Genomic DNA, 61,486 nt, shown 5'->3' on the forward strand with positions numbered 1-61,486 from the left:
TATCAAGATGTTTTAAATTATGTTCTTTAAAAATTACATTTTATAAAATGAAAGAACAAACCACCAATGAGTAGAAAATATTTGCAATATCTATGACTTATAATGATAACAACAAGACAAACAACCTAATTTGTTTGGCAAAAAATTTGGACCCATCATAAAAGGAGATATGCAAATGATCAACAATCCTCAACGTCAATCATTGTGAGGAAAATGAAAGTTAAAACTACAGTGCGATTCCACTTAATCTCCACCAGGAGAATGGCTAAAATTAAAAAAACGTATAATAATCAAATGTTGTCCAAGGATGAAGGACAACCAAAACTCTCATACCTTGCTGATGGGAGTGCAACATGGTATTTGGAGAACTATTTAGCAGTTTCTTGTAAAGTTAAGTATACACTTACCATATGATCTAGATATTCTACTCCAAATATTTATCTAAGAGAAATGAAGACATATATCCAGAAATGACTTGTATCAAATGTTCATAATAGTTGTATTCATAGTAGCCAAAACTAGAAATAATCCAAATGTCCATCAGCAAGTAAAAGGATAAACAAATGTCTGTATATTTACAGAATAGAAAGCTACCCAGATTAAAAAGGAACAAACTATTGATAAACACAAAACCATGGGTAATCTGACAAGACATTACATTGAGCAGAGGAAGCCGGAAACAAAACGTACAAATTATGTGATGCCATTCATATACAGTTCGAGAATAAGATTTTCACAATAAATACAAATATTGAATCATTATGTTGTACACCTGAAACTAATATAATGTTGTACATCAAAGTATATCTCAATTTTTAAAAATGGAAATACAGGAAGGGGGTGGAGGAACAAGCTAATCTATGGTGTTAGAAGTCAGAATAGTAATTACAAGTGATTCTCTATCCCTGATCTTCCACTAGCAATGTTATGCCCACAGGTACTCCTATACTTTGCGAACTTTTACACTGCTTACCATCACTTCAATGTTGAGATGCCCTACTTTCTCAGCAATTATAAATGTCCATACCAGCTAATGCATAAGGTACAACTGCCATTCTGAATGGCACATACAGTTCATCTATATTTATAAATCAGGGTATGTAAAAGTATTTCATTGGAGACACTTAATTGAGGAACTTATATCCATATTTTTTCAAACCAGCAGAGAACTCACCTCTGATCTCTTGTCTGGCTGCAATAGAAGGATGGTCAGATTTAGACCAAGGAGAAGAAGGTTCCTCAACAATGATGATGCATGGTCACCCATAGAGGCCACAAAGCCAGGCTATTCAATAAACCCACAGATACATTGCCTGATGGGTCACTGAGCTTTTTCAAAGGCTTTTGGAATTACTTGAGACTCAGAAGAAATAATGTATTGTCTGAAATCCTATATAATAAAAGCCTAGGTAGCATCATGCCCTTGCGCAACACCCTCACGTGACATTGTCACAAGATGGCCACCACAAGATGGCTGGCAGGGGAGGGTAGTTGGGGGCAATTGGGCCAGCAGGGGAAGGCAGCTGGGGACGATCGGGCCAGCAGGGCAAGGCAGTTGGGGGCGACCAGGCCAGCAGGGTAGGGCAGTTGTGGGTGATTGGGCCAGCAGGGGAGCAGTTAGGCGTCAATCAGGCTGGCAGCAGAGCAGTTAGGGGCAATCAGGCAGGCAGGCAGGTGAGCGGTTAGGAGCCAGCAATCCCATATTGTGAGAGGGATGTCCGACTGCCGGTTTAAGCCCGATCCTGGGATCAGGCCTAAACCGGCAGTCGGACATCCCCTGAGGGGTCCCATTTTGGAGAGGGTGCAAGCCAGGCTGAGGGATACCCCCCATGCACGAATTTCGTGCACCAGGCCTCTAGTTCTAAAATAAATTGATAAAATTAAAATTATAAATGTTTAGTGAAATGCCTACAAAATGCAATGTGTTAGCTAGTCAACTAATACCCGCCTTGACATATATGTAAATTATATGAAGTGGGGCATGTGGATGCATTTTAATATGTTTGGTATTATATAGGATGAGTTATCCAAAAACAGATTTTCCTTAACCAGATGAAGGCCAGAAAATCATTGCCCTGATTACATGCCATATTGTAACTTTTCTGGTACATCTAATAAATGCCTCTTCCTTTTTTGTGGATAAGGAGATCACTTCTTTCATTTCTGAACCACAAGGAAAGTCAGTCTATGTGGTCCTGGGAACCAGGAGTGCAAGCTCTTAAAGAGAAACCCCTGAATGACCACTGGGCAAGAACTGGGCAGCTGGCACTTGTCAGAGCCTTTCCCTGCATGAGCCCCTGAGCCTGGGGCACACTTGGAGTCACTCCATTTCTTCTTAGTCTGCTGCCCTGCATGCCATCCCAAGATCTGTGGCAGCAACCAACAGTGTCTTGGGTCACACTACCTGGGATTCTTCCATCAAGCTATTTCCCTCAACCCAGCATCCCAGATCCAGGAAAATTCATAGAGCATAAGTCATTTGAACATGTGCCAACTGGAGTTTTTGTGACTGCTGACCTCCAGAATGGAAAGAGCATGAGTTGAGGGGGCACCACGACCCAAGCCATGGTCTGCATAGGAAAGACTGCTTAGCACAGGTTGGACACAGCACTTGGCTGTGGGTTCTGACATTTACAAGTTTTATGACCTTACAGAAATCTCTTCTTCCTGAGCTTCCAACATCTCATCTGCAAAATGCAAGAAGAATTTCAATTTACATATATTTTACCACAATTTAAAAAGTATGGCAGACTCCTACTCCACCCTATAGGGTAAGTGGGGAGGAGGTGGAAACTAGGCTCTGTCCTGAGTCCCTCTCATTAAGAACTGAGGACGAAGACAAGAACAGGCCCTTGGATGTCCCTATGGTGGCAATGGGGGAGCTTGGGGTTGGAGCTTCACTGATGTGCTAGAGGGGAGCCAGAAAAGGGAAGCCAGAAGCAGATGGGGAGATAAATGGGAACAGCTTTTCCGACTTCAGGGAACCACTTCTCACTGAACATCATCGTGGTTTGCGGAGTGCAGGTCACAGATCAGAGGAAAGACAGCAAGCCTGGAAAAAGTGAGTCATGGAAGAGGAAAGAAGGTGTCACTCACCTAAAGAGGAAAAGAATGACCAGAAGACAGCACATTACAGTGCAGAAGTCTCGATGCGAAGCTCCCTACAGATTCATCTGAAGTATATTAACATCAACCATGCGCACCATATCACCACACCCTCCACCCTCCATTCCCCCATCCCTGCTGGGATTTGTTCAGCTTCTGGGGTCTTGAGTGGGGCACATGGTGGAAACTGGCCACATGTTGGACTTTCTCTGCTCTCTCCTACCACTTTGTGTAGCCAAAGGACTCTGGGCAAGTCACCTAATTTTTCAGCACCTCCACTTTCTCCTTTGTGAAGCAGCAAAAGCTACTCATAGGGCTGTTCATATGAGTTCATGAAGTAGGCAGATAAAGCACAGCCCACAGAGTAGGCTCTTAATAAATGCATGTCCGCTATCCCTTATTTAATGGTGCATGTCAGTTATGTGAACTCATTTTCTATTTCCATCAGGTCAGAGAGCACGAGAAGACACAGCAGGGGATTTTGAATGGAGAACAGGAACCATTTCCCATAATAAATGTGTATATAAGATGACATGTTAAATAGAGCCCCTGTAATAAGGGTTAAAACCTGCCAAATAGGCAGCTTTATTCATAACTAGGGGCCCAGTCCATGAATTCATGCACCTTGAAAGGAACTGTGGGCCACAAGGCTGCAGTAGGCCCATCTTCCACGCCCCTGCCCAGCACCTCCAACCGCAGCCCAGTCCCCTGTCTGCTGGCAGCCCCGCTCCTGCTGCCACTGCTCCCACACACTGATGGAGCCGACCCCACTCGCACCCACTTTCGGTGAGCAATTGGGGCCGGTGCCAGCAGTGGGTGCGAGCAGCGGCTGTTGCCCCAATCACCCCTCAGGAGAAGGGGGAGGTGGAGAAGCTCTCAGGGGCAATCAGGGCCAGCAGCCGCTGCTCCCACCTATTGATGGCGCTGAGTGATCAGGACTGGTGCCAGGCACTGGTAGTGGGTGCAAGTGGCAGCTCTAGCATCTGCAGCGGATTCAAGCGCCAGGCAGGATGGTGGCTCATGGGAGCAAAGAATTTTCAGTAACCACCAGAGGCTCACCCTGATGACAGCGACTGGTACCCTGCCTTGGTCTGGCACCCCTGCTCACCTGCTCCACCATCCCACTGTGGCCAACACCCACCATGTTCTGCACATGCCCCCTGGTGGTCAGTGCATGTCATAGTGACCAGTTGTTCAGTTGTTTGGTTGTTCCAGTTGTTCCGCATCTATTTGCATATTATTAGTACTAGAGGCCCAGTGCATGAAATTCATGCACTGGGGGGAGGGGGGGCGTGCCCCTCAGCCCAGCCTGCACTCTCTCCAATCTGGGACCCCTCGGGAGATGTCTGACTGCTGATTTAGGGATCGGACCTAAACCAGCAGTTGACCATCCCTCTCACAATCCAGGACTGCTGGTTCCCAACCATTCACCTGCCTGCCTGCCTGCCTGCCTGATTGTCCCTAACTGCTTCTGCCTGCCAGCCTAATCACCCTAACTGCCCTCCCCTGCTGGCCTAATCACCCACAACTGCCCTCCCCTGCTGGTCATCTTGTGGCTGTGGGCGCCTCCATTTTGAGGGCATGGCAGTCAATTAGCATATTCCCTCCTTATTGGCTGTAGAGACCGCCATCTTTGAGGGCGGGACAGTCAATTAGCATATTCCCTCCTTGTTGGCTGTGGGTGCCACCATCTTTGTAATGGCATGGGGGTCAATTAGCACATTCCTCTTTATTAATAGGATATAGGATAGTTAAACAATGGGGGGGAACCACAAATGCCCATTGACTGTTGACTAGATAAGTCATTTATGGTGTACATGAAATATTTACTCAGCAATGAAGACAAATTGCTCATACACACAGCAATATGTTGAGCAAAAGAAGTCAGACACATAATAGGGTGTACTGTGTTTCTATTCAAATGAAATTCAAAACCAGGCAAAACTAACCAACCATGATAGCAGTCGGGATAATGGTTATATTTTGGAGGTTTTTGACAGGGAAGAGATACAAAAAAAGCCTTCTAGAGTGCTGGAAATGTTCTATGTCTTGATTTCTTTGGTGGTTACTTGAGTTTATACTTATGTAAAAATACATGCACGATGTTGTATGTTGTCCTCCAAGGACATTTACAGGTTTTATGACCTCATAGAAATGTCTTCTTTCTGAGCTTCTGTGGCAGGGGGATCTGCCACAGAAGTCTGCAGTAGTGTCCTGCCACATAGTCTTGAAACTCAAAGTACCACACCTGAAGTTGTACATATGGTTCAAAAGTTCTTTCAGCAAAAGTATAGAGATTGAGAACAAAAAACATATTCAATCTAGGCTGGGAGGAAATCAAACATGATTAACGGGTAAGATAGTGAGAGTGTTTCGCTATAATTCCCTTAATAGTGCCCTATAAAGCCATCTTTGATGTTTTAATATTCCTTACTGTCATTCATGTAAATTTTAGTTTAAAGGCCATTTTTATAGAAAAGCATGTGCAAGTAGAAAAGTGGGTTGTAAGAATGCCTAACATGTTGACACTTTTTTTCTCAAACATTGTTAGCAGAGTGGTCTGTGTGTCTACAGAGTGGACTACAGTCCTGGCATCACTGCTGTTCTGTACTTCCACAATTTAACTTCTGAAGTTCTTTGCTTACAATTATTTTGAGCTGTTGCCAGGTTATCTGTGATGCCGCTGTCGTGGTGTTCTTTGCGGTTCTAGGGCATGGGCCCACAGAAGCAAAACAGAACTAAAAACCCAGATCTGATGAATTAGGCCACCCATGTTTCCCAGCCCCATGAACATCCTTCCCACATGCGGAGAATTTCCCCCAAGGAGCAAGCCAGAAAACTCACTTCCCCACCTCTCTTGGGGCTGGAGTGCAGGCATGTGAGCTAGGCTCTGCCAATCAGGCGCAAAATAGAAATGACTTCAATTCCAAGTAGAGAAAAATAGGGAAGCAGGCATCGCGCAGAACCATTTTCTGGCCAGGGTGGCTATAGAGGCAGCCAGCTTTCAGGGGCAGCAAGAGCAGCGGAGGTGCCATCATGCCTGTGTGTGGTGGCAGCTGTAGTCATCTCCCTGGAGCAATAGCAGCTGTTCCTGGGCATGAAGTCTCTGCGCATAATCCTCTGGTCCTGCCAGTGTGTCCAGGAGCTATGCAACATCCTATAATAAATTCCTTCCTGCTTCAATGGGCAGAGGGATGTTCTGTTGTTTGTGCTTACAGCCCTAAAGGAGTCATGACATACTGTGTCAGCCAACCTTCTCCAGAGAAACAAAACCAACAGAGTACGTGTGTGTGTGTGTGTGTGTGTGTGTGTGTGTGTGTGTGTGTGCATATGCATATGTGACTTTACTTTTAGGATTGGCTCACTTAATCGTCAGCGTTGGCATCTCTGAAATCCATAGGGCAGGTCAGCAGGCTGAACACTCGGGTAGAGTTGGTGCTGTAGTCTTGAAGCAGAATTTCTTCTCTGAAGCCTTCAGTTTTTGTTCTTCAGGGTTTTTCAGCTTATCAGATAAGGCTGACTCGAGTTATAAATGATAATCTCCTTTTCCTAAAGTCAACTGATTATAGATGTTAACCATGCATGTCTGAAAAATACATTCATAGCCACAACTAGATTAGGTTTTGATTAAATAACTGTAGCCCAGCCAAGATGAAGCAATGCTAATCATCACACCACCAAATCTAAATTCCAGGAATGGGCATTGATATTACGAGCATGAAGATCTTTCACGCTGAAGAAGCCTTCCTGGTGCATTTGACCTAAGTTTCCACTTGCAAAAAATTCATACACAGTTGTCCATACAAAACGCAGTCCATTCAATCTAGGCAGCTGCATTTAAGAGGAGACTGTTGCTGAAATCCATCCCATCCCACAGCCCTTTGCCTGGCCCCCACTGCTACCATCTCTCAGCTGGACCTTGGCCACAGCCTCCTCACTGTTCTGCTGGCTTCCAGTTCTTCCTGCTCTGCTGTGTCGTCCAGCTTTCTAAAACACTGGTCTGATTGTGTCTCTGCTGATGAAAATTCCTCCCAGAGCCATCGTAGTTCTCTGTCACCTACACCCAAGGTTTGGCTGTCCAAGTCAGCAGCCATTAAGGTTTGGTTGCAAGCAACAGACTCCAACTCTGACACATCTCAGTGCAAAAGGGATTCAAAGAGCAGCTTGGAGGATGGAAGGAAAAGCTGAAGTCTTGAGGTCAGGAATCCAGGCTTCCCTGGTGATCTTGGGAGCAGGAATTAATGGACAGGCTTTTCTGACAGGGGATCAGTCAGAGTCTGTCATCTCAACCTCCATGCAACTCCCTCCACTGAAGGCCAGTGTAGCAGGAGAGGGTGTTTGATTGGCCAGCACTGATTCATAGGCCCACCCTTTGGCCAGGAGAGGGCCACTGATGGAGTCACCAAGACTGAAATTAACAAGAGGGGTGGGTTCTCAGGCAAAGTAAAGGTATTAGCAGAAGAGGGGAAATAGATATGGGCAAGTAAGATGAGACACAAGCACTTCATGCCCACTTTCCAGCACGTGAGGGACCCTTCCAGATCAGAGCAACTGTGGGAGCAGGAAAGGACTGTATTCTCTGCATTCAACAGGGTCAGGGGGAATGGAGGCAGCTCCAGCCAACAAAAGAGAAACAAAGGCTTTCTGGACCCTAAGACAGGAGGCCCAGCCCCAGGGACCCTCAGCTTGGACCCTATTCCTCCCGTTGTTTCTGGGCTATTGTTCTCCTCCAGGATCCCTAAAGCCCAGAGTACACAGCATGAAGGACCTTTCTCAGCCTTTTATTTATGCTTCTGACCTCTCCTCTCTTTGCTGGCTAAGGGGATCTATGTGGCTGTGGAAAGGGTATATGTGCTCAGGGGTCAAGCAGTGGAGGGCAGAGCCGAGTGAGTTAGAAGGGAAATCGCACTTATTTATCGTCTGCCCAGCTCCCACTGGAATGTGAGCTCCGTGCCGGCAGAAGCCTTGTCTGTCTTCATCACTCAGTAGGCTGTGACAGCAACTGGCATGGAGTAAGCAGTTAAGAACATAAATATCTGTGATCGAACAAATAGCACGCAAGAAATTGGGAGGCTGCAACCCCCCTTCTGCATTTAACCCTGAGCCAGACAGATGAGATTACGCCTGGAACTGAGTCAAACCAGGAAGCAAGAAGAAGCTGCATGGCTGTCCCAACCTGGCTCTGGCCCCTGTGGGGGCATGTCACGTGACCACCCTGAGTCCCAGTTTCCTCCGTTTTGAAAGGGGGATTTTTATACCATCTCCTTTATGAGGATTAAGTGTGTACAACTGTGAGCACTCTCCCCCCAGCTGCCCTTCATCTCTGTTGTACGCTCTGTAAGGGAGGAGGCTTTTCATCAGGCGGTGGGAGCTGGGGAGTTGAGTGTTTTAGGAGAACAGCCTGGAGGAGTGATGCCTAACTCATGGGGTAAATGAAGAATCATTGGTGGGAGATCTAGGCAGTGATGTGCCCCAGGGATCCCCGGGGAAAGTCCCATGCTGCAACCTCGAGCACATCTGGCTAGTGGCTAGGAGAAAGGTCATTTCAGTGTTGCCTCTGCTTTTGGGGGTGGGATCAGAAGAGATGCATAACAGGCAATTGGAAAAAGAATTTTATTCATTTCATGAGGAACAGCTGCCATGAGTCAAGACCTGGATGGAGACTGAGCTCTGGTAGCTTCTGACCAGTGGCCTGGAAAAAGCCTACCTGTTCTTTCTATATCCTCAGACCAGAGTCTACGTTGGGGCCCCCAAAAGAACACCCATCTCTTTGCCCCCTCCGTACAGGCACAGATTCAGGCAATGCATTCTTGTTAACATTAGATTCTCCTGCTCTGTAGATATCTCCCTGAACAGGAAAATTAACATTCTAGAGTCTAGAATCTAGACATTGAGACCAAGACTGGTCTGACATACCAACCAGTATTTTGGATCAGCAGCCAGGAACATTTTGAATCGCCAATCAGAAGTCTAGAATGCAAAGTAAGAACCCTCTAACTTTCTGCATTATTTCATCAGGAACTCTGAATTTTAGAATGCCTATATTCCAAATCAACCATAAATCTGGCAACCAGGAACCCAGTTTTCTGGCATGCCGATGAGAACCACTTCTAACATTCTGGATGCTTAACCAGGAATTCAGTATTCTAGAATGACAAACAAGACCACAACATTCAACATAACGGGTGAAAGACACAAAATTCTACATTTCAACCCCGATATTCTCGATGCCAAACTAGAAACCCAATGTTTAAGACGGTCCACCTTGGCCCCAGCACTCTGGAAAGGCAAGCAAAAAGCCCTCTCCTCCAGAATTCTGCTGCCCTCAGAGCTCTGTGGATGGCCGCTCCACACCAGGCTCATCATCCTGGAGAGGATCAGGTACATGGAAGGAAACATAGGGACACGTCTTGGTGTTGAGGCAAACCAGCTTCTTCAGTGTGGCCGTCTTAACAATGTTGAAGCCCATCTCACCACCAAATGTACTTGACTTCCAGTACTCGGGAGAACAGATGGCATTCCCTAAGAGGCCCTTGAGGGAAAAGGGAGCCCCAATTTCTATCATACTCTCCCCAAAGATGGAGTTTGGATGGCACTTCTCAAGAAGCAGTCCCGGGTAGAACTCCAAGGCATCAATGTCTCCATATAGCTCCTCCAATTCAGCTGCCATCTCCTTCTCTCCTGCAAGGGGAAGAAGCTGGAGTCAGAATCACTGTTCTATCCACTGAGATTAATCTGGGGAGGAAACCTAGGTCCACCTTTCTCTGGGGGAAATAAGGGACTTCAGAAAAACAGCTTGAGCAATTGAGCACATGCCCTAAACTCTGGCATTCTAGGTTGTTGAACAGGAACCCAGGTGTCAGGCATGCCAATGAGAATCACTTTTAACATTCTGGATGGTTAACCAGGAATTCAGTATTCTAGAATGACAAATGGTGACTGACCCTTCTCCAGGACTGCATCTAGGAAAGGAATTTGCTACTTACGGAGTCAAGAGTCTACCACCAAACAGCACGTGACCCTGAGCAACACATCTCACTTCTCTGTGCCCTAATTTCCTGATCATTACAATAGGGAGAAGCTACCCACCTTGTTTCCTTCACAGGCAGGTTTGAAGGCCTTATCCTGATCTAAGAGCCTGCATTCTGCTGGAGTTCAGAGACATAATGTAACTAGTCCAACCTCACACAGAGATTGAGTGATAGAGCTATTTCTGCCTCTCTGGACTGTCACAGGAGACAGACATTGAACTTTCCTACCTGTTTCCTCAAATCCACCCTCCCATAAGGCACTAGTACACAGCTATGGGTAGCTCATGTTACACTCTTGTCAAAACCCTTCAGTGGCTTCCCATTGTCTGTGACAAAGGTTTCCAAACCTGGCTTCCCAGCAGCTGGGGATCAGCAATAGCAATAACACACACACACACACACACACACACGCACGCATGCACACACACATGCACGCACGCACACACACACACACACACACACAGTCTTGGGGACCATCCAGGCCTACTGAATCAGAATCTCTGGAATAGATATCCAGAGTTCAGTATTTTTAATCAGTTTTATAAGTGATTCTTAGGTAGCTGGTCTATAAATGGGTATTTAAGATCAACTAGACAGAATAAAACCCAAAATCTTTAGCACAAAATCCAAGATTCTATACAATTTGGCCCTAACCTCCTATCACTACCTCTACCCCACTCCCACATAAGCTCCTTGTCCAGCCACAACTATGACTATTCTCCATAGTAGATTTGTTTTTTATGACCTCTGTGCTTTTGTACTCTCTGTTCCTTTACCTCGAATGCTGTTCCCTCTATTCTTTACCCAGAATATCCCTATTTATCCTTCAAACCCAGCTCAAAAGCTACCTTCTCTCCCCTAGATGGGTATTTACCATCCCACACCCCTGTAATCCCAGTCACAGTCCTGGCCACATGTATTGGCCCATTCTGCTTCCTCAATATCTCCTACACTTCAGTGCAAGTTGATTGAGGGCGTGGACCGTATCCAGGAAGCAGCTTCTCACCTGTGAACTCCTGGAAAGAGGTGTAGGGCTTCATGCCAAACCTCTTGCGGTACTCATTGAAAGGCTGCAGCCGCTGCTCTCGAGATTCCTTGATGACGTCCATGGCCACGTGCAGGATGTGGTGGTCTATGTTCCTACCGCCACCAATCTGCCAAGAGACAAACACAGCCGTGGTCTGAGAGCCTGGCCACATTGCCCTGGAAAAGAACTGCAGGTCAGGAGTGTTTCCTGAGCTGGGACAGAAAGTATGGCTCAACCTAGCCCTCACCATGCCAGGAACCTGATGCTAGGTCTGCCACTGCCATGCTTTCTCAAGGACCCCCTGGGAGTCTACAATAGGGATAAGCTACCCATCCTCCCCATCTCTAACTGTGGAATGAGCCAGAAGGACCACTGTAGTAACTCACCAGCCTCACCATTCCCCAACCATCTCAATTTAGGTGGGAAACCCCAACATCCTATTAAGGAAGGTTCTGTTCAGGTAGAACAAGTATAATAGGATGGGAATGAGGAAACACGTATTTGGGTGAAATCATACAAGTTGGAGCAAAGCTAGCAGAGGCTGGTGGTGATCTCAGCTTAACCATTTACAAACTGTGGGGCTGTTGTGGTTGAATTGTGCACCGCCAAAAAGATATGTTGAAGTCCTAACCCCCAGAACTGATGAATATGACCTTACATGGAAATAGATGTAATTAGAGGTCATACTCTAGTGGGGTGGGCCCTAATCCGACATCTGATGTCCTGATCAAAAGAAAAACCAGAGGCACAGGTAGAACACCATGTTGAAGCGATGCTTCTACAAACCAAAGAACACCAAGAATTGCTGGGAACTGCCAGGAACGGGGAGAAAGGCATGGAACAGGTTCTCCCTTGGAACCTTCAGAGAGAACATGGCTCGGCTGACACCTTGATTTTGGACTTTTAGCCTCCTGAACTAGTAAAGAATAAATTTCTGCTGTTTAAAGCCACCTCGTTTGTGGTCCTTTTGCAGCTACAGGAAACTAACACAGGGACCTTGGGCAAGTCCCCAAGTCTCAGTTCCCTCCTATGCAAAAATGGGGAAGGTAAGAGCATGCACCTGATATGGTTGTGAAATAAGCCAGATAACGTATGCAAAGCAGTTACCACAGTGTTGGTCACATGCTGACCCCAAGATGGTAGCCATTTGTGGTGATTATCAAGGGAAGACCTGTTTTATCACTTCTCACACTCTCTTTATATTTTTTATTTTTTTAAATATATTTCTTCATTGATTTCAGAGAGGAAGGAAGAGGGAGAGAGAGATAGAAACATCAGTGATGAGAGAGAATCATTGATCGGCTGCCTCCTGCATGCCCCCTACTGGGGATTGCGAGCCTGCAATCCAGGTATGTGCCCTTGGCCAGAATCGAACTTGGGACCCTTCAGTCCGCAGGCCGATGCTCTATCCACTGAGCCAAATAGGCTAGGGCTCTCATATTCTCTTTAATATCCTGGGAGTCAACACACTTCCATTGCCCTTCTGCCTTGTGCCAGAAAACAACAGGGCTTTCACATGCATTATCATGGTCATGCCTTAAAATTTCTTCAGAAACCATGCAGCCACACACAAAAGCTATTGTCTCTGAAGAGAGGCCATAACGCAGCCAGCAGCTGCCCGCTGATGGCAGCATATGCTAATTTCAGTCAAACTGCCAGGAGGAAACTTAAATCCATACGGTGCCACAACTTCATGATACATCTTAGGGACAAGGATTAGAGACAAACAGGATGAGGGGAGCTAAGATAAAGGACCTGGGAGTTTCCAAGTGTGGACACAAGGAGAATGAGGAGGGAGTTGGTTAGGAATTCCAGGGCAAAAGGCTGTATTCATTTGTTAGGGAAGCCATAACAAAGTACCACCAACTGGACAACCTAAACAACAGAAACTTATTTCCTCACAATTCTGGAGGCTACAAGTCCAACATCAAGGTGTCAGCAGGGTTGATTTCATTCTGAGGCTCATAGATGGCCATCATCTCTCTATGTCTTCTCTCTGTGCATGTCTATATCCTAATCTCTTCTTATCAGAACACCGATCAGACCAAGGCCCACCCAATGACCCCCATTTAATCTTAACTTCCCCTTTAAAGACCCTATCTCCAAATACAGTCACTGGGGGTTAGGACAGAGATATTGGAGTGGGGAGGGGGGAGGACTTTCACCATGTGAATTAGTAGGGAGGACATTCAACCCATAACAGAGGCCTATGATGTAATAAAGACCTGGTAGGTGCAGGCACCTTCACATATATGACCATACCCCAAATGTCCTCCTGGTCCTCAAATTGCCATGCCTTCTGACTTCAGGGCCTTTGCCATGCTGTCCCCTCCATCTGGAATGCAATCATCCCTGCCATTCCCTGGGCAATCCCTGTGCAGTGATCTCTGCTCAAACAACACTTCCTTGTCCACAGTCCCCAAGCCTGGCTTAGGAGCCCCTCTCCAAGGTCCCAATGCACTGTGGGCTTTGTGGAGTTTTGTGGACTGTGGTTTCTAACATGCTCTTTTTTAAAAATTCACACCAGAGAAGCATTTGGTACAGGGTCTAACATGCAATAGTGCTCAAATGATGTCAACCGTCATACGACTACTGTTCCTTTCTAAGGTATAAGCACCAAAAGGACAAGGATCCAAGAACCACACTGATCTTGGTCACCACCATGTCCCCAGCAGCTGGAGCAATGCCTGGCATCACCAAATGGATAAAAGGACAAGAGAATGAATGAAGGCATGCTCACCGCCACTCTGCAGGAGTGGCACTGTCCCCATTCTGCAGAAAAGAAAACTGGGATTTGGACCCAGGTCTGCTGGACCCCAGAGCCCACCCACCCTCACCACGGCTCCTCCAAGGCTTACCCGGCCAGCTCTCTGGCGAGAGAAGGCGTCCACCAGGGCCTCCACCCCATGGTCCACCAGTATGGAGGTGTTGAACAGGAACTGCTCATAGCTGTAGTCCTGGGAGCCCACCGTGAAGGAGTCGGGCATGAGCGGGTGCCAGTGGTAGAGATGGTTGAACTCCAAAGCGATGCGGTTCTGGTACTGGAATTGGACGCTGAACAGCAGCTCCGGGTCGAACTTGAGCTGCAGGAAGTAGCCGCTCAGCTGCTGCACGTACTCCTCGATGACGATCTTGATGGTCTCCCCTGGGAGCAGGGTCAGCAGAGCACACGATATAGCCCCGCTTGGAAAGCAGGCCAGTTCATAAACAGGGTTGCTTAGTGCTTCTTTATTGCTGTTGTTGTTGTTTTGCTTTATTTGGCTACATACACTTGTCTTTGGGGTAGGGGGTGTGAAAATGGAACTGCCTGTCTCGGGCAGCTCCTACCTTCCTAGGGGAAGTTATGGCCCAGCTAACCAGGACATGCAAAGAAAGTGTCTGAGAACTGGTTCTGTGACTCCTGGGTGACCATCTCCCTCCCTCCCCGCCCCAGCCCATTTAAAGAAGTTGAAGCCTGGCTGTGGTGGCTCAGTGGATTGAGCATTGTCCCATGGACCAAGCAGTCCTGGGTTCAATTCCCAGTCAGGGCACATGCCCAGGTTGAGGGCTCGATCCCCAGTAGGGGGCCTGCAGGAGGCAGCCGACCAGTGATTCTTTCTCATCATTGATGTTTCTAACTCTCTCTCCCTCTCCCTTTCTCTCTGAAATCAATAAAAATATATTTAAAAGAGAAAAAAAAGAAGTTGGAGAGGCCACAAAAGATGGGAAAGTGGAGGCCAACTTAGTGAGGGCTCTCAGAGTGTGTAAGGGGAGTGGGGAGGGGGATTGGAAGAAACACCCCTAAAAGCAGCTGTAGCAGTAAGGGTGACACTGAGGACAGAAGGTGAATCTAGTCCCAAATATATTTCTTACATGTTCTTACACATCAGAATTCTGATGCAGAGATTTTCCTCTGCTCCCTTAGAAACCAGCCAGAAAGCAAAGAGCAAGGGAAGAAACAAATTGGACATCCCATACCAAAATGAAAACTGGTCACCTAGCTATGAAAAGAAACAGGTATTTTGCCCAATCAGCCACTAGACAAACGGGCTTTTAGCAAATTGATTGGACCCTCTGGTTTTGCAATCAGCTGACCTGGGTCCAAATCCTGGCCTCCCCATTTCTAGCCACTTGTGCTTGGGCCCTGTTACCTGATCTCTCTGAACTTGACTTTCCTTACCTGTGAAATGTGTATTATAATAATATCAGTACAATAATGGTCATAGGGTTGTTGGGAGGAGTAGAGAATGAAAGCATCTAAACTGCTTGGCACAGGGCCTGGCATCACAGGGAGTGTCAATACACGCAGGTGAGGAGCAGCAGCACCAAGTGTAGGTGTGAGGGGAGAATGCCCTCCCCAAACTCGCACATTCACGAAAGATCAGACTAAGGCTTGCGTCCCCTCCCCACTCAGGAACGAGCTGCCCCTGTGAAGTGGTGGAAATAGCATAAACCTTGGTGGCAGCCAGACCTGGTTCAAGTCTTCTGCTGAGTGGTCTTGGAGAATTCACTTGCCCTCTCTGAATCTTAATTTTCACAGGAAGAGTAAGCATATCTGGTGCATAAGGCATTTGGGGAGGGTTAAATGAAGCACTGAATATATAGCTTTATCACCTTTGGTCACAGCTCTATCACCAGTGAGATGCTGGGCAGCCTCCCAGCCACAGACTTGCCCTCTCTGGTCAAGGTCTCTGCAATGCTGGAACTTCAGAACCAGCCCTTCTTCTTCTTTAGTCTGTATCTATTCCTGTTGCCTGGCTCTTCCAGGCTCCAGTGAATCAGGCACTATAATTGGGACCAGCCCTCCCCAGGGGTGCCCAGAGGTGAGGGAAGGGGCTTACTGGTGACTCAGAGTAAATAAGATCTGGATGGGGTGTCAGAGGCCAAGCTCCCAGGCAGGAAGCCATCTGACATTTTAGGCTGCAGACTCGTCCCCTTAGGAGACACAAAAATATCCTGTCCCTGAGTCATCTAGAAGCTACCAAACTCCAAGAAGGCAGACACATGCAGGGCAGGAAACAAGAGGATTTCTGAAGGCCAGAGAGTTGGGGTTTGCCCTGCACATGCCAGGGATGTCAATCTGTGCAGTACACTGGGAAACCAAGGCTTGGGATGGGTAATGAAATTGGCTGCGAGTCACCCAGCTAATATCAACCATCACAGCCATTTTCTGAAGGCCTACTATGTGTTGAGTGCTTTCTCATTCCTCATCTCAACAAGTCCTTACAATCATCATTATCCCCAGTGTCCACATTTGGAAACTGAGGCTCACAAAGGGGAATGGGCCTGCTCTGAGTCTCATAGATAGTAAGCCCGCCACCCCCTGCTTCTCAGAATGGAGGGCATGACCTTTCAGGACAGGGCTAGTTCGGAGTCCTCACCTATGAGGATGAGGCGGGCCGTCTGGAAGAGCTGTTCATCTCCCCAGGTGGGGTGCTCAGCCTTCAGCAGGTCACACACGCGGTTGTGTTCGCGCAGCCAGAGCGTGGCATAAAGCATGAGCCCGGGAAGCAGTCCAAACACCTCCTGGCCCACAGCCATCCGGTTCTTAGGCGGAACGCCCTTTGGGTAGTGCATCAACACAGGCGCCTCTTCCACCAATGGCGGGTACATCTCTCCGCCCAGCATCTGCAGGATGGGGCCACCTGGCAACCTGGGGACGGGGCAGGGCACCTGCACCTACCACATCTGACTCCCTCCCGCTCCTGCTTACAGCTGCGTATCACACAGGATACCTTCCCACCCTCCCTAACCAAGGCTTGTTGATTCCACTGCCTAAATCTCTCTTAAAATGGGTCCCTTTCTCCCTATCTCCATTACCACCAGCAGCTTCCAACCCACCCTGGCTCCTCTCAACGTGGCTCCTTACTCTTCCTCCTGCCCCCAAGCAGTCTGTTCTCAGCATTGTAGCCTGAGAACATCCCTTGTATCACACCCTGGCTTAAACCCTTTCCAAGTTCTCTCTCTGTTCTTGGGAAAAACATCAGAAATCCTTAACACAGCCCCACAGATGTCTCCATCCCCATCCCCATCCCCACCCCCATCATTTAGATGCCCAGGAGTTCCTTCCTTATTTCACTCCCTTCAAGTCGCTCAGGCTGCTTCCCTCCCCCCCACAACCCCCCATTCCTTGGCACATGCTACCCAGGAAGGCCCTTTCCCTTCTTAACCTCCCGAACTCCTCCTCAAACATCATGCAACTCTTGGTTTATGTGTAATTCCCAGGAAAGACTTCCCCATCCTGTGACCACTCTCGTGGCTTCTCCCTGGTGGCAGTTATCACAAGTGTAAGCGGTTATATGGCAGTTTCTTTATTCGTTCAATAAATATACACCAAGGACCTACTATGTGCCAGGGGCTGTTTTTAGCCCTAAAGATTCAGCCCTGGACATTTATTTTGGGTTTTCATTTGTTTAGACGTTCATGCGTAGCTGTGGAGGACTAGAAACGTGGCTGGTGTGAATGAAGATGTGAATGTGAATTGTTTATTTTACTTAATTTCTATTTAAATTTTGAAGCGGATACTTCAGCTATTGGAAAATCTTTAAGTGCACATAAAACAACTGGGGCAGCCGAAACCGGTTTGGCTCAGTGGATAGAGCGTTGGCCTGCGGACTGAAGGGTCCCGGGTTCAGTTCCGGTCAAGGGCATGTACCTGGGTTGCGGGCACATCCCCAGTGGGAGATGTGCAGGAGGCAGCTGATGGATGTTTCTCTCTCATCGATGTTTCTAACTCTCTATCTCTCTCCCTTCCTCTCTGTAAAAAATCAATAAACTATATTAAAAAAAAAAAAACTGGGGCAAATGAATCTACTGTAAATTTCAACTCTAAGTTTTATGAAATCTAAATACAGATCAGATATCCCCAATGAAAATTTGGCAGCCAAATTAAGATGTGCTATAAGTATAAAATATAGATCAGATTTCTAAGATCTAGCATTAAAAAAGACTGAGATATTTTGTTAATAATTTTGGTATTGATTACATGTAGAAATGATAATATTCTGGATATATATGGGTTAAATGAAATATATTATTAAGATCAATTTCATGTTTCTTTTTATCTCTTTTACTGTGGCCCCTAGGAAAGTTTTAATTGCATCTGTGGTTCACATCATATTTCTATTGGAAAGTGCTAAAACTTTTCAGACAAAATGACTTTGTGGAACAAGCATCCTAGTGTTATGTCTGTGGCCTCTGATTGGCTGTGAGTTCCCGGAGGGTCGGGCCCCAAATTATCATGGTCACTGCTCCCTAACCTGTGCCAGGCATTTCATAGAGCCCAATTAATATGGTGGGAAAAGTAAATGAATAAAGGTAAACTGAAAATGCCCATCTCCTATCGAGCCCTAAAATCTATCTCCCAGGAAACACGAGGGGCCATTTCTGTTCCTTGTCTGCATCTCAGGCCTGGCACCTTCTCCAGGGTCTATTGTCTCTCCTCCTCTCACACACCTCCAGCTCCTGAAGCTGGCCCTCTCAGAACACCACCCGAGTCCCTAACAGCCCTTCCCAAAGTTCCATCCCCATGTCCATCGCTACCTGGTACTTGAGTTTCCCATCCTTAAAGAGCCGCAACTGATACTGACGGTCCAGATTGTCCCCATAAATGTGGCCAAGGTCTACCTGAGGACAGAGAGGGGGCCCAATCAGATCCTCAGGTGGTTCTGCCCCACCAGTGACAACAGCACATGCCAAATTAGGCCCAGAAAAGCCCTAAGCCCCTCCCAGGTACTTACCCCATGGCCCAAGGCCTTGGTGAAGCCAGCACCCATCTTGCCAGAAGTTTTGAAGAACTGGTGGGTGAAGTGTTGGGCGAAGAAGGCAAACATGAGGTTGGCACCTTGGGGGTCAGGTATGAACTTCTTCCTGAGCAGGAAGCGACGGCTCAGGAGTTGGGGATCTGGCAGCTGCTGCTTTCCTGGTTGGGGAGGTGGAAAAGAGCAGTCGCTGCAGCCTCCCTGCACCTCCCCTAGGGCCTCGGGGCTCACCAGACCAAGTTGGTCCATGCAGGAAGCCCAGAGCAGCCTCTAAGGGCCACCTCCCTCCCACCAGATGGCCCCTTGCACTTTCTCTAACAAAAGGCCCTAGAAGTATATCTGGGTGAAGTGGCAGGATATCTGGAATTTAATAAGATTGGCAAATGGTGCACAAGTCTTAAAACTGGAAGATGGATACATAGATCATTTTCCTTTCCTCTCAACTTTTGTGTGTGTTGGTAACTTTGAAAAAGTTAACCAAAGAGAAAGAAGAAAGAAAAAACACAAAGAAACTAAAGAACTTGGACTCCCCAGCCCTGGAACAGGGTAGCCTGGCTATGACATTCACAAACCGTGTGAACGCAGATAAGTCATATCATCCCCCTGAGCTTCAACTTCCTCATCTCTAAAATAGGACAAATGAAACTTTTTTTTATGCAGCGGGTTGGAGAAGTGCGTGAAGTAATGTAAGCATGACAGAGAACTGGTGAGGTGAGATCTTTTAAATCAAGGGTCAGCGAACTTTTTCTGTAAAAGTCAAGATAGCCAATACGTGAGGCTTTGCCAACATATGGTCTCTGTCCCATCTACTCAGCTTCACTATTGTAGCAGGAGACCAGCCATACACTATACTTAATGAGTGTGACTGTGTTCCAGTAAAGCTTTATTTACAAAACGGAGATTGGGCCGGGTTTGGCCTGCAGACTGGAGTTTGCCAACCTATTTTAAACGATGCCAGTCTTTCTATGTCTGGGGTAAAGACAACAGTCGCCTTGAAGCAGGTGTCTGTCATGGTGAGAATAAGTGTTAAGGGACCTTCCATAATTATGCCAATGTCAGATAAGTCAGCACCCAATGCATTTGCAAAAAAGAGTAACTAAATTTTTGTGTTTTGGTAAAGGCATCCTTTCATGTCACCTCATGTGAGGCCCAGGGTTGACAGTTAAAGACTAGTAGACTAGCTCTTTGAATGGAAATGGCTGACTAGTTTCCAGGAAAGGGTATCTAGCACCCCGAAGGGAACTCCCCGAAAGGGAACTTGGACAGGTCCCAGCAAAGTCTTGGCAGGGTCCAGAAGCTCTGCGAGACCCAGCTACTCTGGCAGAATGGTTGTGCTTTGGGAAGAGTAGCTACACCTGAGTGTAAACCATCAGCATAGCGCCCTTGAGGCCCAAGTAAGGACACCTGTATGTTTGCCTGTTTGAACCAGGGAAGCACACAGCCCTGGGCCTGCACACAACCCGGGATCGGGGCTCCACAGCGACACCATGTGGTGGGAACTGGAGTGATGGCAGTGGCAGACTGATGCCTCTGGTCCTCTCTGTCCTTGAAGCTGGAGTGATGGCTCTGAACTGGGTAAACTCTCAGGTGTTTGGACAGTCAAGAAAGACCCCTGCCAGTGAGACCGAGTGGGGTTTGGGCAACTAAAGAAAGACAGTCTGACCTATGTACACTGCACTAATGCAGCATGTGAAGCAGTGATGGCGAACCTTTTGAGCTCAGCGTGTCAGCATTTTGAAAAACCCTAACTTAACTCTGGTGCCGTGTCACATAGAGACATTTTTTGATATTTGCAACCATAGTAAAACAAAGACTTATATTTTTGATATTTATTTTATATAGTTAAATGCCATTTAACAAAGAAAAATCAACCAAAAGAACGAGTTCGCGTGTCAGAGGTTCGCCATCACTGATGTAAAGCTGTTTACATTAGTGAAGAACCAACCAAAGAGCACACGATTTCCTCCCTCCCACACTGTGACTGTTAAGTCACTCCCACCCCAGCAGGATCCCACCCGTTCAGTAGACAAGGTTCAGGCAAAGGGGCAACCTGGGAACACGAAACACTGGTCTGACTTTGCCACTGACTCTCTGGTGACCTCAGGCAAGACCCTCTACCACCCTTTCCTGTCCTGGGCCCTGGTTCTGACTATTCATGTGTCTCGCCTTGGTCCACCTCTCTGTGACATCGCTTTTTCCTCGAGAGGAGAACTGAGCATCTCCTGTGATTCCCCAGCCCCCTGGCCCCACCTCCATTACCTTTGGTCCCCATGGGTGTGGGGCAGTCTTGGGGCACGGAGGGCAGAACACGAGTGTAATAGGTCAAGTTGGAGAAGGCCTCCCAGCTGATGTAGTCATGTGCTACGTTGTAGGTGGGGGGGCTGGGAATAAGGTTGGAACGCGCTGTAAAGGGCAAAGATGATGGTGACAAGGGAGTTCCCACCCCCAGGCATACACCCCCTTCCCAGCTTTTTCTTGGGTTGGACTTGTTTTATCTGGCATCTCAGAGTCTCCCCACCCGCTGCCCTTATCAGATGCCAAGAGTTCCAAGAACTGGCAGGATTTCTTGCTCCTCCAGATTAGGGGGACCTTGTCCCCACCCACCTGTGAGTACCAGGCGCATGAGCATGTCACGGATGAAGGTGGCATTGATAAACTCCCAGAACCAGCGCCCATGTGTCAGCAGGAAGTGGGTGAAAGAGGGGCTGGGCCGCAATGAATTCCGGAGCCAGGTCCACAGATCAGCTGCAAGGGCAGTGGGAGCCATTCAGTCCTGCCCTCCAGGCAGGACCAGAAGTAGCCAGGGTGGGAGATGGGAACTGGGAACCAGGGCCAGGATGGGACAGGGCAGAACATCTGGGGTGGAGGTAAGGATGGGAGTGATGACACATGACCAAGCCAGAACCTGGTGTGAGGACGGGACAGGGCCAGGGAGTGAGGGTGGGGCTGGGCAGTGAGGACTGGCCACAGAGCCCAGACCAGGGAGTAAAGACTGAGGTCAGGGAGAGTCGGGGATCAGAGCCAGGCAAGGAAAGAGACAGGCCATGGCCAGAGGTGAGGGCAGGAAGTGGAGTTTCAGAGGATGAGCCTAGGGAAGCAGGAAGGGCCCAAGATAGAAGGAGTTGGGGCTGCAGGCCCAGCTCACGGATGGTGCAGTTGGGGCCAGAATAGCCCGTGCGGGTGCAGTCACACTGGTAGCGGTCAAGGCCAAAGCGGACACAGATGCCTTGGTGCTGGCATGGGTAGTAGCAACAGGGGTTCACTGTGGGTGAGAAACAGAGATCAGAGACCACCCTTGGGTGACCTCTCATTGGGGCCAAAGGCATGGACTCAGATGGCAGTTCTGTCCTAACTCACTAGACTTCAATGTTCCCCTAAGGACCTTCTCTGTCCCACAGCTATGAGCAAAACCCCAGCCCTGCTGCCTCTAGGCCCTGCTCTGATCTCCAGTGTGGCCTCATCAGGGTCCCCAGGGGAAGTCCCCCCTTCCCTCCCTGCTGCCACCAATGGGGGGGGGGGGCGGTGCAGAGGAAGAGTCCAGGCCCCAGGCTGTAGCATCAAAGGCTAGGAAACAGCTGATAAGACCCTGAAGCCACATGCCTCTAGAACATTCACTTCCTGCCAAGTCAGGGCCCAGCCCTAAGGGCAGGGTTTGCAGCACTGGGGAAAGGGACAAGGATGGGGGTCTCTCTCAAACCAGTTCCCAACCTCTGGGCACCGGGACACTAGGAAGATGAGATCGCCCACCAGCCCCCTATTTTTGCAGAAGGGAAGGAAGAGCAGGTATCCTGATGTCCACTTGCAGATGGGGAAACTGAGGCCCAGATAGAGGGAAACCCAGGAGGGTCACCTAGCAAGTCATACCAGGCCAACTGCCATCCCTTCACTTCCAGCCCACCTCACAGACTCAGCGATCAAGTCCAAGGAAAGAGGTTTCCCAGAACCCTGAAGAGAGTATGGGTTTGAGAGGACTTCAGCTGTCTCAGCTCCCATTCCTGACGGGGGCGGGGAGCAGAGAGAGGAGGTGGGTCTGCCCTCTAAGATCTTGAGGTAGGTCAGGGACCAAGGGAACAGGAGACAAGTGGCTGGAAAAATCTACTGCAAGAGTGAGCAGCACTCTGGCATCAGCCCCCTGACTCCTGGAGAAACCCCCATCAGGAAGTCCCTCCTTGAGTCTAACACGGGCCTCGCCGAGCACAGCCCCCTGGCCCAATCTTCACTGGCTCCGTGATTCTACAAGAGCGAAGTCAGAGCTCCTTAGAGCTCGCTCAGTGCTCATTCACTGCAGAGCAAGGGAAACCGAGGCTCAGAGAGAGGTAGAGAGGGCCCTCCTACAGACCCAGGGTCCTGCTCCTGGCAGGGGCTCCTTCCCCAGCCTCCCGCAGGAAACACCAGGCTCCCCTAGGCAAACATGCAGTACTTCCTCATCTGGGCCCAGAGCCAATGTTATGGGGAACTTCTCTTCTTTATGAAACTGATTGTAGGGAGTCAAGAGGCAAGAGAAGGCTGGGAAGTCATCTCAGGGTGCTGTGATCAGAGGGCATGACCCCGGGCAAGCTGTGACCCCTTCTCACTTCACAGCCTGAGGCCCGGGCAGCAGGGTCTTCCTCCCCCACCTCTGAGAGGGGCCCCAGCACCACCACCAACCCCTTCCATCACACACACACACACACACACACACACACACACACACACGCAAGCAAGAAGCAAATCATAAAAATCATGCAAATAATTTTGCTTAAACCCTGGCAACTCCCCACCACCCCATAATGGCATCTTTGTGACCCCTGCAGGGGTGTAGGAAGGAGGGGCCAATGGAAAGGAAAGAAGGCTGGACAAAAGGCCTTATCAGGCTGACACAGGCGGACTGGCAGCAGCCAGGACCCAGGGCAAGGACCTGGCAGGATCCAGCCTCCCCCTCCCACAACCACAGGCCCAGAAATGCCAAGGAGGCTCAGGGATCTGGAACTCTCCTCATTGATCCCTCCCGCTCAGGGCACTGCTCGCCTGCCTAATTCCCCTGCCCCGGAACCCCACTGCCCACCTCCCAACCTGGACACACAAGGCCCTCACACCACCCTGCAGCCCAGTCTCCCCATCCCTCCCACAGCAGGGATCTCAAAAGGATCTCAAGAGGTCCTTACAGCCCATTCTATGGGGTCCTGTCCCTTAGTCCCAAAGCCGAAAGCTCTTCTTCCTTTGCCAGACTGCTGCTCCTCCCTGAAAATTCCCTCCAAGTCTACCTGACCCTCCCGACTGAGCCCACACCTTGCCCCCAGCAGTCAGCCTCCCCTGAATATCCACACGGAACTCCTCCCACTGTCCCTCAGCCGGGCTCCAGGCTCCAAGTCAGCCTGCTCTTCTCCACCATAAGCCCACACTCTGCCCCGACTTTCTCCTCCAGGCACACAGCTGGCGCTCAACCCTGGTCCTGGAGAGATCCAGCCACACAAGGGATCCAGATGTGGTGGCCAGAGCGCAACAAGCGTTTGAGGAATTAATAAAATGAAGCTAAGAAACAGGCCACCTCAAGTTCGCCCAAAGAAACCTCTCATCTTCCCAGCCCTGGGCCGCTGGCTCGGAATCTAGCTTGAAAACTTCCTGCATAGCCCTGGAGTCCTGCCCCGGCAGGAGCAGAAATGCCTCTCCTGCCAGGAGAGGCCTCGTGCAGAACCCACACTCCTCCCCTTAAGGCTGGCTGTCCAACTTTCCCTCCCTCCTCCTCCGCAATCTTTCCACAAACACCAGCTGCCCCAGGGTAGGAAAAGTTCTCCCCAGCCAGGACAGCAGCTGCTGTTGGGGCTCAGGGTGGGCAGAGCCTTGCGTAGTCACCATTCAAGTTTCTCTGCTCAGCACTCCCTGGGAGGGGTCTGTGAGGCCTTTCTATGGCACAGATGAGGAATGGAGCTTGCCCGAGCCCCACTGCTTCAAGGTGACAGAGCCCCTTTCCCTCCCCCCTTCCTTGTCCTCCAGGTTTCCAGGCCTGGATTTGGGGAAGGGTTCGGGAGGGAGAGTCACTTTGATCAGAATGATCCCAGGGGAGGTGGGTTTGTCACCCTTCCTTTGAGGTGGACCTGAAAATCCTAAATGAATGAAACCAGAACTCCTGAGAGCTCACCATCCCCTGCCGCAACCAGAGCTAAAGAAGGCGTTCCTTCAGTCTAACTTAAAGCCCACATGCTTTCACGCCAGCCCAGTTCCGGGCTCAGTGGAGGACACCTTGTGTAACAAACCACCAAGAAAGAGAACTGGGGAGATGCAGGCACCGAGTCTTGAGTTCCCACACCCCGCACAGGGCCAGGCACCAAGTAGGTGCTGGGGAAAGATGTGCCAGACAGTAGATGTTCTTTGCTGGCTCTACGTCCTTGGTCAAGTCCTTTCCATCCTCTGGATCTCACTTTTCTGTGTATCCCACGAAGGGGATGGAACTGACCAGCTCTGAAGAGACCTCCCTTTACATCCCCCCTTCTTTTCTGGTTTGGGTGGAGAAGTCTCTCCCTCTCCATTGATGTGATTCCTCCTCTCTCTGGCCCGGTCCCATCAGCAGACAACCTTGCAACTTGCCCTCCCTGAGTCTTCAAGCCTTCCCAGAGGTGGGCTTGGTCAGCAGGCCCATACGGCACACGTTCCCACGGACAAGGACTGTCCAGGAGAGCCTGGGCTCAGAACCATCTGAGGATTCAGGCATGGAAGTGTCCCCTTGCCTAGGAATCAGGGCTCTAGACACAGCGGGGAACACGAAGTCCTCCAGGATGCAAGGCGCCAGGCAGCGAGAGGCTGGAATGAAATCCCCTAAGAATAATATTTAGAGAAACTCCAGGGGCTTGGCAGCCACCGAGGGGAAAAAAGGACCTACTAGCCAGACCTGGGCTCCAGCCCCTACAAGGTGGCAGCCAGAGGCAGGCACCACCACATTAGGCTCGACAGCTGCTCCCACAGCTGGAGGAGGACAGCTGGAGAGGAAGCCCCATCCCCGCCCACAGACCCGGCTGGTGCTGCAGATAGCAGGCGCCTGTGTGAGCAGCAGGGAGGCCTTGGGATAGGCTGGGTTCCCACGCCATATGTCAGGGTTAGACCTCAGGGCCCTCTGCCTGACACCGAGGCCGTGCCCTCTCCCTAACCAAGGAGAGAGCACTAAGCCAAGTCCAGGAGCTGGAGACAATGAACTTGGGCATTAAGGATCCCCTGGCACTGCCTGCCCCTCTGTGCTGGACTCCACCTGCTACCACACAAGAGGCAGAAGCAGCATTCTCCCTGATACCTGCCCCCAGGTCCATCTGCAGCCCTCATCTTATGGGCCTTTTGCTGCTCCTCTGGGGGAAAACACAGGCTTTGGATTCCCATGCCAGATGCCCAGGCACCTAGGACCTCAATTCATTCACAGACATGGAAGTACAGCCCAAACCTCTGCCCCTGCACCCAGCTCGTCACCCATTCTCTCCTTGACCCTTGCAGCAGCCTCCTTAATGGTTCCCCACCTCCAGTCTCACCCTCCAACTCATCCATCCAACCCACTCCCCCAATTATGCTCGTGCCCAAGGCCTGGTGCTCAAAGGCCTCTGGCAGCCAGGCCTTCCACTGCTCCCTATGCTCCCATCTGCTTCCCACGGTTCAGACCTGTGGCTTAGCTCCTGCACGGCCACCAGAGAGACCCTCACAGAGCTTCACAGTAGAGTCTCACGGTATTTCCCCTCACTCGCCCCCTCCTCAAGGTCTAGGTCACCCATTTCAGCCTCCAAGAAGCCTCCCTCAGTTCCTCACACTTGAGAGGTGACTGCTCCCTTCCCTGAGCCCCTTGGATGCAGTCTGTTGGCATTTCTGTCTCCCCCAACAGACGGTGAGCTTCTCCCAGCTCTGTGTCTCAGGCTCCAGCCACAGACCAGCAGAAAGCAAACCTTCGGGAATATTTGTGGAATGAAAAAAAAAAAAACATTCTGTTTAAACATATAATGATATAAAGATAAGGGAAAAAAAAAAAAACACAACGAAACGATGTCGACCATGGCTCACTGGGCCTCAATGAACAGGCGTGGGAAGCCAGGCAGACCAGCCTGGTTACCCCAGGGGTTCTGCATAGGGCAGAGGGGGCCTCAGATGGAGCCCGCGGCTGATCCAGGAGCCGAAAGATTGGGCACTGGGCGGCCTGGTCACCCAGCTCTGCTTCCGGAGACTCAGACAAATGAGCCCCTTCTGTAGACGGGGACTGTCACATCTCCAGGGCCACTGTGAGCACCCACCGCCGGGCTTTGCAAACTATGAAGGGCTGGCCACATGCCTCTTCCTCCTGTTCTTCCCACAAACTAGTCCTTCACTCTTGCCTGGAGCCCCCTCCATCCTCTCCCTGGCTTCCCCAGATGCCACCCCCTCAAACCCTCTCCTCCAGGAAACCTGGTCTGATCCCCAGTCCATAAATACCTTTCCTCTCTCCTCTGAACACCGCGCCCATGCAGCATCAGGGCAGAGATCTCAGGCCCCGCTCCCATCCTCTGTTCCCCCCATTTTATAAATGGGAAATGGAGACCCGGAGAGGGCAGATCTCATCGTGGGGGAGGGGAGGAAATGATGCCCGGGCCTTGCACATGTGTGAACACACACGTGCACAGGCACGTGCACAGAAGCAGTAAGTGGGGGAGGGGCGCTGAGGGAGGAGCTGAATTCCTACGCCTGGACCCGTGCGCTGCAGGGTGGTGGCCAGGGGTGGAGGGTTTTATGGGATCTGACTTTCCCCATCCTCTTTGGGTTGATGAAAGGGTAAAGATCTGTGGGAAACCCTTGCAAAGAGCCTAGCAGTCAAACCCTGAGCCCAGGAGCACTGTGAGCTTGGGGGGGTTGTGGCACCTATCAGAGCCTCGGTTTCCTCCTCTGCCCCGTGGGGACCTCATGGGAGAGGATCTGAGCCTCCACGGAGGAACCCAGCTCTGTCCATGTCTTTCCAGCTCCCTCTGCCCAGAAGGAGTGGTGTGGCCAGGTCCTCACGGGGGCTAGCCATCGGATGGATCCCCCAGAAAGTTGGAGGCTGGAGAGAGGGAACTAGCCAGCCCGCTCACCTCTTTCCCCGGGCAGTTGCGCTGCTTCCTCCGAGAGAGTCCCCCACAGGAAGCAGCGGTGTTGTTGGGCAGCTGGGGACCCAGAACACACAGGTGAGGGGGCTGGAGCGGAGCCAGTCCTCCCAAAGCCGGAGCGAGATTCCGCCCCTTCCCCCCAAACGAACCCTGCAGCACCCTCGCCTCCCCGGCCCTCCCCGCAGCCCAGGCCATACTCCCCGGGGGTGTTCAGAGCCCCACCCCATCCATCAACAGACTGAGCCCCCTCCACACCCTCCTCCTGGCGCCAAAAGCAGAAAGGGGAAGCCGACCGGCTGGCGCGGAAAGGAGGAAGAGGGGCCAGGCCAGGGACACAGAGGGTGGGGGACTGCCTACCCGGCGAGGGCTCCGCGGCGCCCGCGGGCAGCAGCAGCAGGAGCAGTGGGAACCAGGACGAAAGACTCCATCCTGCAGGGAGAGAGAGGTGAAGGGCTGAGCCTGGCATTCAAGGCTCCGCCCGGAGGCAGAGGGGATTCCTGGGGCACCAGGCGGGACTCACGGTTCATGGTGCAGCGGAGCGGGATACAAGCTGCCGGAACCTCGCGTGCCCCTAATTCCGCGGGAGCTCTGGCCGGCCTGGCCCGCCCCTCCCTACCCATTCCCTTGGCTCCACCCCTCCAGCCGGCTGTCACCTCGGCCACCACCCACTTACTTCCTCTACTCCCGGCCCCAGCCAAAATTATTAATAAATCAATAACTTATTCATTATGCCATGATTGCCACCGAGGCGATTTTTCACCTGATGCGCTTGAGCTTGTCAAAGCCCGGTGGTGCCAGAATTGTGTCCATTTGGTAGCTAGGAAGCCGAGGCCCAGCGCTGATGTGCGATGGAGGTCACCCAAGGCTTAGGGGCAGAGCTGAGTATCTGAGGCTGGAAGCTGCGGGTCTGGCCCGCACACCTGCTGCCCAGAGAAGAAAGGGGGCTGGAAAGGAGGAGTCCAGCCTGGCCTCCTCACACGGATCCAACAAGAAAGTCTGGGCTCTGCCCTCTGAAGCCACATGTCTCTGCCTGCGCCTCTGCCACCAGAAATGAAGAACAGAGGCCCCGGGTCCAGGAGACCTGGGTTTGCTGGCTGTGTTGCCCTGGACCAGGTACTTACTCTCAATCTCTGGTCCTCAGCATTCTCCTCTGTAAAATGGGGAGGGCCCTGGGGTACTGGGACAGGCTGCAGCCTTCCCTCCAACATCAGATCCAGAGTCCCTGGTAATGACCCACACGGGGGAGGGGGTGGGGTGTAAGGGATGGATTATCCAACCCCCTCACCTGTGTGTTCTGGGCCCCCAATTGCCCAACAGCACCGCTGTTTCCTGTGGGGGCCTCTTGCAGAGGAAACAGCGCAAATACCTGGGGAAAGAGGCAAGCAGGTTGGCTAGTTCCCTCTTCCCTCTTGGGGTGAAGATTCAGGAGTCCAGCTACCCAAAGAAGAGGGAACTTTCTGGTGATGAAGAAAGGAGAGAAGAGCTTGAATGAGGCCCCCTCTTTCACTCCCAGGTCCTTCCTTCCTTCCTTCAGGCCCCGGGCCCAGCAATTGCCATGCCTGTACCTCCTGCCGACTCCTTCACGCCAAGTCACCCACAAACACGTGTGTGGTCCTGGCGCTGGGAGAAAGAGCCTTAGACGCGAACCAGGAGAATATCAGTTCTCAGGCCTCAGCTCTTCCACGATTTGACCCTGGCGTGGGGTGGGAACAAGAGGCCTCTGGTTCCCCATTTGAACAAAAGAAAGGTCAAATCAGATAGTGTCTAAGAACAGGTCCAGCATGGAGGGATCAAGCCCTCACTGTGGCCAGGCTCTGTGACCAGCCCTGGAAATCTCCCGACAGAGGCAGCGAAGGGGAGGCCAGAGAGAGGCGCAGGCAGGAGGCCAGTGCGGTCCTCCGGGGACAGGACAGACCCAGAGGGTGGAGTGGGGGAGAGGAAGATGAGGGAAATGGTGGCAGAGAAGTACCTGGGCTGGGTGACCGATGGGCCCTGAGGCTTCAGGGGAGAGGTCTTTAGGCAGACACTGGGTCTCTGGCCTGTCCTGGTGACAACCCCAGGGAAGGACCCAGGGAGGGGGCGCAGGCTGGGGTGTGTGGTGTTCCCATGTGGACCTGTGTTTGGTCCATCTCAGCAGCAGGGTCCGGCAGGCAGCTGGATCCAGAGGAGAGGTCTGGGCTAGCCCTTGTCCCAGCCCTGGGGAAGGGCACAGCACAGGGTCACCTGTCCTTCAGCATCCGGGGAGTTTTCCTAATCTTCAGGATGGTGAACTTCCACTCCGCTCCGCTCCCGTGTTCCAGGGAAACCTCCTCTGCCAGGGCCCCTCCTTTTTCTGGGCTGTCCCTGCTCCAAGCAGGTAGCACACTGGGTCACGTGTCCTCCTCTTGCCCTTATGAAGCTGCAGGCATCCCGGTGACTGTTGTACCTCCAGCGCCAAGCACAAGCTGTGGCACATAGAAGACATGCGGCCGGTGCTGGTTGGGTGAAGGAATGAATGGGTGTCTGTATGAGAGATTGAATACATGGAAACATATAGACCTTCTCTGAGTGAGTGAGGGTCCAGGGCCAGTCTCAGCAAGGTGACCGCCAGCCCATCCATCTGCTGTGACCACCACCAGCAGTGGCAGTGCCCTGCCTCAGTTTCCCTGCCTTCCCCAGCTGGGTCCACTGACCAGCACCCCCAACACTCACAGTTCTACTCTAGACCTTGAGACCCTCCCCCAGCAAAGAGAACAAGGACACCCCCCTCCTTCCCTCTTCCCTAAACCCTATTGGTGACATGGAGTGAAGTTTCTCTCTCCGCAAACTCCCACCTGCAGCTCCACCGCAACGCATGCCCTCCTGGCAACCCTACCAGAGGCTCTGGGGAGAGCCTGAATTTAGTGCCCCTGGAGAGGTCTCCCCCCCTCCTGGGTCCTACCCACTCTTTGGAAATCCAGAGCTGACTCTTACCTGAATCACTCAGGGACCAGCCCCACCCAGCCCCACCTCTGGAGGCAGCTTCACAAGCAGGCAAGAAACTGCCTGGAATCAACCCAGCAGCTTCAGCTCCCAGCCCTCCTATTCCTGACCAGCCTCAGTGCAACCTTAGGCAACCAACTTCCCCTTTGGGGTCTCAGTTTCCCCTCTATAAAATGGAGTTAATTCCATTCTTGCACGAGTTAGCGTGAGGATGAAAAGGGTGTTCCATGGGAGCACACGCGGGCTCCAGTAGGAGCTCAATGCTCGTTTTTTACCTGCTCTCCCTCCATTCCCTACCTGAGCAGGAAAGTTTTGTGCAACATTCTCTTCCTCCTCCTCTTCACCTGCTCTGTGCCAGCCTAGGGTTGGGCATGGGTGGTAAGAATAGTAATTGCTACTATTTCGTGACCACCTACTATGTGCCAGGTAGAATGCTGTGTATTTTACATGCAGTATCACATGACATTACTCAGCAGCCCTAAGGCATATTTTCACCTCCAATTTACAGAGAAAGAACCCGAAGTCCAGAGAGTTTAAGGGACTGGCCCAAGGTGGCACCACTAATCCCTGCGTTCTGAATACTAGGTACCAAGCACCTGAGTCCCAGCACAGCCAGCCAGCATTTGGAGGAGACAGAAATGCACCTTTAAGGCGATTGGTCAGCTGGGTGTGAGGAGTGGGGGTCCAAATAAACAACATAGTTCAGCTGAGAAGCTAAGAACTGAGAGTCACAAAATATTTTTACATCCCTCTCTCATTGAAATCCTCGCAGCAGCTCCAAGAGGAAGGTACCTTTATCTCCATTGTGCAAAAAAGGAAACTGAGGCTCAAAGATCTCCCTAGAGTCTAGGGAGTAGACGTTGCCTGTGGTGAGGAGGAAGAAGAGGAGGAGTCAGACCCGTGGCTGGAACCCTTGCTGTGTGGTAGGCATTGTGCGAAGAGGCTTGGGTGCATCATGTCCTCTGTAACTCATAACAGCTCCATGAGGTAGGCCTTCTTGCCCTCATTATTGCAAACAGAAAAGCTGACTTGCTAAAGGCCACAGGCTAATAGGAGAGAGATGGGATCTGAGTCCTGGTCTGTTTGATGTCACCCTCCATCCCTGGCTCTGGATCCCAAGCCCTGAATGTTTAAAAAAACAAACACCCAAATCCTGGTGGAGGCTGGCCAAGAAGGCAGATAAACAAGCAGGAGTTTGGTGAGTGGAGAGTCCCCGAGCTCATCTGGGGAGTTTCCACTGCAGGGTCCCCTGTCCTACAGACCTCACCGCTAGGCAGCTGGCGCCATCTGATCAACACAGGATGGCCGCATGCTCACGCCACTGGCTTCCTCCCCAGCCTGCCCCCACCGGCAGCCTAATCTGAAGAGCATCAGTCATCAGCTCCGGGATCCAGGAGACCAACCGCCTGTGACAGATTAACCAGAGGAGCCTGGGAAAGAGCCATTGTCTTGGTAAGGGACAGCAGTTGCTGTGGAGGTTGCTGGGGCTGTAACATGTCAGTCCCCATGTCCCCCTCCTCCTCCACCACAGCTGAAGAAAAAGGAACTGTTTCCCTCCTACCTCTGCTCAGAACCATCAGAAGCTCCCACTGCCTGACACCATAGCCCGGCCTTCAAGACTCATCATTCCCCAAGCAGCAGGAGGTCACAGAAGGAGCCCTGTATGGAGACCCAGAAGGCCTGGTTTCTAGTAACGTGACCCCCTGAGCTCATTCTGTGACCTTGGGCAAGTCACTCGCCCTCTTGAACCTCAGTTTCCCTGCTTGTTAAATAAGCCCATTTCCTTAGATGTGTTCAAAGATCGGGAGCAGAGGTTTCAGACTCAGGCGAACTGGATTTGGAGCCTGGCTTCAGTATTCTAACTGGATGACTTGGAGCCAGCCATATATATGTCATCCCTGAGCCTCCATTCCCTCGTCCAAAAATAAGGACAGTAATAGTGTCTATTTCCTGGGAGCAGTGTTGGGATAAAATCACTTAGCTCAATGCCTGGCACGTAGAAGGCACTCAGTAAATGAGCAGTATTGGTGGAATTATTGTTATTACTACTAATTATATAATTAATCAAATTCTGTCAGTGTGGTCCTAAATGGGAAGGGGGGGGGGGTTGCTTGTACTAGATATGTAAAAAGAATTTAAGAGAGAGTGGTTGCAGGCAAGTGGTTGCTAGCCTACAGTACCAGGAATGCATCTCGCCACACACAACGGAGTCCCAAACATGGGAACTTAAACAAAAGAAAAGGGTGGAGCGATTCTTCTTCTCCAATGACAAGTCCAAGGTGAGCAGCCCAGGCTGCTGCTGCTGCCTGAGAATGTATCAGGAGCCCACGCTCTCTCCACCCCTCTGTTCCATACCCTCAGAGGTGGCCCCAGCAGAGCCCCTCTGACATCCCCTTCACCAGAACTGTGTCATGTGACCTCGCTTGGCTGCAGAGGGGCTTGGGAAATCGAGTTTTTGGATGTGGCAGGAAGGCACAGGATGTTGGAAATGGAGACTGAGCCAGACTCCAGAGTCTCCTGTGTGGGCTGTGTTTCTGATGTGTGGTTTCTCCGGAGAATCCAGGAGCAGGTATGCGCTGCAGACTCCAGAGGTGGGCAGACCTTCTTTGTCCCAGAGCGGGGTCTGAGAATTGCAGGACCACAGCGGGTCAGAGCCAGGAGCTCCCTAGAAGGTCCAACCCACCTGCCTCTGGTGGCAGACTCGGAGACTCAGAGCAAGGCAGGGACTTGTCCAAACAGGCCAGGTATCTTTCCTCTGTCCCAAGGCCTCCTGTAAAATGACCAATCTCAGAATAAGTCACATGAGACACAGACGTGCCCCAATGCCAGGAGACATCTCATCCTTTGAAAATTCACACCCAGTGAACTGAACATGTAATGGGCAATAATTCTAGCTTCTAAAGAACTCTTTGGTTCTCAGGCATGAGCCTGAAAAGTCCATTTTCTTGAGCCTTTCAAATGCTAGTAGAGCTGGACTGACTCATCATTCGCCTGGAATGTGTGTTCCTGCTTTCACGCCTCATTAATATCTTACCGTCATTCGGTGCCGCCAGTACAGTTTCCAAAAACATTCTCACTTGTGTTATTATCTTTTGATCCACGTGACAATCTTTAGACGTAGGTGTGTTTAGCCCCTGAAAAAGTCAGGATTATTTCTATTACAAGTGACAGATACCTGTTTCCAACTGATTTTAGCAAAAGGAGAAATGATGGCTCCCAAGCTGGAAATCTAGAGACAGGTATGGCTGCATCCAGGTGTCAGTCTCTCTCTCTAGCTCTAGCTCTAGCTCTTCCTCCTTCACTCCTTCTCTCTCATCTTTTTGTTCCCCCTCTAGTTAGCTTCACTCTCAGGGGTGCTCCCCAAGGACTCTGCCCTGGTGCCCCAATCCCAAATGAAAGGAAAATGCTCCTTTACTTGGCACTTCCGATTGCTCTGGCTTAGCTCACGTGCCTCCCTGAACCAAATGCCTGATTCTGACTGGCCAGTCCTAGATTGTGTGCCCACGTGAACTGCAAATCGGAGAGGGATGTTCCCCCAAAGAAAACTGGGTGCTATTATCAAAAGAAGAAGGAAGGGACGAGGGACAGCCAGAAGCAACTGATATCCACCAGTGCTCTGTTTCCCCTGTGACGGACAAGGAAGCCAGGCTCAGCAAGATGCGGTGGCTTTTGCCTGCAGCCCCTGGGCTGGTAGGAAGGGGGGCTGGCTGTCTTGCCTTTGGTGAGGAGCCTGGATGGAGAGAAGGACCATGTGGGAGCGAGCTCTCCAGCCTGCCTGGAGCCCAGCAGGCATCAGAACGTCCCCAGAGGGAGGGAGGAGGGTTTGGAGGGATGCTGGACTCCTAGCTGCTTCTCCTCCGCATTTCTGGTATTGCCTCGAGCAGGAAAAGATGTTCAGGTTTGTTGAACAACCAAAGCACGCCAGATACTGCTGGGTACTAGAGAGGCATACTCACTCCAACCGTGCTTCTCAGAGATGGATGGAAGCTGAGACTCGGAAAGGTAAAGCCACTTGTCCAAGCCATGCAGTTTCAACTGGCAGGGAGCACTCAAGCACCAGTGCTGTTTCTCTGAATGACTTCTCCGTGGGGCACTACTGACATTTCGTGTAGGGTTGCCCCACACAGGGCAGGAAGTTTAGCTGGCTACGAGTACACTCAGTCATGGCAACAGCCAAGAACTGCCCAGGCTGCCTGGGAATGTATCAGGAGCCCACTCAGGTTTTTTTGTTTAAAAAAAGGTTTTTTTTAACAAAACTTTATTTTTATTAAAGGCAAATTTTTTAGATATTTGCAATGAAAACAGCCAGCAGGTCTCAAGAGAAAGGTTCTACATGTCATAATGGGAAGAAGTACAGCAACACTATTTTAACACCTTTCATAACAGACATTCAATACCTTTATTGTGGAGGAAAAGATGAGCACAATGGAACATTTGCAAAAGCACTCCTCTGAAAAGGCCAGTTTGGTCCTTGGAGGTCAACCTTCCAAGGCAGCTGTGGGCAAACTACGGCCTGCGGGCCGGATCCGGCCCCTTTGAAACGAATAAAACTAAAAAAAAAAAAAAAATACCGTACCCTTTTATGTAATGATGTTTACTTTGAATTTATATTAGTTCACACAAACACTCCATCCATGCTTTTGTTCCGGCCTCCGGTCCAGTTTAAGAACACACTGTGGCCCTCGAGTCAAAAAGTTTGCCCACCCCTGTTCCAAGGCCTTCCCATTACACAGGAAGCAGAGCAAGCCCTCAAGAAAAAAAGCAAAAATGCCAAATCTTCTCCAACCACAGTTACTTTTAATCTACGAAACAGGATTCTCTACAAGGCAGGCCGTTTCAGAGGGCGGCATGTACCAGGGGCGTGCTCTGCCGTCCGGGACTGCAATCAGAGGGAAGCGGGCCTGCTATTTTCCCAGAATTGAAGAAGTACCATCATTACGACAGGGGGGAGAAGGACTTGTACCCACCCGTCGGGGACAGGGAAGGGGAGAGCGCGGTCTCACAGCTGGAGAACCTGGGGACGCTGCTGGAGGAGCCGAGATGCGCTCTAGCAGGAGCGTGATCCCTCTTCCCCGAACACTGCTGTTTGGGCCTGAAATCTTCACCCCAGAAGGGGAGTCACCAGGGGGTGTGTTTGATCTTGGTTCCTGAGAGAATCCTGAGCTCTCAAACCTTAGCTTCTGGTACCGCCCTGCATCCAATATGACCATTTTGGGTGTCACCCTGTTGCTGGCCTCGTCATCCTGCAAGGGCACGTGGGCCCCTGTGAGCTGGATTCCAAAGAGCGTGGCCAGAGAATTGCTGATGCCGTACGCAATTTTCTTGCAAACAGCTAAGGCGCAGAAGAGAATGTCATTTTCCTCGTGCCACTTGCACCTTGTGTTGCTAGAATAATCCCCCATGGCCACGTCGAGGAAGCTCCGAACCCAGGTCTTGGAGGGCTCCTTGAGGAACTTTTGCTGGTAGATCCCCACTACAAGATCCTCGACAGTGAGAAGTTCCAGATTTTGCCTGATTTCCGACCCCTTCTCCATGTGCTTCAGGCACCAGTTGACTCTGGCTCGATCGTCAGACTTACAGTAGATAGGTGGCCCCTTCCCTGGGTTCGGATGAATGAGCCTATAAAGGTTTTGTAGCACAGTTGCTTGGTCACATCCAGATTCAAAGTTTGAAATAGGAATCTTGTGACTCGAATCACTCGCAGCCTGACACTGTGATTCCAAACCCCACCCCTGCAGGAGGCCACTTCTGCCTCTGGACAGGGCCCACCACAGCACACTGGCCAAGTCTGGTCCCTTTCAGCAGACCCAGGGCGTGACACAGAGACCGCTTAATAAATATGTGACCAAGGAATGGAAGGAGGGAAGGAAGAAAGGGAAGGAGGGAGGGAAGGAAGGAAGGAAGGAAGGAAAGAAGGAACTGAAGCCAAACAGGACTGGTTACAAACCCCAACACTACCACTGACTGGCTTTACGGTATTGAGCAAATTGCTTAACACTTCTGTGCCTCAGTTTCCTTGTCTAGAAAATGGGGACAGTATTAGTAACATCTTTAGAGGGTTGTTAAGAGTATTAAATGGGTTAATTCTTGTGAAATGCTTAGGACATTGACTGATATTTCAAGAGCACTGTTTGTTAAATAAGTGAGCCAATGAATGTATGACTTTACACACACACACACAAACACACATTTTCTGTTTACAAAAACTTCCATATTTGTTATCTTCCTTGACTGTCCCCCTTACCCCGTAAGAGCGCATTATGCACACTTTACACTTGAAGAAACTCACTCGAGAGGTGAGGTCACTTGGCTAAGGTCTTCTGGTTGTTCAACTGCAGCCCCAGAATTCTGTCTTCTCTGCGTTTTCCTTCCCCTACAAATACAGATTCTTAAGCCAAGAATGAACGAGGGAGAGGAGCTGCAGGGATTCCTACGTCTCAGAGTTCCTGCACAGGGAGGGGATTTCCAGTCTCAATTCTGTCCAACCTGAGCTCTCATGGGGCTGCCCAGTGCTGTGGTGTGTGTGTGCGTGTATGTGATTCACCAACGGGTTTGGGAGGGAGGAGGCCCAGCCATGTGGCCAGGACCACAGGACCACAAGAAAGAACTGGGTGGTGAGTGAAGGCTGATGAGCTGTCTGCCCACAGTCTCCCACTCTTTTCGGAGAGGAGCACGATCTCTGTGGTCGCTCCAAAGCCTCCACACCTGTACTCCTCCCCCAAGCCACCCTCAGGACAGGAACTGGGTGTCTCCTTGGGGCACCTAGCACCCAGCGCACAGGAGTTGTGGGGAGCCGCTACAGTGTTTCGGACAGGTTCAAGCCTTGGACTGATGAGAAGGCACAGTCCTCTCATGGCCACGTGCAAGTCCCAGCTTGGAGGGCAGGGCCCTCCCAGCACAATTATAGCCAACAGCTGTAGTTGAAAGCGTGAACCCATGGTCCAAACACGTGGCCCCACGTGCCTGAGTGATGTGGGCTTGATAGAGTTCAGGTGCATGTAGTTGAGTAGGATGGAAACCCATGAGGATGTTGTAAACATCTTGATCACGCCCTTACTTTGCCTCGTGGAATCTGCTATAAAATAAAGACATGGCTTGTGGGCGCTGGCGCTGTCTCTCAGAGAAGCGGCGTCCCACCGAGACCCGGCTTTCATTCTCTTGTCTGTCTTTTCTAAGCCTTTCAGCCGCCCCCACTCAGGTTCACCCGTGGCCGTGCTGGTGCAGCACAAGGAGTAACTGCCCTACTCTGTGATTCCTTTCAATTCCGCTCCATCCATCCTACAAAGATGCGTGAGATGGCATCTTGGCCAACCTCTAGCTGGGATGCTGAAGACCTGTGCTCTCAGAGAGCTCTCAGACAAGGGGGTGAACCTCAGAGGAACAGAGACAGAGGATGGGGAAGGGCGGAGCACTGGGAGTGCACACATGAGCATATACATACATGTGATGAAACTCTGGTATTCCCCTCCTCCCATGCCAAGATGCAGACCACAGCTATGGTGAGCTTCCACACCACAGATGTGTAGGGTAAAAAGATGGAGAAACACTGAACTAGATAATTTATATCCCAAACCCAGACTCACAGATCTGCCGGGATGTCAGCCTTGGATATCTCCCCTCATCAGCTCTCTCCCTATTGGTATCTCACTCCGCCTTTTTTCCCCCTGGCAGCATAATCTAAATTATGCTGGATCTGGACTCCTCCTTACACCTGTCTACTTGGAATCTTTAAACTTTCTTATACAGGCAAACCCAACCTAATTCAACTCAATTCAGTCCACCTCAATTATCCTAAATTCAACTCAAATCAACCCAGCTCGACTTCTTTCCACTCAATCCACCCAAATCAATCAAACTCCACTCCACTCAACCGAACCTAACCCATTTTGACACAACCCAACTTGGCTTAACGCTACTAAGTTCATGGCAAGCCAGCTCAACTCAGCTCCACCCAAATCCAACTCCATTCTATCCAACCAAACCCACCCCAATATGAAATAACACAATTCTATTCCACTCCACCCAAACCAAACCAACGACACTTAACCTAACTCAACTGATCCCATGTCTACCTGGCTCGGCTCTCCTTTTGTATCTCCTCCTTCCTTCCAACACTAAATACCTGCCTCTCAACCCTCCCCCCACTACCAGATTCCCCATTATTCCTTAAATAGTGAGACAGGGGGTCAATGCCTGATCTAAAGGAAGATGAGGACTGACATACCTTGATGTGGGGTTGGCGGGGGATGAAGAGAGATAAACCAAAGAACTTATATGCATAGTCCATGGACACAGGCAATAAGATAGTGAAGATCTTGGCGGGGGTGTGGACGTTAGAGGCTGGGACGAGGGGAGTAAATGGGGGTGAATGGGAATATCTGTAATACTATCAACAATAAAAATATATTTTTTTAAGGAAAAAGGACATTTTTCTTTGGGCTTCCCCTCTCCTTGCTCGTTTTAATCACATCCCCCTGCAGGCAATAACCTTCATTCCTCTCTGATGCCCCACCATTTACCCCTACACTTTAATGAAACTCCACGGCCATGAAGCCTCAGAGATGCCACGCCTATGTGGGTTCTCACAGCTGTACCCACTACCCCAGGGAGGTGAGGTCTGGAGGACATGTAGGTTAGGGGCAGGGAGGGTATTATATAATGGGCAGAAGGAGCACCTTGCAGACAAAAGCAAGATCTGTCTCGACCCCACCCCACCCTCAGGGAACAGAACACCGTTCCTGGCTATTTTTCTACTCCTTTACGGCTCTGCCCTATCCCTACCTCTATCTCTGCCTGGCCTCTGTCTCTGTCTCTGCCACTATCTCTGCCTCAGCCTTGGGGGAGGCCCGTCTCTTCATCTCTGGGACGCTCCTTCCTCTTTCACTGCCTCTGTGTTGCTGTCTGTGTCCCTCTTGCTGACTGCGCGCCTCTCCATCTTGGTCTCTACTTCTGGCACGATCTGCTTCATGCTCCACGCTCTGGCTGGGAGTCATTGCTCCCAAACAGAGAGGCCTCCATCCTCCACCCCCTAAACCTCTTCCCTATCAAGGGAGCGATAGCCACCCAGGCCGCCGGAGCCCAGGAGCGAAAACTGCTGCCCCCATCGGAAATCAGAATACAATGGAGCTGGAAGGGAATTCAGGCCCATCTTCTCATTTTACGGGTGGGGAAACAGAGTGCCAGAGACTGCAGGGGACTCTCCCCGGCCATTCAGAGTTAGTGGAGAGAGAAGGAGGCCGCCTGAGGTGGAGGCCCTGGACTCTGACCCCAGGGAAGGAAGGACTGGCTGGGAGGGATGTGGAAGAACCAAGTGTCCACCCCCAAAGGTCACCTCCATGATCAAGGGAGGCCTGCCTTGCACACCATCACAGAGCAGTGCCTCCCCTAACTCCCACTCCCCCTGATAGTAAAATGTATTTTCTGGGGGTCAGGGAAGAAAGGAGACAAGAAGCATCCTGGGTGCCCCTTTGGTGAGGGTCATTCCTCTCTCACCCTGACCTCCTCACCGCTTGGAGTCAGGACCCAGTGTGCAGCGATTCTAAGAGTCAAGGGGAAGCCCACCTAGTCCCGGGGGAGGAGGAAGCCAGGGTGGGACTCCTGAAACAGAGCTGGGTGCCTGACGGGCAGGGCTGGCAGTTCAGCCAGACTGAAGCCAGAATCCAGCCCTGGAGCCCTTGGCCTCCGGCTCCCTGCCCAGCCAGGCACAGCCCCCAAGACTCTCCTGGTGTTGGTCAGGCTGAACCCTGATGGGCGAGGGTGGGGTGAGGACTGCATTCCTCCCGGATCCACCCACCACCAGCTCCAGGTTTATCTGGGCTCCAGCAGAAACCAGTGCCCCCAAGGGCCTGGGCCAGAGCAAGGCCAGGGGAAAGGCCCTTCTCCAGCCAGAAGTGAGGGCCCAGCTCTCTCCTAAGCCAGGACTCCCTGCCGGTCTAACTGGGCTGAAGATGCCTCTCTCAGCAGCTCAGGTTCCTAGGAAGACACTGGCCTGGGCCTGTCTCAGCAGCTCAGGTTCCTGGGAAGACACTGGCCTGGGCCTCTCTCATAACTCTAGGATGTCTGAAAATAGAAAAGGAGAAGAAAAGGCTGGGGGGGTGGGGGTGGCAGGGGAGAGCAGAGGAGAAGCTGGGAGGGGCGGGGCGGGGGGTGGGGGAGGAACCAGATTCTATCTAGACCCATGGACAGGGGCCACCAGGGCCAGTCCTGACCTGACCTCCAGTACCCTCACGCCACTTCTCTAAGCCCCCTGCTTCCTGACTCTGCAGAAGGGGCTCACATCACTGGGCCCAAACCTCCACTGAACAGACCAGGAGACTGCAGCCCAGAGAGGGAAGGAGTTTGCCCAAGGACACAAGGCAGAGAAACAGCCTGAATCCGGGGCTCCTGGCCTTTGATGGGCCCTTCCCCAGCAGGCTCTAGGGGCAGAGTGCTTGCCCCTTAGGCCCAAGAGGCCAAATTCTCACCCCACGACTCGGAGTGCCCTGCTCCTCAGAACCAACAGCTCAGCCAGAGTCCCAGCTCCCTCCAGAGGCCTTCCTTCCCTCTTCCTGCTGCTCCCCGCTGACCTCTGCTCTTCCTTCTCCTTTCCCCAGCACCCCTCTCCCCACCCCTACCCTGGGCCCAGCAGAGCTGGGGGTAGACAAGGAGGAGGGATCTGAGCCCTGCTTCCACCCCTCTCAGCGCCTGCCTGGACCTCAAGACAGGCCAGGTGGCTGTCCCTGTGTCAGATCTCACAGGACTGGCGTCGTTCACACCCGCCACCAGGCAGTCATTCCTGAAAGGTCCTGACACATGAAACTGAAGTCTGCTTCCCTGGCTTTGCCTCAGGCCTCAGGGCGCAGGTGGCTTCCTCTGAGGGATGGCGATGGCCCCTCAGAGGTGGGCCGGCTGCGGTCACCTTCATGACTGCTTCAGGAGGCTAGATTCCTCCAGGAGGCCAGGCCCTGCCTCTGCCCTTCTAGCTGTGGGCCCCAGGGACTCTGCCCTGTAGAGCTCTTCCTTTGGCCGACCTGCGTCTTATCCTTTCCCCCTACTGACCCATAACTGTCCGTGTAAGAGTTTCATTGAGTTTTGAGAATCTTTCCAGCAAATTGCCAGACCTGAGGGCCATTTGGGGGCACCTCCTGAACTTTCGGTTGGTGTCAGGAGGGAGGGCAGCTTCACGGGCAGACTGTGCCCTCAAGCTTGTCATGGGCCTAACTTACAGCAGCTGCTTCCCTGATCATTCATTTAATCCTCACAATAGCCCCAGGTTGCCTGGCCTACGTCACACAGTTGGCAAGCCACAGAGGTGCGATTTGAAAGCATGTATCCATGCACTGGAGTCTGTGCCTGTAGCCACTGCACATACTGCCCACCTGGGGGCGGCAGAGAGGTGGGACTGGCGGCTTTGCCGGGAACATTTCCCAGAGGGATTTCCTTGCAAAGAGGCTGATCTTTGTCCTGAGGTCAATGAGGATCCATTGATGGTTTCAGCGGAGAGTGGCATGCACAGCGGAGGGCTTTAGCAAGGTCCCTCTGGAGGCAAATGCAGACTGGACTGCAGATGGGCCCAAGTGGGGAGAAGACCAAATGCGAGGCTACTGCAGGGGAGCAGGTGAGGACGATGGCAGCTGGACCTGAGCCATGGTCTTGGGGATGGAGAGCTCTGGACATGCTCCAGGTCTGCCTAAAAGGTAGACTTGACAGGGCTTAGGGACAGACTGGAGTTAGGGCAGAAGGGGGCAGGAGGAGCTGAGGGTAACACCCAGACTTCCAGATTAGACAATTAGAATACTAAGGCAGGGAAGACAGAAGGAAGAACCGATTTGGGGTGGACTACACCATCATTAATGACCCCAGAGTTCCACAGGGGTCAACGGCCCAGAACAGGGCCACCCCCGCCCGCACCCCAGGCATAGAACAGTGTTGCTAGTTCCAGAGCAGAGGCGGCATCCTCACCTCCCTCACAGTGGCCACCAGGTGGCAGCACAGGCCGCCCTTTTCCAGGAAGGCTGGCTGGAGGAGGGAGAAGGCTCTCAGCTGGGCATGCAGACCCACTGGGAAAGCCTCACCCAGGGGCCTGTGACAGTTCCTGCAGCTACCGCGTCAAACGAGCCCTGATCTAGGAGACAGGAGTCCTGGGTTCTAAGCATTGCCTGTGACCCGGAGCCAGCTCCTGCCGCTCTCTCAGGCTCCGGTTTCTCCCCGGTAGAGTGCGAGCCTTGCAAGGGAGCCAGAAGCTGACAGAGGAACTTTGAACCCCTTCTCTGGCTTTTCACCCCTATCGGCCATGGCTTTCACACACATTTGTAGAAGCAACATCTATTTTTATTATTATTAATTTCAGAGAGAGGAAGGGAGAGAGAAACATCATTGGTAGCCTGATGCATACACCCCGGGATGGAACCCAAACATGGGTGTGTGCCCTGACGAGGAATCAAACCCACCACCTTTGGGGATGATGCTCCAACCAAACGAGCCACACCGGCCAGGCCGAGGTAACATCCTCTTTTACAAACAAAATCCTGTGTCCCCCACCCCCACCCCATATGTAAAACAGACAAAATGTACGTGGATCTGCTCTAGTCTTGGGGTTCGGGGCCCTCCCAAGCCGACACAAAGGATAAAGGCCAGACCCCTCACCCCGGCATTCGAGGCCCTTCACTCTCTGCCTCTCCAGGGCCATCGCCCACCCTCCAACCCCCACTCTCCCATCCACACCACACTCTCCCCTGCTTCTCTGTCTCTGCCTGTGCTGGACTTTCCCTTGGGGCGACCCTTCCCTCCCCACGCCTGCTTCAAAGCCTCCTCATCCCTTAATCAGGTCCTTTGTCACCTGCCCCAAGAAGCCTTCTCCAAAGCCCCGATGGAGAGAGTCATCCCTCCCCCACATGGTCCCACACCTCAGTCACCAGCCCCTGCTGTGGTCAGGCACTCCCAACAAGCCAACAGCACTTCCTCTGGCTCTGCACACCTCACGTTCTACATGTGCCTCCCATGTCTCTCCCTCCTGCTCCCGAGCGTCTCCGGGGGGGCCAGGCCCGACTGCCCCGTAGCTGAGTGTGTCCAGGCCTCCCCCAGCCGCACTGGCAGATCGTCCACCTTTCCTGGGCCTCGGCTTCCCCTCTGTGGGATGGGGGCTGCTGTCATCTAAGCAGCACTGTGTGCAGGGTCAGGACTCGCTACATAATTCGCGGGGCCCGATGAAAATGTGCCATCCCTTGTTGCAAATTATTTTTAAATTTCAGAACAATGACAGGGCATGAAACCAGGCATAGGTTGCACACCCATGGAGCCACCCATGAAGTTCCTGCACACACGAGGGGCCTGAAATCCAGCCAGCCTGCACCTGGGGCTTTGTCCACTGCAGAGAGCGGCTACGGTGTTTGGACAGGTTATGGTCCGAACCTGTGGTCCCACGTGGCTAAGTGATATCAGCGGCGGAGCTGCCGGAGGTGCAGCAAGTAAACAAAGCTTGATCAGGTGCAAGTAATTGAGTAGATTCGAACCCCACGAGAAGGAGAACGTTGCAAACATCTTGACCACGCCCTTATTTTGCCTCGTGAAATCTGGCTATAAAATAAAGGCTCGGCTTGCAGGCCGTGACGCTGTCTCTCCATCAGAAAGCAGCTAGACCCAGCTTTCATCCTCTTGTCTGTCTTTTCTCAATCCTTCACTGCCCCCTCTCAGGTTCACCCGTGGCTGTGCTGGCGCGGCACAGTCCACCAAGAAGACAGTCACCTTTCTCTTTACTCAAGGGCACTTTCTGCCGGGTCTGCAGGGGTCCAGAGAGCTGCATCTGTCCAGTAGGGAGTGCTTTTTCCTAAGTCACACGAAGGTGCCGGCTTGGCCAACACCCTGCCCACCTTCTCTGAGATTCCCTGGCCCTGGCACGCGAACTGTGCTCCCAGACTGCTTGTTGCATGAGGAAAGGGAGCCAGAAACTGGACACAAGAAATTGGAGAGAAGGGATCAGAGCAAAAGCCTAGAACACAACTGTGGCCTATTAATGTCCGGTAAATGAATGACTAAAATGAACGCCTAAGAACAGGCATCTGGGAAATGACATTGGGGAATTACGGAACTAAAAGGGACTGAGAAATCATCAAATCCAGGGTTTTCAAACGATGTTCTTCAAAGCTGTAGGGACCTGCAAAGGAGTGTCAGGACAACACAGGGGGACATGGGAAAAGCCAGGCATCCGGATCGGGCCCTCCCCCCCCCCCCCCCACCTCGCTCTCATCTGTCTCATATACTGGGCTTCTCATGTAAGCTTCTGTCTGAAGAACAGTTCTGCTGGCTTAGGAAGAGCGAGAGGTGCCCACAGCCACACAGTACCGGCTGGGGAGACAAGGCAAAGATGAGGGATCAGGGATGTGAGGCCAGAGCCAGCCTGCGGCTCCTCGATGAGACCCTGAGCCAAAAAAAATACAGGAGCATCAGAAGAGTGAGCATCAGAAACTGGAATTTTATTCCAGAAATGTGAAATTGAGGCGGAGGAAGCAAGATAAACCAGAGGGTGGAGATCGAGGATGGCAACCCTCAGCTCAGAGCAGAGATTCACAGTCAAGTTTCAAATTCAGAGGCCAAAAGTGGGGACCCACGCATGGCTTTGTTCACTCGGTCGGGATTTACTGAGCACCTACAGTGTTCCAGACAGAGTTCTAGGCTCCACAAATAGAGCAGTGAGCAAGACAAAGCCTCACGGGGCTCAGATTCTTGAGGGGAGAATGGGAATGTCAAGACATAAACACTATTATAAGAAAAGAAAAAGGAATCAACCAGCTGAACCAGCTAGGGATAGGTCACGTGAAGAAAATTAAACAGAGGGAGAGGGCAAGACTGCCAGTAGGTGGGCTAGTTCATATAGGGTGGTCAGGGAGGGCCTCCCTGAGGAGGTGACATTTGAGCTGAGCTCTGAATGAGATGGGGCCCGCTGCTGCCCCAGCTGACAGGAGGCTGGGGAGCTGCCTGGCTGGAGAGCCTGCAGATCCACACTGCACAGTTGGGCGGGCTGGGCAGGAAGTCTGGCCCCCTGTAACCGTATCCCCAGGAAGGAGGAAGCCAGGAAGGCGCTTTCAGCAGTCGTATTCATCAAGGCCGTTGCGCTAACCCCCAAGCAGCACCAGAGGCTCCTCAGAGCCCCCGTCCACCTTCAGCCGCCTGGGAGAAGGCAGCAAGGGAGGGAGGGCAGCCGAGAGTGGGCCCTGGATTCCCTTCCAGACAATAAATGTTTCCAGGTTCCTGGGGAGCATGCCATGGGTCACAGCCGCATCTGATCTCAATTACCCCCGGTGTAGGGTTCCCGGGCTGGGCGGGGGCAGGGGTGGAGGGAAGGCCATTCTCTATAATCAGAATATCCTGGCCCAGCGAGGGGAAGGCACCCCAAGACAGGTCCCTCACCTTGTAGGACTCAATGGAGGGGTTCTCTCTAGGGGGAGAGGTCTAACTGGGTGCAGGGCCACTGCTTCATAGCCTTTTGCTGTGTGACTTGGTGCAAGTCATTTAACCTCTCTGGGCCTCTGTGGAAATGGCGAAAATGCTGCCTTTTCCTTCTCAAGGAGGCAAGAGTATCCAAGCCTGGAGAACAAAGCTCAGTGCTGTGGGCAGGGCTGGGCAGGGCTGGGCTGGGCTGGCTAATCCCTTACTTTTCCTGCCTTGATTAGATCTTAATCCTCGTGTAAGTACATCCCCACCCAAAGTTAAGGTGCCAGAGTTGTCAGAACTAACATCTCCTAAAGCAGACCCAGGAGAAGACCTTGCCGCACCCCACCCCACTCCCCAACCTGCTTGGGCCGGACACTTTACCTCTCTGGGCCTCAGTTTACCCGCGCCCACCTCCAGAGGTAACAGGGTAGATAGAGCTGGTTTGAAAAGATACAGATCAGTGACCATGTTCGTTTGATCTATTTTACAACCAACAACCACAAAAATGGCCGTATTTCTAAGCTCAGGGAGGAAGCCCGGATGTGTAAAATGTCTGCAGGATACAGTCTGTGCTTGAGGACCTTGGGCAAGTGTTTCCTCTCCAGACCTCAGTTTCCCCATCCATACGGTGCCTGCAGACCGAGTTCCCCCCCAAAGTGTAGTTCCCCGTCCTGGGCAGCCCGTTCGCACAAAGGGGTGCCAGCTGGAGCGGTTCCTTCGGTCGGTAGGAGGGTCCCCCTGCAGCCTGGGTCTCTGTGCGCTTTTCTCCTGCAGGGACTGAGGGAGGCACCCAGCGAGGTTTCAGTGGGACAAGCAAGCTGGAGTGGGGGGCTGGGGGAGGTGGGGGGTGGGAGTGGGGGGCTGGGGGAGATGGGGGGGCGGCGGGGGACTCGCTCAGGGGGCTTCCACGCGCTTGTTTCATTTTCACATGAGGACGCAGCTCGGGCGGCGGCGGGCCAGGACTCGAACCCGGGCCTCGCGGGCCGCAGGGCGGGGCGCGTCCCACCTTCCCGGGGGGGCGGGCGGAGCGGATGCCGGGGTCAGCGGAGCGCGGGGCCGCGCTTCCTCGGGCGCCCAGGCCGCGGGAGATCGGCCGCTGCGCGGGCGCTGCTTTCTCCTTTTATGTCCGCGCGGGGTCGGGAACTCCCTGCCCGGGGCCGCGGCCCGCGAACAATGCGCCGCTTCCTGCCGCCCGGCCGGGCCGGCCCCGCTCCAGCTCCCGCTCCCCGCCCTGGGCCGCCGGGAAATGGGCCGGAGCCCGGCCGCCCGCGCCGGTACACCGGGTCGCGCCCCGGGAGACTGCAGGGGCGGGGCGGGGCCTCGGGGCCGACCCAGGGCCACGGGCAGGGGCGGAGGTGACCCAGCGCTGGCCTGGCGGCAGCTGGTGCACGCCCGTCACTTCCACGTGCACAGAGCGCTCCGTTTAAGTGCGTGTGTACGTGCGCCCAGCCCGCCACCCTGGTGGTCACACTGCCCTGGGGCTCAGCCACCTGGCTGAGCTGTGCGCCTGTCCCAGCGCCTGCCCGCAGCGGCCCCTGCAGCTGCATTGCAGGCGCGCAGACGTCCACTTGTCGACGCCACAGATGGTGCGTGCGCATCTCTAAGGTGCCGAGTCTGTGCTGGGGGATCCCGCCTTGAACAAACCTGAGATAAGTCCTTGGTTCCCTGAACTTACATTCTAGGGAGAAAGCAATGAACATCATAAACAACTGAATTGTATAGTAAATTTAAAAGGGATAGTATTTTGCGGGGAAAGAAAATAAAGAAGGGCCTGGCATGGGAAACTGGGTCTGTTCTCAATAGGGTGGTTATGGGTATTTTAACTGAGAAGGCGACATTTAAGCAGACACACAGAACATGAATCACAAAATATATACATCTAAAAGAGACTACAGTCTGCCCTCAAGTGCGTGCATTACACAAACACAGCGTGTCTGTCGGAGTGCCTCTCTTTCTACCTGTGCATAAGCACTTTGCATACATGTGCCCATGCCAGACCACATACAGTGCATTGCATACGGGTGGTATGTATATCTGTGCATATACACTCTGCATATCTATATCTGTTTGTGTCACCTCTGTGCACACACAAATGTGCACATTTGTGACCACGCCTGCAGCTCAGATATCTATGACCACCTCATTTGCATACGTTCCTCAATGCATAAGGACAGGGCCAATGTAGGCTTATATATCCCACACCTCAAGTATGCATTTTTTCTCATTTCATAAGCTACTTGTCAATTTCATAATCCACTATTTACACATCTTGTGCTCATTGTGTGAAATATATCACGTGCATATATGCAAGTACGTGTATCATAAACCTTGTTTGAATGGATGGCATATACTATACACATCCACAAATACACCTACCTATGGACTCTCTTACTCAGATATACTACATGCACATTTCCCACACAGTCTTGCACCTGTTTTACACATCCCATACACACGTGTTGTGCGAATAATAACATTCACAGCGCTTACCACATGACAAGAGGCAGCGCTAAGTGCGTTACTTGTATGGTCACGGTCAATCCTTAGGACAACCCTATGCAATAGGCACTGTCTGCTATCGTGGCAGTAAAAGCTCACCTTGCAGTCAGGTTGCCCATGTTTGGGCCCTGGCTTCACCGTCTCTAACATCTGAGAGCTTCGGCCTCCCCGCCTGTAAAGTGGGGCAATAGCCATACTTAGTACAAGGGTTATTGTGAAAAGTCAGTAAGACCATCATGCCTGAGAAGCCTAGGGAGTACAGCAATGGCGCATAGTAAGAGCTCAATGAATGCTAGCTGTGAGTCTTATTATAATCCATGTTACAGCTGAGAAAAGTCAGGCTCAGAGAGGCTAAATGATTTGTCTGAGATCACACAGTCTAAGTGGAGGAGGCAGGCCTCGAGCTCACATAGTTCAGATCCTTGAAGCATTCCGCTGCTCATGCCCCCATGTCACACAACGAGGACAAGTCACATGCGCGCGTACACACACACACACCAGCCCGTCCCATGCCAACTCCATACACTCTTACCTTTGATACATGCATCACATAGCTCCCATTTCATATAGATATGAATTCTCTCAGCATTTATGCAATCAGCACCTATCCACCAGATAGGTGCTGGGGGGTCAGCAGTCTGCAAGGTGGACTTGATCCCTGCTTTCATGGCACTTACAGACCAGGACACACAACTGTGAGCACACACCACATATAACCTATGTACATGCGCCCTGCTCTGTGCACTTGTCCACACACAGGTATCCTGTACATAGAGCCCATGTGCATGAGTCCCCCACACACCCCATTGCTGGTTCTGCTGCACATAATCCACGTGGACACGTGTCTTGTATCACTGACACATACCCAGGGTATCCATTAACACGTGTACCATATCCACCTCCTGTGCACGTGTCATTCACACACGGCCTTAACCTGTGTCCACGGATCACACACACTCATGTACCTGTTCCGCTTCCTGTCCCACACAGACACCTCGGGAGGCCCAGCGGAGCCCCCCTGGGTGGGTCTGGCGGGATGGAGGTCAGAGAGGCAGGGGCTAGACCCCCATCGCACAGGAGAGAAGGTGGCCCCTGGCTTCACGGCTGGCGGCCAGGAAATTATAGTCGACACCAAACCAAAGCGGCCCCTCAGTGGACCAGGTAATCAGGCCTGTCCCGGATTCGGCCTGACAGCTTAAATGTTCTAATTCCGCTGCCAGGGGCCCAGCTCCCCCACTCCGGCCCAGCCTGGGCCTCGGCCCTCCGTCGTAATTGGACCCACGTTCTCATTACCCTGAGATTAGACAGGTCCCCTCCAGCCAGGAGGATGCCCACAGCTGCAGGGGAACCATCCCCCACACGAGCGCGTTTACCTGATTATGGAGTTTATTTTATAGCAATTGTCCAGGATTCCAGAGGCCCCCTTCACCCCACCCCCTGCTCCCCAGGCCCCAGAGGCCTCTACTAACCCTGAACAAGTGGTTTCTGCCTAATGTACTCATTCCACCTCCCCCAGGCCCTGTGATCCTGGAGGCCTCACTGGCCCCCTGCATGGACTGGGTCCCTGTTTAAAAATCACTTAAGGAATTTGGAGAGGAAAGAAGGGAAGGAGGGAGGAAGGGGAGGAGGGAGGGAGAGAACATTCCAAGAATCTTCTCCTGGGGTGCATAGGGGGGGTGGGATCTTCCTTCCAGACTTGTGTTTCATTCAACAAACACATATTCAGACCCTGAGCTAATGACAATGCCATTGACGGGTGAGGATGCTCATTCATTCAACGCCGACTGTATGCCAGAGACAGATGTGCATGTGGCTACTGCTTTCCCAGAAAGTTGCGGAGGAGACCAGCAACTTTCCCAGCATGTGATTTGTGCTTAGGTGAGAGCTGTGAAACCTACAGGAAGAAACAATTAAGAAAAGGGGGTTGGGCCCTGCCGGCGGGGCCAGTGGTTGAACATCAACCTATGAACCAGGAGGTCACGGTTCGATTGCTAGTCAGGGCACAAGCCCAGGTTTCGGGCTCAATCCCCGGTGGAGGGCGTGCAGGAAGCAGCCAATCAATGATTTCCTCTCATCATTGATGTTTCTATCTCTTCCTCTCTCTTCCTCTCTGAAATCAATAAAAATATATTGAAGGAAGGAAGGAAGGAAGGAAGGAAGGAAGGAAGGAAGGAAGGAAGGAAGAAAAGAGGATCAGGAAGGGGAGTGTTTCAGGCAGAAGACACAGCAAGTGCACCGGCCTGCAGAGAGAGCCCAGTGTATCTGAGAAACTGAAAAGAGATAGCGAAGCTAAAGTGTAGGGTGTGCAGGGCAGAGGAAGACCTGAGGCTGGAGACAGGGCTCCAGTCATGAAGGGCCTCATGTGAAATTGACTGCACATTACCCTGAGGACAGGGGAGCCATGGGAGGACCTGGAGCATTGCGCACTCACTCTGTGCCAGGCCTGGCTCTGAGTGCCTTGCGTGTACTAACTCGGTTTATCCACACACCAGCCCCATCAGACAAATACTCCAGACCCACAGCCCTTCTCCACAAGGCTGAAGCCCTAAAAGCTTAGGTGGCCAGAAAGTTTCACCTAGGTTTGGTGTCAAATTATGTGGTGCCAAAATGACCTGAACTAAGGAGAAGCTATTTTTGGTCTTCATTTCACTCCCTGGTATGAACATTTATATGTTTCGTTGAAAAAAACTGATGAATAAATTTGATTATAAGAAATGCCCCAGAGCCCACAGCTCGGCTGTACAGTAGATGGGATTTGGGCGTTAGACTTCACAATCAGAAAAGCTCTGAAACCATCTGCCGTCACTGGTTTTAAATAAGGGACCCTGGCTTATACTGTCATCTTTATTGTACAGATGAGGAAATTGTATAGAACTAGGTTAAGTAACATTCAAGCTCTCACAGCAAGAAGGAGTGGGGCAGCCTGGCTTCAGGGTCTGACCACCGCACACGCTCTGAAGTGGGGTTCTGCGCCTGCTCCAGGGGTACGGCGCCCTGCAAGGGAGGGGCCACATTGCTCAGAGCTGGCCCTGAACCTGGCCGCGTGCTGCTCTGCTCGCTCTGACCTTCAGCTGCACCCAGCTTGTGAGCACAGCCCCCCTTTCTCAGGTGGACAAGGTGGGCGAGGCCCAAATCCTGCAGCAAGAGGGCGGCAGGGCTGGGAATGGGCCCAGGTTGGGAGTCACTGGAAACCTGTCCGTCCCGCTTTTCTGGGGCCAAGGAACTGGACCCCAGGAAAAAGCAGGTCCCAGTCAGGAGCCCCAGCCCAGGCTGTGGGGTAGCAGAGCCATTGTGCTCCCGTGTCATCCGGGTGGCGGGCCACACCCCACCGCCACCCTTACTCAGGGCCATGTCTCTGCCTCTGTGCCCAGCTCCCTCCAGGAAGCCTTCCCTGATGCATTTGTGCCAAGCTGCTCTCTTCTTGATATTTATTTGGACCTTTCCATCGTGCCCTTCTTCACTCGCCTTCACTAACTGGAAGTCTTTTTTAGGCCATTTTATTCTCATGGCATTACCCACCCAGAAATTGGGGGAGAAGGGGCCCTCCCTTTGGAAGGGGACTGAGGACAAGCTTTGGAGACCAGCGTTCAAGTCCTGGCTGGGGCCCTGGCCAGCGTGGTTCAGTTGGTTGGAGTGTCTCCCCATGCACCAAAAAGTGCTGGGCTCAGTTCCCAGTCAGGGCACATACCCATGTTGCCGGTTTGATTCCTGGTTGGGGCATATAGAAAGGCAACCACTCTTTCTCTCTCTCTTTCCCTTCCTCTCTCTCTCAAATCCAATCCTGGCTGGGGCCGTTTTTAGCTGTGTGACCCAGGAAAACCACTTGACTTCTCTAGTCTCCATTTCCTCCTCTGTCAGTGGGAATAATGGCACCTCCCTCAGAGGGCTGGGGTGAAGGTGAACCGAGATAGTGCTCATGAATGCGTTAGCGTGGGGCCTCTGCTCCCGGTAGCTGCTGCTGCAGTCACACGCGGGGCCTCGCGCCTCGCTGGCACTCAGGAGGCCCTTCTGCTCTGCCCAGTCCTGTCCCCACTCCCCGAGACTCCGGGCTCTGCACTGGGACCCCCGGCTCTGCATTCGTGCTGAGCACTCACGGCTCCCTGTTCCCTCTCTAAGATTTCTGCCCTCCATGCCCTCGCTTGTGCCATTCTTAACGCCTGGCCTTCCTCCTCCTGTGCCCCATTTATGCATGTCTAAATTCTGCCATTCATTCATCATTTACTCATTCCTGTATTCATAACAGTGCTTTAATGAATGTCTACTCTGTGCCCAACTCTGTACCAGGTATGCTTACGTAACTTTTCTCACGCCATCCTCCTGCCAGTCTTGCCAGGAGAGAAGTGTTACCTGCATTTTCACAGGAGGAAACTGGGCTCGGGGAGGTTACATCTCTCGCCTGAGATGATCCAGCAGCAAGTGGCAGGGCTGGGGTTGGCACGGACCTGCCAGCCTCTAGAGCCCAGGCCTGCCAGCCTCTAGAGCCCCGCTCTTTCCTGTCTGCCCTGCAAGTGCCAAGGCCGGGGGTTGGGAAGCAGGGGAATCCTAGGAAAGCAGTCCTCCATGCCTGGGTGAGAGAGAGGTGGGGGGCGGGGGAGCGGACCAGATTTCCACTGGGCCAGGAGGAGCTGCAGGGAGGGTGGGCAGGAGGGGAGCTCCCATGGGGGGACCCTGCCACCAACAGCAGCAGGTCTGGACCCAACTTGAAGATCAGCTTGGATAGCATGACCCCAGTCAAGTGGAGGAGCCCTTCCTCGCCCTGCCCACCCCTGCCTCCCACCCCCTCTTGCAGGCCAGAGTGAGGAAAGTCCTGTGATGAAAGAAACAGGATGGCTCTCCTGCGGTCCTTGACTGGGAGAGAAATGGATGGCCCAGGGCTGGCCACCACAGGGAGGCTCAGAGAGTTCAGAAACCAATCCCCACCCGCAGCCTCCTCCTTCCAGGGACCAGAGCCCCCAGGGGGCAGCCCAAGGTCTCAAATCTACCAATCCCATGAGAGGCCAGCTCTGGAAACACAGGCACTAAGAGCAAGGAACAGACACAGAGAGACGGAGAGAGGACCAGGGGCAGAGAGGGAGGAAGGAGAGGAAGGGACACAGAGACGGACAGGCAGGCAGAGTCAAGGATGGAGACCGGGAGAGACAGGGCAGAGAGATGCACGCAGAGCTGCACAGGAAGGGGGTGTGGGGAAGCGGAGGGCAGCAGAAGACAGACACACAGGCAGTGCGGGGTGAGTCCCTTCCGCTAGGAAGAAGGTGTCGAGAGACTGTGCACAGAAGGACAGAATGACCAGGGAGTGGTCCTCAGGGGGCCAGAGGAGAGGGAAGCAGCCCCCAGGTTGCAGCAGAAGGCTCTGGCTTCGATGCTGTGACTCTATGCCCAACTCTCCTCTCTCCAGACCTCTGGCTTGGATTCTGATCTAGGGAGGCAGTGATAGGGGCCTGGGCCGCGTCCATGGCTGTGGCTCTGGCTCCACCCACTTCAGGGTTCCATCGTGTCCATGATGATGACTGGAGCTGGGTCCCATCGCTCCTGGGTCCCTGACTCCTTGTCTATCGATCGCATGTCTCTCTCTGGGTCGGGATCCTACACTGTGTCATGTCACTGAGCTTTCATAAAGAACCTGCTGAGGGAAGTGAGGTTCGGGATGCACCGACCCCTGACCCGGCAGAACCTCAGATCCACAGCTTCCATTTAGGGCTTCCCCTGCACCACAGGGGCACAGCTCTTAGCCCTGGGTGCCCTGACCACACACAGCTCTCCGCATGTGATCTTCCAGCCTCGTGCCTGGTGTTGAGTCCGGGCTTGGATTTTGAACTGTGACAGCCACCAGGAGCGTCTGGAGGACAGACCAGATGGGAGGCTGCAGCCCCAGAAAAGGTGACTCCTCAGAGCACATCCCCACGGCTGACCTCAGGAGAAGGGGGCTGTGGGCTCAGACAGCACAGGGCCAGGGCCGGGGAGCTCACAGAAGCGCCTTCTCGGCAAGGTGCTGAGTAAGCAGCAGAGGCTGCTCAGGGAGAGAGCTCCCGGCCACAGGGGGGAACAAGCCCCGGCTGCCATAGCTGTGCATGGGATTCAGTCTCCTGGTAAAGGAGGCCTTCTGAGACCATCCTGCTTCTCCATCCACAAAAGGAGAGAAATCAAGAAAGGGGGGTATTTTCCCAGGCTCCCCTTTCCCATCTGCCTTGGGCTGGCTTTGACTTTGGCTGGTTGTCCCCATTCACGACCATGGCTTGAGCCCTGAGCCCTACAGGGGAAACCATGATGATGATGATGATGGTGTGGATGATGGTAATGGCGGCGGCATTCATTGGCTTAGAGCTAACAACCAGCAGGAACGCACTGTTAAGGCCCTACCAGTTGTTAAAATGTTGAAACATGTCCATAACAGCTGTTAACTAGCGCCGGCCCGGCCCAAGCACCCTGAGCACACGGCTAAGGGCCCTGCTGCCAGGTTCCATCTCCACACTCCTCCGCCCAGAGAGAGCCGGCCCCACTCTGAGCATCTCCGCGCCTCAGTCCGCCAGCAGGTACCTCAGCCCGCACGGGGTGCCCTGGGCCATGGCGGCTGCCCCTGGAGCTGCGCCCCCTCCTCCAAGGGCCTCGCCCAAAGCTGAGCAATCAAGGCTCGCTCGCTCCAGGGCTGGCGCAAGAGCCGCCTCCTCCCGCTCCCTCTCCGCGGCTGCAAACGCAGCTCATTTGCATGTGGATCGCGCCTGCCACCATGGGTGCTGGGGTCAATTGAAACTCAAGAAAAGAGAAGAAATTTATGCAAAACTGTTGATTGCATTTGTATGTAATGAAATCATCCAATATTCATCTGACTATAGAATCTAATCTGAGAAGAGAACTGAAGGACATGAGTGTCACTGCGAAACCGTAATGAGCCACTGTAGTGATTAAAAAAGCTCTTGAGCCTTCTGAAAATCCAGGCAGAAATAGCGTCTAATCAACTCTGAATATAGGAGGCGAGATTGGGCTGGCGCGTTGCGCACGGCCCGCCGCGGCGCTGGGGGTGCGCGGTAAACCCGGGCGGCCGCGATCTGTGGGTGCCAATCGCCCGGCCACAATCAGTCCTCCCCGCACAAAGCAATCGCCGCCTCTCGCCGCGCAGAAAGAGCCCAATCACAGCTGCTGTGAAGAGCAGCTTCGGCTTTCGCACTCGCGCCATAGCCTCCCTCCCAAAGGCCTCTTCGGGCTTCCTTGCTCCCACCCTGGGAGGCAGGGAGGATGTGAGGATCTGGGACTGTCACACCTGGACACATCTGGGGCCCAGCCTGCCCAAGAGGGGGGAGGGTCCTGGGTCTCTCAGGACCCTCGCCTCCTCACAGAAGTGCCACTAACACACACACACACACACACACACACACACACACACACACACACACACACCATTCTTCCCTTACAGCTGCTTTGTTTGCCTTCATAGCACTGAACTGTGTCTGCCATTGTATTATTTCTTTATCTGTTTAATGTCTCCGTCCTCCAAGTAGAATGTGATCCCCAGGAGGGCGGGGACTCTGAGGTTAGTTCACTGTGGAGTGTAGAGAACCTGACTTGACACTTAGTAGATGCTCAATAAATATTGGTTGAATGAATAAATCCATTTCAATGAACAGCCAAATAGGTGTGTTCAATCACTCTGCAAATACCTGTGGAGTGCACATGGGTGCCCGGCTTCACTCCGGGCACCGAGCTGGTGATGCCGATAAGATAGTCCCTGCCTGCTGAAACCGGTTTGGCTCAGTGGATAGAGCATCGGCCTGCGGACTGAAAGGTCCCAGGTTCGATTCCGGTCAAGGGCATGTACCTGAGTTGCAGGCACATCCCCGGTGGGGGATGTGCAGGAGGCGGCTGATCGATGTTTCTCTCTCATCGATGTTTCTGACTCTCTATCTCTCTCCCTTCCTCTCTGTAAAAAATCAGTAAAATATATTTAAAAAAAAAAAAAGATAGTCCCTGCCCTCCTGCAGCTCCGCATTGGGGAAGGAGACAGACATGGAAGATATTACCTATAATCAAATGGGCCAGGGAGGGGCTGGGAATAGTCCTAGGCTGCGGGAGCAGCTGACAGGGGGTGGGAACCGAACCTGAGGCGGTCAGGGAAGGCTGCCTGGAAGCAGTGACATTGGGTTGAGACCTAAAGGATGTACAGAAGTGAGCAAGTCAGAGAAAGGTCTGGAGTGACAGGCACTGTGGGGCCTGAGAGAAGTCAGTGTGTCTGGAGCCAGAGCAAGGGGGAGGTTGGAAGACCGTCCAGGTCAAACCTTGCAGTCCAGACACTGAGGGAAGAATGTGGGCCTTTTTCCTGGGGGTGATAGAGAGCCTCTGAAGGGAAGGTGGCATGATTCGCATTTTTAAAAAAATGTTCTGTTGATTTTTAGAGAGAAAGGAAAGGAGAGGGATAAAGAAATAGAAACATCCCCCTCCACCCCCCTTACTATGGGGATCGAGCCCACAACCTGGGCATGTGCCCTGACCTTTTGGTTCATGGGTTGACGCTAAACCACTGAGCCACACTGGCCAGGCATGATGTGCATTTTGAAGAGGTCAGTATGTGGAGATAGGCCAGCTATGGAGTAATAGGTTGGTTAGGAGGTACTCAGTTATCTGGGCAATAGGCACTTCTGAGCCAGGACCATTAGATGATTAATCTGAGTGCAAGAGACAGAGCAGAGGAAGGAAAATCAGGTAAGAGGCAGAAATCAGCCTGGTGCAATTCATTCATTCATTCATTCATTCATTCATTCATTCATTTATCCATGTATTCAGCATTCAACAGATCTCTGTATGGGGAAGCTGCCCTTCTCCACATTCTTACCGTTTCCAATCCGCTCCAGGGTTGGCTACCAAGGTACCTATTATTAAAACGGGATGTAACGCTGGGCTGACTGGGTTCTGAGAAGTAAAGGCACTGGGGATCATGAGGCTGCTTTTTTTGGCATGGACTTCCTGACATCAAAGGAGCCTTATGAGTCATTCGACTTCTTGAGGCCTGAAAATCCTCATCGACCAAGATATGGAAACAACCTAAAAGCCCATGACAGATGAGTGGATAAAGAAGATAGAGCCCGCGTGGTGTGGCTCCGTGGTTGAGCATCAACCTATGAACCCAGAGGTCACCGTTTGATTCCCAGTCAGGACACATGCCGGGGTTTCGGTCCCCAGTAGAGGGCGTGCAGGAGGCAGCCGATCCATGATTCTCTCTCATTGATGTTTCTATCTCTCTCTCCCTCTCCTTTTATCTCTCTCTCAAAACGTATTTTTTAAAAAGAAAGAAAATGGAGAACTAACTCAGGTCTCAGAGGCCTGGTGGGATTGAAATGGTGAACTGGGTGTAGGGGAAGGAAGTGCATGAGTAAAGACGCAGAGGCAGGAACAAGGAGGCATGCACAAAAGAGAGGAAAGTAGCTGAACAGAAGAAGGGACTGTATTCCTGGGGGCTCCCCATTCCAGAAGGCACACTGTGAATTTCAGGAGCCCACTCCCCTCCCCTGCAAAATGATTGTGAGTGTTGGATCCGGGATGTGATCAGAGTCTTCGTAGTTGCTCCTAATGGATGGGGGAGGTAAGTTCAGCCTCACTGACACCACCTCTGTGCCAGCCTCATGCTGTAAGTCCCTCTCCTCAAGAGGGTCCTGTCCAGCGGGGTAGGCAGTCTATGAACGTCACACAGGGAAATACGAGGGGAAAGCACTGTGAGCTCTGGGAATTTGAAACCAGGGAAAAGAAGGACCACCCACATCTGCTTGGCAGGTGGATTCCTCAAAGGCTTCCTGCAGGAGGTGGCATTTGAGCTGGGTCTGGAGGATGTCTCTCTTTCTCTGGAACGAATTTTCAAGCATAAAAAAATTAAAAACAGAAAAGATAATAACCATTCCTATTTTCACAACACAAAATAAATATTGCGTTAAGTTTATGTATTCATATATAGATATATGAAATGAGTTTGGGTATACTTTAAGCCTCCTGCCTATCCCCCAGTGGCAATCACCATTATGAATTTTTAAGTAGCCCTTCAAACCCACCCTTTTAAAAATAATGCAAAATAGAATCAGGAATAATTTTTTTAAAGAATCACTTTTTGATTATGTCATTCTAACTTATGTAAGTGGCATCACACTATATCTATGACTCCACTTGCTTTTCCCATGGCTCCTTATGTTTTGGGGGCTCTATTCTTGTTGAAACATGTGGCCCTGGCTTACCATTGCATCCTATGGATGCACATTTATTTACCCCGGAATGGGTAGGGTTTCCATGGATGGAGATAATCAAGGGATGACATTCCAGGTAGAGGGAGTGGCAGCATAGAGGGCTGGGGATAGGAAAGCCAGGACACACCTAGGGGCTGGTACAGTCCAGGGTGGAGGGAGCACAGGGCATGTGGGGGGGCGGGGTGGGGGGGGTGCTGGGAAGGCCCCGTGCCCCAGGTGAGGAATCTGCAGTTGGCATGCTGGACATCTGGATTGAGGGGACAGCCCCCCTCCCCCTGAACCTCCGCACACCCCCCACAATAATTCCACTTATCACTCTCCAAGGCCTCTCAGGGGAGGACTCTGTTACTCTTTCCATTAATTGTCTCATTAATGACCCGCTGAAGTCAAGTACCTATTGTTCTCTGGGGCCTGGGGCAGCCTCCCTGGCTTTCTCCCCCGGGGATCAGTAAACGTCTTTCCTTCCCCTGCTTTCCTTTGGCAGGCGTCCTTATCTGGTCCCCGCAGCCCTGGCGGCCAGCGCTGGCTCTTCCTCCACCCACACCCTGCACGACCCTGGGGCCCAGCACGGCCACAGCCTCCCTCTCTCTCCCCACTGTCGTCTGCCCGCACTTCTCTCCCATCTAAATGTGTGTCTTTCCATTTTTTTTTTCTTCCTTTTCCTTCTTCCCCACCCCCACCCCCTTTTTAAAATACTCTCTGTGTCTCTCTCCCTGGATGTTGGTCCCTTTCTTTGTGTGTATTTCTCTATCTCCCTCTGTGTCTGTCTCTATTTCTAGGTGTCTCTTTCCGGATATGTTAACTGTCGCACTGTCACCATCTGTTTCTCTCCGTTTCGGTGACTGTTTGTCGCCATCTTTCTGTCTCTACCTGCTGATCCTGATCTCTAGGCTTCTGCGTGTGCCCGGGAGTGTGCATGTGGGTGTGTTTCTGTCTCCCTCCCTCCCTCTGGCCCTGTGTGTGCATCTGTCTCTGTCCCTGCCTCCTTCTCTCCACTCTCTGACTTAACCTCTCCTCACCCGCCCCTCCTCCCTGTAGGTCTCTGAACCCTCCTGATTGACTATTGTCCTGTTTCCAAACCCTGCCCCTCAGCCACCGCCTGCTCACCCATGGGGTCCCTGACACCCACACAGCTCACATTGCCTCCCTACGTCCCTCTGGTTACAGTTCCAGCTGCCCTTGATGGCAGCCTCAGGGACATCAGCTCTAGGAGTAGGCGTGAGGCACCATAGCTGCCAGACTTTGGGATTCATGCATCAGTGAAGTTAAATAAAAAGGAGGGGACTAACTTCTTATATTTCTAAATAATGATTTTTTTTTTTTAGAATCACCAGCTTATCATAAGAATATTTTAACAATAAACACACAAGTAGAAAGAGCAAAATGTAAGAATATAGAATAGTCCTTTAAGTTAAATTACCTATTGTATGAAAACATTTGCTACATTGCCTTTATTTATTTTGCCCCAAATGGGTGAAATTGCTGCCAGGGACCAGCCTGGGTTCTCTGATCTTGTCCAAGCCCCTCCCTGGTACCCATGGGGGAATGGAATGACCTTTATTGAGGATAGAAAGGGCAGAACTAAGATAGGACCTATAGGCTCTCGCTTCTGCACTGCTCTGGCCTGAGTTAAAATAATTTACTGAGATTGCCCAGTTGGGGGTCAGACTCCCTGCACCTCACACCGTATATGACGGCCTTTGCACAGTCATTTAACCTCTCTGGGCTTCAATTTCCTCATTGGTAAAATGAGCAAAATAATAACTAGCTTCCAGACTGACTTATACACAGCAAAGGCCCAGGACATGGTAGCCCCTGTCAGTATCAGCAAAGGGGGGCCATTTGGGCTGAGGCTGGAGCCTCGAAGGGAGAGAAGATACATATGCCCTGCGCTCTGGCCAGGCCAGCCCCTGTTGTACCTAACAAGATTTGTCCCCCTAATAGGGAGTATCCCTTTTTATGCACATCATGACATTGACCACCATTAGGGCAAAGGAAACTGCAAAGTTTCACTCAGTGGGATAAAGGATGTAGACGCACTTTGAAAACCAAGTCAGTATCAGTCACCGATGCTATCAATACTGTTATTGTTGCTAACATTATTCACTGCCGGGTGGTCTTTTGGCTCACTCTCTGGTTCTCTGGTATGTGGTAGAGGAGTCTGACACCAGGGGAGGTATCAATATGTAGTCTTCACTGTTTCCATAAGAGCTACCATTCCCTTGGTGTTTACTCTGCTACTTTGCATGGGGTCCTTTATTAGAAGTAGCTTTCTAATTGTTTTAGGAAAGCAAGCTTTCTGCTTCTCTATCACTCTTGGGCCCAGAACAATGCTAGGTGCTTTTTGAGTAAGTACTCGATGGAGACCTACAAACTGAAGCACAATGATTAAGGACACACTTCAAAAGCAGATAGGAATGTCAAACTTTACTCTGGC

The 61,486-nt window shown here is 51.9% G+C and overlaps 2 protein-coding genes across 4 annotated transcripts; both read right to left on the reverse strand.

Annotated features, from left to right (window-relative positions):
- Positions 1-8,699: 8,699 nt before the first annotated feature.
- On the reverse strand, positions 8,700-28,584 carry PTGS1 (prostaglandin-endoperoxide synthase 1; the record flags this gene model as incomplete). Of its 3 annotated transcripts, XM_081103840.1 has the most annotated exons (11): positions 8,700-9,786; positions 11,143-11,290; positions 14,022-14,308; positions 16,524-16,770; positions 18,685-18,768; positions 18,882-19,063; positions 21,162-21,305; positions 21,507-21,647; positions 22,048-22,164; positions 28,322-28,393; positions 28,485-28,584. In XM_081103840.1, the coding sequence occupies 11 exons, from the start codon at positions 28,582-28,584 to the stop codon at positions 9,431-9,433; spliced, it is 1,878 nt and encodes a 625-aa protein (XP_080959966.1). In that variant the 3' UTR covers positions 8,700-9,430. The 3 variants fall into 3 exon arrangements, with proteins under 3 accessions (XP_080959966.1, XP_080959968.1, XP_080959967.1); XM_081103842.1 differs by lacking the exon at positions 21,162-21,305 and having other exon boundaries at positions 28,485-28,572; XM_081103841.1 differs by lacking the exon at positions 18,685-18,768 and having other exon boundaries at positions 28,485-28,572.
- A 7,276-nt stretch (positions 28,585-35,860) lies between these two features.
- Positions 35,861-55,143, reverse strand: LOC308527769 (protein maelstrom homolog; the record flags this gene model as incomplete). Its single annotated transcript, XM_081103167.1, is given in 7 exon segments — positions 35,861-35,961; positions 35,964-36,636; positions 42,866-42,922; positions 48,932-49,004; positions 49,798-49,860; positions 51,735-51,967; positions 55,084-55,143. Coding segments are annotated over 7 exon segments (1,260 nt in total).
- Between the last annotated feature and the right edge of the window lie 6,343 nt (positions 55,144-61,486).

This window comes from Myotis nattereri, assembly GCF_964212035.1.
Source record: "Myotis nattereri genome assembly, chromosome: 12".
Lineage (NCBI taxonomy): Eukaryota > Metazoa > Chordata > Mammalia > Chiroptera > Vespertilionidae > Myotis > Myotis nattereri.